Here is a 67,073-nt window from a genome sequence, read left to right on the forward strand (position 1 = left end):
CATTCCCCAGCCACTTTGGAATCGGAATCAGAATCGTACACAGTGGCATCATCTTCCTCGGCCTGTCAATCACACTGGCAACACTTCCTGCCCAGCATGCTCCTCCCCTCAGCTGGGTCCTTTTTCTCCCAGCAGTCGGACACCCCTTTGCTCCTCTGAGTATGTCCTTTCCTCCTGTGGTCTTGACTCACCAGAAAGCAAAAGGCCCTTAATGCTGTCATCTCTGGTGTCCTCTCTGCAGACACACAGATATACACACAGAGCGCAGATTTCAGAAACACACATGTACACATGCATGTCCCCCCCACACACACACACACAGAGCCAAGATTTACTGCTCTGAAAATGTTGCCTCTTTTACAGGTTTATTTTTTGCACCATGAGGTTTCCCTCCTGGGATTCAGCTGGAAGGGCTGCAGGGGGGAGAAATAAAGGCCTGCACATTCAGGGAGCCCACCCAGGCTCGTGGCATCTGGTGAGGTGGGGGAGGGGGAGGAGTTAAGGGAAGGTGGATGAGCGAACATAAGTTACTAAGATTGTAGGACTAGAAATGCTACTTGTCCTTGGAAAGAGCTAAGACTATAGAGCCATTGTAAAGACCCAGACAGTTCAGGGCCTTCTACAACACCTGATCCATCCGCAGGTGGACAAGAACCCAGGCAGGAAAGCTCTTACTTGCAGAATGAATCTCAGTAAGTCCCTGGGAAGCTTGTACCAACTGCACATGCCGGTCCCGGAGATTCCGAGAGGCCTATCCCATTGCGCAGCTTTAATCGCTCCCAGCGATTCCGTTGATCCATTACCGCAGAGTCTTCCTGACGGAGGTGTCACCTCCACAGCCAGGGCTGCCACACACAGGCACGTGAGGGTGGGAGCTGGATCGGAAGCATACAACATCAGGTTGATACGGAACTTCAGCTGCCTGGGCAAGGAAACTTGAAGGAGGATGAGCCCAAAGATCTCCCACGGATCTAGGAAAGGGGCAGGCCATTATTCTGGCATAACCCCCAAGGGCTCCAAACCTTTACTTGGAAGGGGAGCCTCTGACATTGTCACAAAAAGCAACACCACTTCGGAGAGCAAGTGCTTACCTATCCTGATCCTCTGTTTTCTTTATTTATCAAGTAACTATCTAATGGCCACACCCAGCTTGGTCTAAGGATTAGATTATATGCCAAGTGCTTGGCACAGAGCCTGATACATGGAAGGCGGTCAATAATGAGCCATACTTATTTAAGATCACCTGATCTAGGATCATGCCCACCAAGGACCATCAGAGGTATTTGCTTTGAGGGCTTCATACAAGGATGTCTACGAGCCAAAGGCTTCGCATCCCTACCTATGAGCCTTGCTTGGTTTGCCAGCCAATCTCAAACCCAGCTATGTTCACTGTCCAAGTTCTTCATGGAAAAAAAGTGAACTTGAGGGGAACAAAGCCACTACGAGACAGCAGAGGTTTTGATTAGAATGAGAAGGAGCAAAGAGGCCACACCTGCACACCATCCCCAACCATAACCCGCCCCCATGGCCTTGAGTCCTACCGCCTCCTTAGGGTAGGGGAACCATCAGACTCCCACCCCCACACTCCAGGAGAGGGCTTTGGGTATAGAATTAACAAAGAGAAGAGTTGGATACCAAGGAGAATAATCTCTTGCATTTGTATGTTTGCTGTGCGGTGTGGAAGGTGGTCCCTCTCCGCTAGGATTCCAGAGGAGAGATGCTTTACACTACAGGCAGACACCTTCATACACACACATCACACCCAATGAATGGACTTCTCTTCCACGCAGGGTGCTATCCATGTGCCGTCCCACAGAGGACTGAGAAAAGTTGCCCGCAAATCGTTTTCTCTGTTCCCTGGTTAAGCAGGAGGCAGATCGAGTACACATCACTATTGCCAATGTACAAATGTGTAAACCGAGTTTCAAGGGAGGCAAATCACCCATGGTGACAAGACAAGAAGTAGGACTCAGTCTACCAACTCCAAACCAAAGGTGACCAAAGAGATGTCCAAATCCCGCACCTGTGGTCCTCAAGCACCCCGGCAGGATCTCAGGGACGAAGGAGAAAAGAGGGTAGAGTTCATCTGCTATGACATGCTCATTTTACAGATGAGAAAGCCCACTTCAACAGGTACCATTCTGATGTCTATTTCTCCCTAATGAGGCCGTTTCCACGTCCTAGTTAACAGTCCCTATTAATAGAACTTTGGTAATGTGGATACAGTGGATTCTGCAAATCAAAAAGATTCAGTGGACAGACAGATTCACAAGTCCTGTCTTTTTAGTGTCCTGTGTCCGGTGCCCTGGCTGGCCACAAACGAACAGTGTGACCTGAAAAGTCACCTCAACCTTTCTGGGCTGAAGTTCTCTCACTTGGATAATGAGGCGAGTGGATTAGAGAATTTAATCTGCTATTAAGGTCGCTTCCAACTCTAAAGTCCCTTCTCTTTGAAAGTACTGGAAGAGGTCATGGGCTCCAGGCCTTAGAAATAAGCATCCCTTTCAACTGTTGTCTGCTAAGACCAGTTTTAGTTCCAATTCATCCTTCTGTGCCTTTGTCATTCTGCACGTGGCTTTGGTAAAAGCATTAATTTAAAAATCTGATCTAAGTTCAAGCAAAGTACACTCCAAACAGCAAGACCAGCTCTTCAGACATTAAGGAGACAAGAGCTTCTCATGGTCCAGAGCCTGCCCTGAAGGCCCCAGCTTTGTGCTTAAGGAGTGATATCGACACTCATGTGTCTACACTGCCGTCAACAAAGCCTTCTTCCCTGGACTCGAGAGTTACCCGCGGCAGCCGCCTGCTTCTGCGCTTCTCCGTCCCCTGGAAAGCTTAGGATCTGTTAAGTAAATTGGGCAAAAGGATTGTTGGGTGTTCTTTCGATGAAAAATTGACGTTGTCTAGAAAGACAAGTCCCCGCCCGCCCAGGAACGTTTTCTGATTCTGCAGGGGTGTGCTTTTGGTTTTCTTGGACAGCTGGCTTTACAATTCTGCAAATTGTAGCACATTAAAAAAAATAAAAATGATTCTTGTCCATAGAAATGTAAATTAATTCTGTCCCTAGAGATACAATTGATTTCTGCTCTTTAGAAAATATGATTCCAAACGTTAGCTTTCATTGCCCTATAAGACAACCCGTTTTGTCCCTGTTAGGAAATTCATTTCAGCATTATAATTACACACACACACACACACACATATGTAATTATATGTTAAGGTTTTTCCTTTTTGGAAATTCTCCTGTAATCATCAGTTACATTTCCTTTTGTTTTTATATGGAAAAGAAACTTTGCTCACACACAGACGGTGATGGGGATGGAAGTTTCCTCCCAGCGATGTCACTCTAGTCTTTCAAGTTCTGAGTTTTTATGTCAAAACTCATAATAATTACAATAAAAATTTATCTGAATGGTCTTGGAAGTGAAAACTCGAGTTGGTTCCTCGATTCTGCAAGCAAACTTGGAAGCCACCCGACCTGCCCAAGTTGTAGCGACACGGCCATCAGTCAGTCATCTGCCTTCTCAGAACCGTTAGGTGCGATCTTGGTTTGAAGCGCTGAAGGTTTCTCTTCCAGGACAAGGCACCGCGGTAAGCCTCAGAATGGGTGCAAGGTATTCCCTTCTTTTGTGATGTGAGACAGGGCTTTTGTAAATACGAAACTAGGAGAGAAACCCTATGGGCTCATTTTAAGAGAAAGAAATTTGAGGAGAGAATATGTTTATGAGTTGAGGATGCGGATGCTGATTCCCTTCAAAGTTTCCTGGAAAGTCTTTGGGGGTCTCCATGGACATATACGAGTATGTCCGATGTAAAGACCATGCCTCCAGGTCACGTGGGAGAAAACCCGTCCCATGCAGAAGCAGGTGAATTAGTCAGATCAGCTGGGAGTCCTCAAGACTTTGACTTTTTTCCCAGTTTCCAACTGGACTCCTTCTTGACTTCTAGCACCTACCTTTTGGATTCCAGGCTCCTTTGAGTGACTTCCATACAAGCCTTGGCTGCTTTGCCTCTGGGAGAGAGACTAATCCTGCCTTTGAGTCACTAGTTCCCTGAACTCACCCTGACCCTTTCCAATTGCCTTTCTGCACAACCTCCCATTATGTCAGGAAGTGTTGGAGGTGCCGGAAGATGGCCTGTCAACATTATCTTGCGCCTCCCTTTGCATTTCACCAGGAGACTGTTTCAGGAGTATAAACCATTAAAACCGTGACATGACACATCGCGTCAGCCTCAGCAGAGAGCCGGCCCGGGAGAGGGAAGCACCCGTTAGATAAGCTTTGAAGCTGGGAAGAAGGTAGATAAGGAGGTTGGGAACACACAATCCTCCCATCCTACATGGACGTAGGAGTGTGGTCCTGGGGAACTGTGGAGGAGGTATCCGGGGTGACCCCGGACAGAGGGCACTGAGCAGCTACAGAGAGAAAAAGAAGGGTGTGACAGAGGTGTGCGCAGGATAAAATTAGACGCTTCACGACTCTGACGGGTCATCTTCCAGATCAACAAATCCGCAGGCTGCAGTAAATGGTGCGGGAAAGAGGCAGAGCTAATGCTTCTATTCAGACTTCTCAGCAGCACAAGCCAAAAGCCGGCCTCCTTTGACCTAACAATTCCCTCAGTGCCTCCGGGGTCGGCAGCGCACTAGGCAAGGCTATCCCTTCAGGAGATGGCGAGGGAAACACTGGTTCTTCCTCACCGAGAGGACAAAGTCAGCCTCTCCTTTTCATCCCAGGCACAGAGAGAACCATATGTTTGCTGTTTTCATGGTTTCAGAGGGAGAAATTAAAAACCGCCTCTTATTTCCATACCTCATTTGCATCGTGGGCAAGAAGTAGCACACGGCCCAGAGGACACTGGGTGTCCTCTCCCCCACGGAAGCCCCAGCCATGGGGCCGACACTCCTGTAGGCTCGTGTACAGTAGGCGCCAAGACCTTAGTTCGTTTTGCTGAAACTAACTTTGTGGTCCTCCATCAGCCTCTTAACTGTGGGGCATCTAAATGATAAAGCCCTGTGACGAGATGGGCTGGCCACCTATCAAAAGTTCACCCATGACTGAGTCCAGGGCTGTGTCAGGAGAACTGAAGGAGGCCACATGGGTGCAGAAGGCGTTATGGGGGCCCCCAAGGAGTCTCCTTTCTAATGTACACAAGAGCGTCCATAGCCAAGTTCATCAACAAGTACGTAGTGCCCATAGGATGAATCATAATACGTATTTATTATTCACCTACCTCATATCAAGCACCGCGCGCAATAGACATGACGAGAGACTCAAAAAGCAAAAGACTCAGGCTCTGCCCTGACAATGTTCACAAACTGGCTGGGGAAGCAGGACTGTTGTGATGTCATTATATTAACATGTGTTAAGTGGAGCCTGGGGTGTTTGATGGTGAATTCCTGGTTCAACAACAGACCACAAATGGGGCTGAAATAGAGAAGTTTATTACTCAGAGGTCCTGGAGAAAATACAGAGCACACCTCGAGGGGCCAGCCTGGCAGGTCAAACTGGAGCGCAGACAGAGAAAGAGGCCAGATCTGGGGCACATGCCTTTATTAGGGTCCATGGGTGGAGTGCTTTGGGGTTCCCAGGCTAGGGATGAATTGGTCAATTCAAACCAAAAAGGAGTTTTGTTAAACTCCACAGGGGTCTTACCTAGGAGGCACACAAGGGAAAGGCTCCAGGAGGCAGGGGAGACTGGTGGTCACAGGGTTGCTGAGGAAGCCCTATCAGGAACTTACATGGCTTCTTATATAGGGCATGCGCTTGGCCAAACAAAATGGATGCAGAGGCAGAAATAACCTCTGGTCAGAGACTCCCCCACATGAAACAATTCCTGAGCGGTAAAGATTTAAAACATTCACAGGTGTAAACAGGTGTTCAGAAAGAGGAGGGGTCGGTGAGACCTGGGACAGTCCCAGCGATTTTATGGGAAAAAGACAGTTGGCTAAGCCAGGGCAGTAAATAGCAGAAGGGGAGATCTGTGAACAGAGGAGACACCCCTCTCAAAGGCAGCAGTACGAGCCGAGGCATGGAGCAAACACCGACCACGACAGCATAGGGAGTGGGGAGGGACCGGCGGGGACGGGCCTTGCAGAGCATGAACAGCCTGTGTCAGGGGGGTCACGGGAAATGACAGCAGATTAAGGACGGGCAGGCGGAGAAGTGCAGCTTCACAAAGCAATCTGAAGAGGGTTACAATGAGGTCTTGCATAAGAAAAGGGCAGAGAAAAGCAAAGGTTTGGAAAGATTATCTTGAAACAAGAGCTTTAACCGAACTGGAAGTGAGTTTTATATGCCTGGAAGCCGAACCTGGAGAAAATGCAATGCTCACCACAGTGCTGAGTACGTGGCGTCGGCATTCATTCAGTCACGCGTGACGCAAACCCCGAGCGCCTACTGCCTTCTACACCCTGGGCTGGGCTCTAGAAGTACAAACACAGTGAACAAAATACCTTGTTTTCCCTTGTGTCTACGAGCTTCTCATCTTGACTCTGTTAGGTCAAATCATTGCTCATAATTCTGTTATTTCCCTGGAGGAAGAGCCTGCATCCACATCCTTGTGTGTATTTCCTGGCCCCACGGACTTTGGCTTTGGCCATGTGACTTCCTAGGTTGGGGTATGACAGACAGCAAAGCTTGTATGGGTGGTCAAACCCTTGTGAGCTCCTGCCCCTTCAGCCTGGCCCCCAGAATGAACACGCAAAGAGCAAAGCTGCCCAGCCAGGCCGCAGACCCTGTTACCTGCCGGTTAGATCCTGTGCCTGTTTGTTATGCAGCAGCTAGCTGGCTGACACGTGTGCTCTCAGGCCCTCCCTCATCAAGCCCTCAGCTGCACTTTCAACCTTACCTCCCACTTCTCCTCTTAGAGTCCAAGCAAAGTGGACACCTGTGTCCTTGACCAACCCTGCTTCCCCACCACCACGTCTTTGTTTGATCCAGATCTCATGATCAACATTATCTCTTTCTATCACTGCCTATCAAAATCCTATCCAGCCTGGTATCTGTCATCTCCTGTGCAATCTTTCTCCCTAAAGCTTTTCCTAACCGTGACTAGCCCACCCGGGATCTGCTCAGCCCTGACCGTCTCCTGGCCCCCAGCCTTACATGCCTGTCTTACTTCCAGGCCAGAATAACCCTAGTGACAGCTTGTGTTGTTTCTATAATCACAACGCCCAAGTTACCACTGCGGCCACCAGAGACCCAGAGGCACCCGTCAGTGCACAGACCATGTCTGTGCACCGGACAGACTTGGCCCATAGCATCTGTGGCCGCCCCAGCAACCTCCTGGGATGACACACCCCAAATTGTAAAGGAGTTGGTGCTCCTGGAGCAGACTCTGACTAACAAGAGAGGAGTGAGAGGCAAGAGCCAGCAAATCAATGGCTCCCTCTTCCATCTCGAGGACGGACAGCTAACTGCTCCTTGCATTGTCCCCAGAGATGGCCCACATGGCTGAGCAGCCATCTGGTTTCCTGCAAAGCTGTAATCACCTTGGCAATGCACCATCTTGCACTTGCTCTCGCTCCTGACCTCACTTCCCTTTTTGGTCACTCGGACTTCCTTGGGGTTGCACCCCCAATAAAAATGTTACTATATAAGATATTGTTTCGGGCTCTTTTTTCATGGGAATCCAGCTAAAACACTAAATAAATATGATCTCTTCTTTCTTTGACTCCAAATGATACTTTTAACATCTCTTATTGTTGGTAGTTATTTCGTTCTGCTTTGTGTTAAAGCCATTGCTGATGGATCCACCCATAGCAACTGCTACGTGCTTTTCATGTAGTAGGCACTCAATAAACACTCTCATGAAGTGGACTTGAACTCATCTCATTAGATTTGAGTTAATAAATAAAAACAATCATTCCAATGGATCAAAATAAATGTTCCCCATTGGCCCCATGAAATTCAATATATTGCCTCCAGAACTCTACTCCAATTTCTACTTTCCCCATAAACATTGACAGAAAACAGCTTTTTGTCCCATTGTACTCACTACAAATAAAAATATGAAGACTTTCAACAAGTCCACAGGGACACAGTGAGGCCAAGAAAACAGGTGGTTAATTAAGGATCCGGGGGGGGGGGGGGGCAGTTAACGTTTCTAGAGACTTAATAAAATAGCCGAGTTACCACTCCCTTGGCACCATCACGACATCCTTTACCTTACGCCTCTGCGTGAAGATTACTTCTAGGCCTTTCCAAACACCTCATGTTCTCACACTTCACAGCGGCATTAACTGCATCTGCACAGACTCACCATCTATCATCACAGTAAGACGAGAAAACAAGGGCAGAACCCAGTGCATTACTGACGGCCTCCGTAATGAATGCCTCGTCAGGAATTACCCTCCCTTCCACTGGCAGTGCAGAAAAGGATATCCGGCAAGAATTAAAGTGTTTCTGAAAATCTATACAAATAAATTGGGGGATTTTCGGCCTCAGATGCATGTGGTTGTTCTGCTGGGAACACTTAGCCAGGGACACTGGGCAAGCCCCATTGCCTTCGCCTAAGCAGCCGGTTGATTTACCCACTCTCCGCAGCCCTCTTCCCGTGCCTCCGCCACCAAATCCTCAGCAGAAGATCCCTCTCTTACAGTCAGAGGCTTAGGCCACGACGAAGTGAGTAACGACCAGGTCAGGGTCCCAAAACAGGATAAAAGTAGGAAGGCTTCCAGAGGGCTGCACACAGCTCCGCAGGAAGCATGGCGGGAACAACCCCAGCAATAGGACAGCTAAGGACAACGGCCCAGCTCCACGCCTAAGAGAGTGGGGAGGTCTTGGAGGCAACACAGCTCTTCGGCAAACGCATGTCCCTGGGGGTCTCTGCTTGGGGAAGGTCAGTGGTAAAAAGGAAAACCTGTGATTGCGATTTTATGCCAAGAAGGGCTGCATTCCATCTGCAAGCAGAAAAATCCCCGGGTACAGACGAAAAGCGGCACCGGGGTGGTGTCACCGTCATTCTTACCGCTGACTTTTCACAAAGACCAAAGAGCAGGGGCTGAGGACAGTGAGGGTGAAGGGCGTATGGTGACAGCCAGGAATCCCAGTCCCCGGTTTGCACAGAACAACAACAGTGAAATGGGGCTCCCCGGCCAATGGGATCTTGCCGATGATTAGTTAAATCGGGGAGCTCTGTACCCCATTTCCGCCCCACCTGTGCATGCTGTAATAATTCAATTCCAACACTGACCAGACACAGCGGGTGGAAGGGCTGAGCCCCTACACCCTGCAAGGCCACCCTTACTCTAGCTTCGTTCCAGGGTCCCCTGGCCACCCACACGTCTGACAAGCTGGTTACAAACTTGGGGTCCTCACGACTCCCTTGGGTTCAATAATTCACTGGAACAACTCACAGAGCTTGGGGAGGTGCTAACTTCTGGTTGGGTCTGGAGGGAATGCAGAGCATCCGCGCCCTGCCCTGTGGATTCAGAAGCTCACGCTCCTGCACATCAAGGTGCTCACCAACCAGCAAGCTGCACTGGGCTTCTGTGCGGTTCTTATGGTACCTCATTACATGGGCATGATTGATGAAATCACTGGCCACGTGACTGAACTCAGCCTTCAGTCCCCGTCCTTCCTCAGAGGGTGAGCCGGCCCAGAGTCTAGCCTCCTAATCACTTGTTTTAAGAGAAAGAAACTTGAGGAGAGAATATGTTTATGAGTTGAGGATGAGGATGCTGATTCCCTTCAGAGTTTCCTGGAAAGTCTTTGGGGGTCTCCATGGACATATATGAATACATCCCTGCTCAGAAGGGGGAGAGGACGGGGGCTTGAGCAGAAACTTTTTAACTATGTTCCAAGGACCTTGGAATACCTCCTGCCATGCTGGCAGGAAACACAACAAATAATAACTGTCATAGTCAAGGGTCAGCCAGAGAAACAGAACCGGCAGGAGCTACATAGCTTCAGAGATGTATTAAAGGAATTGCCTGTGAAAAATAATACAATAAAGATTTTTTTTTTAATAAAGAAATGACCTGTGCGATCCTGGGGCAGGCTGAGCTCACCCATGTTCCCAAAGGCAGAGGGTCAGAGCGGAAGCCTCTGCGACAGGCTAGAACCCAGGGCTGGTTTGCTTGCCCGTCCCCTCACTCAGGTGCCTTCCACTCCAGCACTCTGCATCCCGTGCCTGTCACAGTGCCTAAGACTCCTGCTTAGTGAACGCTCTTGCTTAGATAACTCTAAAATCTAAAGTTTATGGATTGTTTACCCTGTGCTATGCCCTGTGTTAAAAAAAAAATAAAAAGAAGAAGAAGAGACTGAATAGTAAATGAGGAATGAATGAATGAATGTTGCCTTGGGAACCTAAAAGAAGCTACACGGTATTCACCGTGGTCAGAATTTTACTAATTATCTGAATACTGAGAGTATTCCAATACATGCAATGGGGTTCTTGGGTTCCCCAAGAGAGAAATCAAGAGGAAGCTCCAGAGACATTTTCAGCCAGATTTCATAAAGTTGATGCTGAGCACAAGGAAGGGAGCACAGAGGAAGGGGAGGCTCTGTGAACTGGTTGTGGGGGGGTGGGCTCTCCTTGGCTGCTGGTATAAACTGGGGACAAAGCGGGCAGGCTCTCTGGAAAAGGGGAGCTCTATGAAAAGGTAGGTTTTCAGAATTTTCCATTTCAGGATTGGGTACCTTCCTTTTTCAACTGCATTCCTGGCGGACTGCTCGTGACCGCCACCCGAGAAGGTCATGTAGCAGTCAGGCCCGGATCAATGGTGCATGCAGGTCAATAGTTTAAGGCAGGCCCTTAGAAGGGAGATAAAATCGGCTACCTCTGCACTTTTGAGTAAGGAGTTAGGGGGTGGGGGTTGACATTTTTTTCTGTTCAGCTTTCCTTCTGGCCATCTGGTGTCCCTGGGTTCCTGAGCCCAGGTCCCTGTGCTGTCTCACAAAGATGAACAATGGTCACAGAATTTGTACCCTATTGTGATATGATGATTTATAATGAATATGTAGAGTTTCATGTTTTCCACAGCTCTGGCTCACAGTTCCCCAAACCCTTGGAAGTTCCTGAGCGCTAAGAGCTATGGGAATATCTTTGGTGATGACCTTTGGACTCCTGTCCTCAGGTTCTGAAACAGCTTTAGATCCCTAACACGTTGATGTGAATGAGGTGATTTTGGGGTGGTCATGGGAACCTTGGACTTCCGCCCAGTGGGTCAGAAGCTCAGGGAGCCCCCTGGACTTTCGGTTGGCATCTGAATGCAGGGCAGCATTGTGGGACTGAGCCCTTCGGCTGTGGGGTCTGACCCTACCCCCAGGTAGTCAGAGCTGAGTTGAACTGTAGGCCATCCACCTAGTATCCAAGACTTACACGGTGCTGTGGGGGGGGAAACCCACCCATCATCACTGGTCCTGGAGTGACCTATGAAATGCGTTTTACATGAAAACTTCCGTGAATATAATTTGTCCATCTTTAATAATGCAGGGGGCATATACGGTAGTTCCATCTGTAGGAGCCATTATTAGAAACGCCAGTGGCCACTGTTCACTGGTAGGCCGTGAGCCACTTAAGTAACATTCAGTTCTTACTGATAGAACTCCAGATCAATAGCCTTTTCTGTGGCAAACACGTGGCTTCAACACAAACATAGTCACTTTGAACCCCAGGACCACAGTAGAAGAGCCACCAAAGTCTCCCTCCCCCAAGAGGCAGTTACTATGGGCCCCAAGAGACCTCCCTCTTCAGTACTTAGCCTGGATTTTATGCAAGGAACTCAAATGTTACATGATTTGAGCCAGATCCATCAAAACTAATGAGCCCTCTTCACTTTATGATTCTTCCTCTCCATCATGGACTATTATTGGTGACCTGTGAGCTGCATGGGCCTTGGCCCCATAGCTCAGGCATGACGGTCTCCCATCCTGCAAGCAGCCCTGGGTTTCTGTGCAGATGGCCATGCTGAGAATCAGTTCATCAGACGGCCCCTGAGCGCTCAATGCAATGAAGGATACGCTGTCTGGAAAAGCTCCAAGCCCCGACAATGGACCCAGTGCTTCGGGCCCAGGCCTTGCAGAGGTAACTGGCTCGGTCCTGTCCCTCCAGTGGTCAGAGGAGTGACCTAGAAGGTGAGGGGCAGGCTCGCTCCTGTTCCGTACTCAGTGGCCATTGTGAAATCACAGAAGGAGAACAGATGGAGAAGTAACCTCAGATGAATATTCATAAGAAGAAAATCAATTAGCTCCCTTATGCGCCACCTGCCCTTCCAACCCGACTTAGCCCACAGCTGTGGGAGGCAAGGGGGAAGAGATGCAAATCACAGCCTTCACCTTGAAGGCCTTCACAGAGTCCAAAGAGCTGATGCCAAACCTGGAATGTTGGCACACCTGACCTGAAAAGATGGAATATTTTGCGTTTGTGACCTTTAAAGCAGGAACCAAAGCCACAGAAGGATGGCATGGTGGAATGGAAAGAAAAAAGTCTCCCGAGGCAGTCTGGTCTGGGCTCAATCTCAGCATGGACCCTTCTTAAATCCCGTCCTTAACTCTGATGAAACGGGGCAGGTTACCCAGACTCTGAGCCTCACCATCGTCCCCTGCATAATAGGGAGAGACACCTCCCTGCGTCGAGGATAAGGGCCAGACAGGAGGGACTAAGTGAAATAAAAACAAAGCACCCAGGCATAGCAGGAACGAATGACTATTGGCTCCTCCTGTCCCCAAGGACAGATACCATGTCACAGGGGAGAGACCGGATGTACAAGCACCAAAACCATTTAAGTCCATTGTCTGCTGATGGACGAAGATATGGGAGGCCGAGCAGTTTTACAGCGACACCAAAGACTTTTTAGGAGGCAGAGACATACGTAAAAGACCGGTTATTGATACAAAATGTTTCTTGAATATTTTGCAGTTCTTATTTTAAAGAATATAGCTCCCTTGTGTTGGTCCTTTATTCCTGCCTCTGGATAGATTTCAGGGGCAAGACCACCAGGGTTTACCTCGTGTTACAAAATTAACTTCAGAATTATAGATGGTGCTTTTGAAAGCATCTTTACAAAAGGGTACAAATGAATGGAATCAGAGAGCCAAGGTCAAGGGCAAGGAGCCCCATGTGCCCCAAACCCTCTTCAGAGAATGTCCTTAGGGAGGAATACTGTAACTCAAAGAAAACACAGCAAGTATAGGTCACACTGCCCGTGACTCCCTTCTTCGGGAACCTGGAAGTGGTCACTGTTTCCATTTAGGGAAACCATCACCAAAGAAGAGAATCCAGAGCTACAAAGAAACCGACTGCTTGCTGCAACCCTAACGTTTTCCTCCTGACGGACCACCGCGCGGCGCCCGCTGGCCCGGCCCCCACGGCTCAAATAGCTCCGCTCGCGTCCCCAGCACTTGCTTCTCTGGACAGAAACGGGGCCAGAAGTTAACGCAGAGAGGAGAGTGTTTTTTAGGTTTTTGTCTGATTTTGTGGTTCACGTACAAATTTACTCTCAACAGGGATTCCTGGGCCGATTTGTGGCTGCAGAGGTGTTTTCAGTCATCTTATTAAATTTTCACACCCCTGAAAAGAAAGCAGGTGAACGGCCCCACACAGGAGTTAGAAACAGACAGAGCAGTTCAAGCAGAGAGCCCATGGCCACCGTGGGAAAGGACTCGGCCTGTCATCGTCACCTCCACTCACCAGCGACGGGTCCTGGCATGGGGTGAAATAAGCCAATCGGCCTGCAAGTACATTTCACGTTGCAGAGGAAGGAAAGGAATGCTCACACTCACCCTTTCCGAATCTATCTACCAGGTATGGAGAGCCACTCTGAACACGCTGGTCCCGTAAAGCCCTGCCCAGGGGCCTGCCCGGCGGCTTTACACTTCAGCTTGTGACTAAGACTCAAGGACAGTTGACCCATCATGCAGATGAGAGTGTCAGATGCCCACCTTCACCCCTGTCCCCGGAAGCCTGGGCAGGCACACTTAATGCCACCGCTAAGTCAAGTGCAAAACACAATCTGTATTGACTCGGAGGGCTGGGGGGACTGGAAAAAGAGCTTTGAAAATAAGGGTTAATGTTACCACAGTTCAACCTCAAAATCCGCCTCTCCTCACCCTCCACTTCTCCCTGCTTCCCCACACCCACACCCCCTCCCGGCCCTGCTCCCTCCTGCTGAGTTCTTCTCCTCTGGGGAACAGTGGAGCACAGGCATTTCTGTAGAAGGAAGAGCCATCTGTTGAGCACTCATCCTGAAAAGTCCTGCGTGGGGGTCCCAGTCTGACACCAGCTTTGCAAAACAGTGTCTTCCCCTTCCCTAGATGACAAAACCGAGGCTCAGACAGGCTAAAAGCATAGTCAAGTGTGCTCTCCCCACACTCACATCAGGGCAAGGCTGAGAATGACGGAAAGACAGACAGACAACCTCCCTATGTCTAAAGCGGAGGGGTGGCCGTTCCAGAAAATGTGAATATCGCTGAAAATGAAAATGAAACTGGGGTCACGCCTCCACGGTAATCTTGCAACAATAATTTCTCTCGTTCATCAAATGCTTCCTGTCTGTCAGGCATCAGTCAACATAATTTAGATGTTACATATCTAATCCTTATGACAAGCCGTTAACGGGACATGATGCTTGTCCCCCATGTTACAGGGGGAAAAACTAAGGTACATGAAGACCAAATGCCCTTTCAAAAGTTGAAGAGCCAGAATTCAAAGCCAGACAGGACAGCCTGCCCCTAAAGGCCACCTAAACTCTAAGGCACGGGTTTGACCAGTCTGCGGTTATGCTCTCGGGGTGGGGGGCAAAAGTCTGCCCCCCGAGACGGAGAGCTCCTTGCATGGAGGGACCAAATTTTATTCACCTCTCATTCATGCCACACACAGCCTCAGCACAATACAGAGTACAGGGTAAGTACATAACAACTTTTTAATTTCTTATATCAATCAGTCCCACACACTTTTACTTTCTGTTCCCATTGTTTTGTGAGAAATGACGTATCAAAATATTGCGGTCCCATTTTATAGGGAAGAGGTTACCTCATCTTTCAAAAAAAAAAAAAAAGGGCGTCCACTTGGAACAAAAGAACCAGAAGCCGTAACGGAGAAGAAGCTCTTCCTGACCCGGCGCCTGAAACCCCTAGGGGGAAGCTTACGGAAATGACTTGGAGACTCAGATTGTGACAATCTCACCAAGGATCAGAAAGCCAAAGAAAGCTTAACACCGGGGATCCTATCGGAGGAATGTGTCATTAAGTGACTTTGTCATTGTGCAGACGTGACGGGTGACGGCACGCACTTAGGCAAACCTAGATGGTCCAGCCCGTTGCTCCTGAGCTACAAGCCTGTACAGCACGTGACTGGACTGAAAACTGCAGGCAGTTGTAACACAGTGGTGAGTATTTGTGCATCTAAACAGAGAAAGAGCACAGTAGCAACACAGCATGAAAGATTTTAAATGGCGCGCCGGTGCCGGGCCCTTACCTTGAGTGGAGCTGGCAGGACTGGAAGTCTGGGTTACCGGGTAACTGCAGATCCACAGCACTGGATGGGAGACAGGGTCCAGGAGCCGGAGCCCCCACAGAGAGAGGGGGCTTCAGAGGGGAGCGAAGACAGCGCTCGTTGACTCCTTCTCCCTTAAAGCCCTAATGTGGTCTCTAACCTCCACTCCGGACACCTGCAGTCTTGACTCAATCACGGCAGGTGGTCCTTTACTCACCAGGTACCACTGATCGCATTTACAGCCTCGTTTTCGTTCTTACTGCTGTCCCTCGGGACTGAACTGTTACAGGTCTTCTTATCTATAAATTAGGACAAAATATGTCCCGACCACGATCACGCTGAGCCCCCGCCTGCTCAGAGGAGCAGCATGGTCTGTCTTTTCCCATCATTTCTCTCTCCCGGTACCGCCAAGCACAGTAAGTGTGCACACCCCATCCAAGGTGAGGGGCTCTTCTCACAGTCGCTCACCCCCAGTGGCTGGTCTCTGCGGCTGCTGCCCCTTTACTGCCTGAAGGCAGAAGCCTGGGGGCCCTGCTGGAGCCCCTGACAGCACAGGCTGTGCACAGAAAAGCTTCCAATCACCCCTGCCGCCATGGCCAGCTCTCTCTATAGCCAACCACAGTTCTCCAGACCTCCAGATGTCCCTTGGGACCTACTCGGTCAGCAGAAACAGCCTGGACCCAGGGGCGATGGCTCTTGATAATGACCCTTTTCCAGCCCAACTTTCTTACTCTCCCACCCCCATTTTTATCAGAAAACAACTCCTGCTTTCAGGGCACATGTGGCCATACTCCAGTGGTAGTGGGTCTGCTGTTTGGCCTCACCCAAATCTGACTCTTATTTCAAGAACTAACCCGTATCGTCTCTTCTTTCGGTGCTCATGATACTTTTTCACATTATTCATTAATCCCATCTGTGTGAGCTCTTCCTCTAACGCTGCAGGCAAGAACCAGGGCCTATACTTCCTGGCATTGCTCTACGTTACCAGAAAGACAGTAGTTTTTGCAGAAAAGATGCTTAAATCAGTATGTGTTGATTAAGGTATAAAGTTCAACAGTACAAGGTACTGGGGAGAGCTCAGATCAGAGCTTAAAACCCAAGTACACATTGAGCTGCATAATTAGAAGCAAGGGCGCCCTTGAAGACGTCTCTGAGTCAGGGCTAATGACAGCTACAGGACAGGGCGGTTGTGAGGAGTAAGGGGGATAAATGCATATAAACTACCAATAAGTGACCAAAACATAGCGTGTCCTCAACAAGTATTGGTTCCTTTCCCAGCCCCTCTGCCTGGGACTGAGGGCACAGAATGACCTGGCAAGAGGAAGGCAAAATTGACAGGTGTCGTTTACATTCCAAAGCACCAAGATCCTGGTCCAAGAAGCTCTGCTCTTGATGAGGTATGAAAACAAGACGATCTTTGACTCTAAGGGGACCTGAAATGAGGTTCAGGTAAAGGTGACATGCTAACAAGTTGGCAACTGCAGTTAATTCAGGAACCATTTTCAACCCAAAGTTTTGGCCAGTGAGGGGTGCTGGAGACCGTGCACCACTTTGTCACTGCTAGAGGGTGAGTGTTCAACCCCAAAGAGTCTCTGGCCCTACTTTACCAGCCCAGTGGTTAGGGGTCTGGCCTGTTCTAAAGCAAATAGGGGAAGATGGAGTCTAACCCGGCCAGGCCTTGACCAGCAGTGCCCCATACATGTTGGCAAATTTCTTTCCTGGCCTTTAGGAGAGCCACCATGTAGGACACCCAGCTGAGTCCATGGCTGTTTATAAATAATGAATGTGTGCGTCTCGAGACAAAAATAGAGCTCTGTACCCGTGTGGAGTGTTATGCGCGCGTGCGCGCGTCTGTGTGTGTGTGTGTGTGTGTCCTTTGAAGAATCAATGATTGAGCAAGAACTCATTGCATATTCTTTCCAGAGAAGCCTCTAGACACCTTATGATCTGAGGGAAAAGGCAGCACCTCTGCTTTCTCACATAGACCCAGCATAACCTCCTGACTCCACCACCCACCCGCCCTGTGACTTCCGGGTGCTTCACCTCCATTTCCTCACATGCCCCCTGCCTGGGATAATAGTCACCTTGCAGGTGCTTGTGAGCATTAAATTGGGGAAATGAATGTTCCTAAAATGCTGGTACCTGCTGCTTCCTCCATGATAGCAATCATCACATTATTACAAGTCAATAAACAGAAGAACAGGAGAATCAATGGTCACAATTTATTAAGTATGAGTAGGGACCCAGTCTAGACAACCACAAGCAGAACGAGAAAGGGATTAAAATGGCGGGAATGGCATGAACCCATCTGCATTCGAGGTCCCTCTTCCGGGTTTCACACATGTGGCTGCCTGGCCACGTTATCTGCAGACTCGGTTTCTGGCTGATGTGAACTCATTTGCAGCAGTTCGGCCCCTCCTGCAACCTCCCTGCCATTCTATCAATATTTTACAGACAAGAGCGCTGAGGCTTGTGTGAAAGGGCATTCCCAAGGAGCTAGCTGGCGGCAGAACTGGAATGCAGGACTATCAGAGGAAAGCCCCTCTTCCACCCCATACCTCCCGCCCTTTCTAACGGGCTGACCCTCCTGGGGCCTGACAACGGTGTCTGCAGAGTCTGGAGTCAAGTGGCAAAGTGATTGGGAACATGCTTGGGGCCCGTGAGTCCCCTTCACAATTGAGTTGGAGAGTCTCCTTGGAGACAGCTCATCACCATGACAACACTCAAACCTTCCTTCCTCCTTTCCCCTCCCAGGATGCACTGCTGCATCTCCACTTTGCTTACCTTCCCAGGTAGGTAACCACAGTGATCCCTATCCTAACAGGTGAAACACCGAGACTCGGAAAGGTAGCATCGCCCCCTAATTCAGGGAGAGCCAACCCGACAAAAGGGTGTCCACACGACCACTGCCACTGGCCTTTTACGCAACAGTCACTACAGAGGAGCGCCGGCGCCAGATCGAGCCCAGCTGGTCTTCCTTCTCTCCCGGGGCCAGGCCTGCTGCGAGGTTGCATTTCATTGTGTATTTTTATCGTTGCTATCTGTAGCCAGAAGCCTGGAGGCAGTCAATGCCCTTTCCCATCCGTTCTAGCCAGAAAATGTACCTGCCGTGGCAGTATTTGCTTCACTGGGCTGATGACTTGTGTTGAGAACTAAGTCCTTCGTGTGACTTGGTTTTTTCACCCTGGGGCGCGTGTCCTCCAAGCCGGACATCAGTAACGTCCGCGGAGGGCCGCGCTCCGCCTCGGGCGGGGACGCAGCACCACCTAGTGCCCTCTCGCTCCACTGCAGCCCAGACCCATAACCGTGATAACCTTGACGAAGGGGGCCGTGCGCTCTCCAGGAGAGTTTGTACACGCAGCCTCCTTTCCGCACCGAACAGCGCGTGCCTGGCAGTATCGGATTTATCTTAATTTTTAAGATAAAGAAGTTAAGACACAAGGCTCCAGAAAGCAAGCTGAGGAAGTTATCCGTTTGCCAACTCGGGGTCATAATTCCCAACGTGGGTAGCTGTCATTTATAAATGATGGGTTCAGGAGACGCGAGAGCAGCCCCCACGTGCCCAAAGCCCAACCGCGGAGAAAGACAGCCCTCCCGCGGGGCCTGATGCAGTCGCCGGGGCTTTATTCAGCCTGTCTCACCAGCGTCTCTAAACATCCAGCGAGGGCTTATCCTCATAGCTCCTCTGAGGACTAACCCCCGGTTGTTATTACCTGCAGGTAAGCACTGGAGCTTGCATGGAAAGAGGCGGCCACTGGGTCCCGAGACGGGGCTGCCGCTCTGGCACGGCCCCCTCCCTGGCCAGTGCAGGGCCCAAATCCATCAGCCTAGTACCTCCCACCAGCTCCGGCCTTCAGACTCCCAACTCCTTTCAGACATTAGAGCCCGGCTTCTCAGCCTGGGCACCACTGGGCTGGATAACCCTTTCTTGGGGCACGGGGGCCGTCCTGTGCACCGTGAATGTTTAGCAGCATCCCTGACCTCTACCCAGAAGCACCCTCGTTTAGACGATCAAAACATCTCTAGACATTGTCAAATGTTCTCTTGCGATGCACAAGTACCTCTGATCGGAAACCACTGTTCTCAGAGGCCAGGGCACAGAAATACAAAAACACGAACACTAGTAACAACCACTACTGTTGCCACCATTCAAAAGGCACAAATTGTGGACTAAGAGCTTGATGTCATTACCTTCTGTCACCTTCTCAACCCAGAAACCGGTCTGTGTTGACTCTCTAAGGAACTATTCACGTTGCAGATCAAGAACCTGAAGCTGAAAGTTGTTAAGTAAGGCGATCAAGGTCACCAGGCTTTCCTGACACCTGAGCCTGTCGCTGCTGCTGGAACCTGAGACCCCAGATCACCACTGCTTCTGGGACCATCTCAGCACTCAACGGTCCTCCTAGAGTAAGGAAGTGCCAGGCAAATACTATGCCCAGATGTAGGCTGGGACATAAACACTGTGGCTGTTCTCTGAAATCAACCCCAGGTATGAATGCTGAAGATGCTACGCTGCAGGGTAATAGAGGGGTGCCCGGGTCTGAGTCCAGACCCTGTGGCCAAAAAATCGCCTGTATGGCCTTTCCTTTGGGTCAACTAGGGAAGCCCTCAAAGGCTCTGTTTATTCATCTACAAGATGAAATGAGTTTGTGAGATTGGTTCCCAACCTCAGCTGCACATTATCATAACTTGGAGAGTATTTTTTAAAAGAATGCCTAGACCTCACCCCAAAGCAGAATTTCAGGGGCCTGGGCAATGGCATGTTTCTAAAGCCCCCAGATAACTAACGTGCAGCCAGAATTGAGACCCCTGCAACCAGATGAACTGTAAGACCCTCCAGCTCTGTTTCCACCCCACTTGGACTGGAGCCTTGTCTCCCTTACGTGGTCCGCGAGGATTAAACGACACAAAGCAGCTCTTCTGTGGGGTGGCTAGTTTCTCTGTCACCTAAGACTGTCCCAGAAGTCTTGAACAAGTCCTGGGACTCCCTTAGTGTCTCCACTGCCCTTCAGTCCCTGAACTAATCATTCCTAGCATCTCATTCCACCCACCAAGCATAGACACCCCACCCACTGTCCCATGGTAGTTGGGGGCTGGACCCTCCTCCTATGCCCGGCTGCAAGGAGCAGGGGAAATGACAGAGGACAGCTGCAGCCACTGAAAGACTATCTCTTCCTGGCCTCGTTGAGAGTGTGCCCTGTCTAACTTTAATAAGGTTAGTTCTAATCCACGGTCTTGCAGAAGGTGAGAAAATCTCTGCTTTCTGAATATGACTCAGTGCTCCCAAAGCAGAGTGATAACATCTCACTCAGCCAGCACCTAAGAGGAGCCCTGGCTACAGAAAAGGGGCTTGGGGCACTTGGAGGCCATGTTCTTCATCCCCCATCCTGAAGCCCTGCCATCCCCATCTCTGGGAGCCACCCTCCTAGACTAGGGGTGCTTCACACAATACTTTTAGGTACAACCAGTAATAAAAGTAATTCACATCAAGTACTCCCAGATGTCAGGCCCTGTGTGAATATTTACAGCATCATTTCATTTATTCCTCCCAGGTACCCACAGGCAATAATGCTATTTTTGTTATCATCATCATCATCATCATCATTTGCATTTTACGAATGAGGAAACACATGTCTACACTCACGAGTCCTGTTCCCTGGCCTTGAAAACCAGGATTCCACATGAGGCAAGCTCAACTTAATAAAAATTTAATCCAAAACTGAAAATACACATTTTTTTCCAAGTGTGCATGAAACATTTTCCAGGATAGATCACATATTAGGTCACACAAAACAAGCTTCAATTAGCCCAAGAAGGCTGAAATCATATCAGGCATCTTTGCCAACCATAATGCAATGAAACTAGAAATCAACTATGGGAAGAAAAGTGGGAAAAAAAACACACACAAGTAAGTGAAACTAAAGAACATGTTACTAATCAACTAATGGAACAAAGGGGAAGCCAAAAGCTATTTTGAAACAAATGAAAATAAAAACACAACTTTTCAAAACTTACAAGATGAAGCAACAGCAGTTCTAATAAGGAAGTTTATAGCTACACAGGCCTACCTCAAGAAACAAACAAACAAACAAATACCAACTTAACAATCTAACTCTACACCCAAAGGAACAAGAAAAAGAAGAAAAAGCAAAACTCAAAGTAAACAGAACAAAGGAAATAGTTAAAATCAAAGCAGAAATACACAAAATAGAAATTAAAACAACAGAAAAGATTGACAAGACTAAGAGTTGGTTCTTGGAAAAGATAAATAGAATAGACAAACCTTTAGCCAAAGTCGTTGAGAAAAAAGAAGAGAGCCCAAATAAAATCATAAATGAAGAGAAGTTACAACCAACACCACAGAAATACAGAGAATCATAACAGAATATGATGAACAACTATATGCCATCAAATTTGACACTCTAAAAGAAATGGATAAATGTTGAGAAAGAACCTTCTGAGACTGAACCAGAAGAAATACAAAATCTAAACAGGCCAATTACTAGCAATGAAATTTAAGCAGTAATCAAAAAATTCCTAAGAAATAAAAGTTCAGGACCAGATGGCTTTACAGGTGAATTCTGTCAAACATTCAATAAGAATTTATACCTATCCTTCTTAAAGTATTTCAAAAAAATTGAAGAGGAAAGAACTCTTCCCAACTCATTTTATGAAGCCAGCATTAGCCTGGTACCAAAGTCAGATAAAAAACATTATGAAAGAAAAGAAAAGAAAAGGAAAGAAAGAAAGAAAGAAAGAAAGAAAGAGGAAGGAAGGAAGGAAGGAAGGAAGGAAGGAAGGAAGGAAGGAATTACAGACCAATATCCTTGATGAACATAGATGCAAAAATTCTCAACAAAATATTCACAAACCAGATTCCACAAAACGTTAAAAGGATTATATTATACACCATAACTAAGTGGAATTCATCCCAGGAATGCAAGGATGGTACATCACTAATAATAAAGGCCATATATGACAAACCCAGTTAATATCGTGCTCAGTGGTGGAAAGCTGGAAGTCTTGTCTCTAAGATCAGGAAGAGACAGGATGCCACTGTCACCACTTCTATTCAATGTAGTATTGGAAGTCCTAGCCAAGCAATCAGAGCAAGACAAAGAATTAAAAAACATCCAAATCAGACAGGAAGAATTAAAATTCTCATTATTTTCAATGACATAAAGACTCCACAAAAAAATTTATTAGATATAATAAGTGACTTTGGTAAATTTGCATGATATAGATCAATATACAGAAATCTGTTGTGTTTCTATACACCAATAATCAATGGTCAAAAATAATTTAAAAAGCAATCCCATTTACATATGGTAAACACAGCAAAACAGGAACAGACTCAGAAATATAGAGAACAAGCTGATGGTTGCCAAAGGGGAGCAGATGAAGAAATGGGAATGTGAAAAAACAAATGTTAAAAAAGATATCCATGGAAGGGCTATTTGGTGTGAGACAGAACCAAAACCCAGGAGGTGAGTTTTACTACTGTTTCAATAAGTGGGTGTATTCCATCGGGCCCACATAAAGTGGGGAGTCACTCACTATTGAGCTGCCCCCCAGGGAGCCCTGACAGTCACCACCCACTCCCAGAGGGACACCTTTGCCCATCTGGGGTGATGAGAAGGGCTGTGTGCCCTGAGTCATGCTGGAGGATGCTACAGTCCCTGCCACCAAAGATCAGGCAAATGGGAGGAGAGGGTCAGCTGGGGCCAGAGCCCCTGACCCCGGCATCCCGGGTTCTCAGCCCCTCCCGTGTCCTGGGTTCCTTCTGGCCTCCTGCCCCACCCCCCACAGGCAATGGGATGAGTTCAAATTCCTGCACCAGGTGGCCAGCTTCCCTGGACACCAAGAACATAGCGCTGGGTTCCTCTCCCTCCTCTCAACACTAAATGGAACCTGGAGGGCAGGGATTACCCACATCTTGTTCACTGGGACTCTCCTGTACCCGAACAAACACATACTCTATGTTTCCTGCAGCCTCCAATGGCTGCCACTTCCACATGTGAGTTTGCGTTTGGGTTTATAAAGCAACAGGATGACATCATCAATGTCATTCGTTCAGCCTCTATTGAGCACCTACTATGTGCTACACACTATTCTAGGTGCTGAATAGAAATCAAACGCCCCTGGCCACAAAGAGCTGACGTTCTAACAGGTAGAGACAGAAAAGAATAATAAACATAATAAGCACATTATCTAATAGAAAAGAACGTTAAGGAGAATGGGGTAGAAGGGAGAAGATAAGGAGGGAGGTGCAGCTTTAAATAAGGCGTCCAGAAAGCCTTCCTTGAGGAGGTGAATGTGAGCAGACACTTGAAGGAGGTAAAGCAGAGAGGCCTGGTGTTCACTGGGAACACACGATCTTCATGCTTGCTTCCTGTACTAATGGATCATGGCGTGGCCATAACCTCATTCTTCTGGTAAATAGTTCATTAAGCAAAAGGGAACGAAGCGTACATTGCTTCATGATCCTGATCATTTTTTAAAAGAGCTTTACTTTCCATAAGTGTCTGCTGAATTAACTCATCCATAACCAGTAACTCGTGAGAACCAAAGACACCCCCGCAACTGCCCTATAAGTACCAAAGTTGATACAAGTTGTCATAGGAACAACAGATTGGAGGCTCTTCTAAGACATAAAGGTAGCACATTTTATTTTTGCTTTTTCCCGTCCAGCCTTTGTCTACAGGCATAACTTCTGTAGGTGTGAGTCAGTGTTTTGTGATCCTAACCTTAAGATTTTGAGATTTGGTTTTTTTCTGCTTATGTTACAGGCATTTTTCTCCGGCATTTCATCGTCTTTATAAGAATCACTATTCATATGGGATACCTAAGGTCAGTCAGTTACTCCCACAGCCCGCCAGCTAAAGCAAGGTTGTTCCCAATGTCCTTGAATTACAGTAGTCAAGGTGACAAATGGGCTCCATAGCTCAGTGGTTAGAGCACTGGTCTTGTAAACCAGGGGTCGCGAGTTCGATCCTCGCTGGGGCCTCCTGGTGGTTCTTTTGTTTTTTTAACTCATCCGGCGTAAATACGGAAGAGCGACTCCAAAATGGAAAAGTCATCTCAGAAAACGTTACCCAGCGAGATTAAAAGTTACGCTTCCTGAAATGCAAATGATGGGCATCCTTGCTGTGCTTTAGGTGTGACCCGGAGGAGAAAATACTGGACCGCAACAAAGAGCAGCGAAAAAAAGAAAAGAAAAGGCATCCTCAGCGCCCCTGGCGCTGCCGGCCCCTGCGGGGACCAAGCCCTGGAAATGGAAGGGGGAGGCTCCCTGAGCGACGGAAAGTGAAAGGGAGTCGCTCCCCCGAAAGCCAGCGCTGCCCGGCCCGCGGAGGGGACGCTGCGCCTGCAGTTCGGCCGCGCGGCCGGCGGGGGGCGCTCTGGCACCGCCTCCCCTCGCGCTTCTCGCAGGCGGCGCGTGAGCGTGCCCACGCCAGCCCGCACCCAGAGCGTGGCCTGCGTGGCCCGGAAGAAAGCACGCGCTGCGGCTGCCACGTGGCACTCCCCGGCCTCGGAGCCCAGCCTGGATCCCAGGCCCTGCCCCCTTCCAGAGGGAGGGGACGACACTCCGAGAAACAAGAGCCCAGTTTCCTTGGAGAGCCAATGTTTGCAGCCATTGTCATGTCTCCGTTGCTGTGGTTTTTTCCCCCGAATTCCAGAATGCGCGTGACTGCAGAGTCATGAGAGCGTTTGCTGAATGCATGACTGTGCCCCGCCCACGGTCCCTTCCCCACATCTCGGGGCTGGAGCTGGACTGAGGACTGTCTGTAGAGTAGCTACCGGCCACAGGCGGCCAGGAGCGCCTGAGATGTGGCCGGCCCAGACTGCGGTGTGCAGAAAGAGTGAAATACGCAGGAAACTTAGTTCAGGGGAAAAAAACAAAAGGTAAACTATCCTGTTAGTAATTTTCAAATTGGTTATATGTTGAAATGTTAATATTGTAGATACAGTAGGTTAAATAAACATAATTACATTAATTTTACCTATTTCTTAAATGTGGCTACGAAAATTTTTTAATTACATACGTAGCTCCCAGTTGCAGCACTCATATTTCTGTTGGGTGGTGCAGGGTTAGGGATTCCCAGCCTTGTGACCTTGAGTTCTAGTTCATCTTTTTTCTTTTTTTCTTTCTTTTTTTCTTTTTTTTTTTTTTTTAAGAGAGAGAGGGGAAGCAAGGGAGAAAGAGGGAGAGAAACATCAATATGTGGTTGCCTCTCACACACCCCCAACAGAAGACCTGGCCCACAACCCAGGCATGTGTTCCAACTGGTAATCGAACCAGTGACCTTTCAATTTGCAGGCCAGTGCTCAGTCCAGAGCCACAGCAGCCAGGGCTCTAGTTCATTTTTAACCAGGTAAACTGTGGTAGGCAGAGGCACCTCGGGCTCCCAGAGCCAGTACTGTGCCTGGCAATCGGTAAACATGGCATTAGTTGAAATAAAATTAAATATCTCCCCAACATAATTTTAAACTCCACAAAGAGCAAGAGAATGAGAATATCTCTTAAATTGAGCGATGCCATTGTAAGACTTTATAGCATGGCTTGCAAGAGTTTAGCTCTGGAAAAACACACATATTTTGCCGGTTATTTTGCCTGTCTGGGGTCAGAACATCTGCTGTGACCATTAAGTATTTCCAGGGCCTTGAGGAAATAGGCCCCACTGAGGCAAGAAAAATACCCCTGACTATCCCATAAGGGTCAGCACTTCACCAACACAGGCTCTCTTTTTACAAGTCATTGCAGACCCTTGAATGTCTTCATATCAAGGCTACTTACTCTGGACTGCAAAACAGATGACCTTTTTAGAGGGGCTTTCCTTGGAAACCTGTCACCACAGGCCTCCTCTTAGACCTGGGATGTGACGTGAGAGTGAAATATGGTTCTTGGGCTAATGCCAAAGACTCGGGAGATCAAGAGACATGCAGCCATTTAAGCAAGTGCTGGTTTATTACAATACCTTAGGTCGCAGGCATTTACAAAAGTAAATAGAGGCGTGCAGTACCACATCTGAGCAGGTTTACAGACCCGTGCCCATGACCTAAGTGCACTGGCAACCTGGGGTTTGGTCCCCTCCTCCCCCCCACCTCCCCAGAAGAAGACAAGGAGCATTGTTCCAGTAGCAAGATTCCCTTGGAAAGAGAATCACACAAGCCCGAAGCCAAGTTCTCTTGGCCATTCCCCCCACCCCAACCACATCCCCACCTGCTCCTTAAGGCCCCAGTTCAGCAGCAGCAGCAGCAGGTTCAGTGTGGTGAGGGGGTCCTCCCCTTGAAGGCCAAGGATGGCCCCTTCCAGCTCGCCCCCACCATGAAGACTGGCTCACCCGGCCACTGCGGGGTCTCTGGCCCTTCCTCCTCTTGCCCTGGGGGCCCGGGGGCCACACTCAGGCTCCCTTCTCTGCCCCAGGGCCTCGAAACGGCTTCCTGCTTCTTGTGGGAGAAGCCAGCTTCTTAGAGGACCCTTTCTGAGAGGACGCCGGGTCTGGACGGAAAGCTGAAGTCACATTGGATAATTTTCTAGGAGCTTTCTCTGATTGCTCCTTTAGCAAGTCCAGGACTGTCTCTGGGAAACAAGCATTTATTTAGTGAGAAATCCATGTCCTGGAAAAGTAGTTCTAAGAAAAGCACCACCCAGGAGACCCATGACTATGTGAGGCCTCCTTAATATAAGTCCTTTGGAAATTTACATTTTTTAAGTCCCTTAACTGGCCTTGATCTAAATATATCACTTCTTTAAGAGGGTCACTCCTACAGCACATAGCTCTGGAATAGCTCGTCCCCTTAAAGATAGTGGCCTTCCTCTACCTGACTGCCCACCCTCATCCAAGGAAGCAGTCCTCCCCTAGGGCCCTCGGTGCTGCATCTGTTTGTTTGCCTGCACTACCTGCTCCCCTTCCATTTGACTCTGAACTCCTCCAGGTCAGGTTCACGGCTAATCCCCAGGGATTAGCACAGTGCCTGCCACAGATAGACTAAATGAAGGAATCCAGATGAATGAATGAATGCATGAGTGATTGAATGAATGAATGCATGAGTGATTGAATGATTTAATGAATGAATGAATGACAGACAACAGGGCATATAAGCAGGTGGTGACCCCACTCTCTCTGGGATGCAGAGATGCACAGACTGAGCCATAAGTTACAACCCTCCACCACAGGACAAGCCATAGGTGAGAAAGTTAAGGCCTCCCACCCAGCAGGACTGGCGTGTCTGCAGAGGGCACCGTGTCTGTTTCTGGGTCCGAGTCAAAGACAAGGACGGACTCACTGGCGAGTGGCCTGAACTGGATCCGCTTACTCTTGGTTTTCAGCGGCACTGGCTTGTATCTGCACTTGCCTGGGGGTGCTCGCCTAAAAACAGATAGAAGAAGTGAGCACACAAGATTCTGAAGATGGGACTAGAAAATCAAGGTCACCAGAAAGCATACATTTGCAAGAACTGGGTTCAGCTCTCCCTTTTTTATGGGGATGGGGTAAGATGTAGTCGGGAATGGGCAAGGAGCCCAGATGGACAGAGGAAAGGACGTGGGCGTCCCAGGGACACTGAAGGCCTGGGGACACCCGTGTCGTGAGAGGGTTATTTCCACATCGATAAAATAGGAAAAGTAATAGTGCCTGTCCTTGCAGGAGGAGATTGAGGATTAAATGAGAACTGTGTATGTACTTGGCACACCATGAGTGATTAATAAATCACTTTTCAACTTTTTTAAGTAAGATTTTTTTTAAATACTTGGAACAGTGCCAAGTGCATACGTGCTCTGCAGATGGTGATGATGATGATGATGTATAAAATCCCTTAAGTAAGTGGTGGCACAGTCCATTAATTAATGCCAGCCTCTCTGCCCTCTAGTATACTCATTCTTAAACTGCTGTCCCCTGGCTGCGTCCTCTGAAATAAAAAGAGACCCTGGACACTCCTGCTCCCCCGAGCAGGGATGGAACTGCCGGCCAGGTCCCGCTGCCGCCTTCTCTGCCTCCCGAACCTCTGTCTTGCTGCTATCACCTCCGCCCCAGGTGAATAAAGGAAGTAATTGTGTTTATGTGATGAACACATATCGCGCTGAGGCACTGTTCTCTGCTTTAGAAATATAACTCACTGAATCCTCACCATAACCCTCTAAGAGAAGTGCTATTATTATCCTGTTGTGCAGAGCGGAAACTGAGGTACACAAAGAGTAAGAAACAGACGCAAGGTCGCACAGGTAGTTGGTGGCAAAGCCAAGATTCAAACTCAGGCTCCAGGCTCTATGATCCCGAAGCGAGAGCAGGAGGAAAAGATGGAAGGGAGGGAACATTACACATAAATTAATCGTCGGCCCTCAGAGCGCGGGGACGGATGTATTCGGTGCAGAGTCAGCCTGAGTAAGCACGCAGAAGCAGGGTTTGCAGCCACTGCTACAGAAGCTCTTTCAAAGTCTGTACAATTCAATGTAATTATCACCAACATGAACGGATGGGGCAGAAATGGCGTTAACCCACAAAGAAAACGGAGCGCCTATCCGCGGCCCCCGCTCATTAGCTGGGCCCCGTGGCCTTATCCGTAGATCAAGGGTGTCAGCCCGCCTCCCCGGGGTTGCGTCTGCGTTACATGAGTGCCTGGCACACGGTAGCCCCTCAGTCAATGTCAGCCTGGGAAGGAAGGTGAACGAGTCCGGTGTGGGACAGCCACTCGATGACCGACTTCTCAGCGCAGCTGCTCTTGTGATCCAGGGGGGCTGAATTCTCCCCCAGCCGTATCAGAAAACCAACAAAGCAAAGAAAATGGGACTCACCCACACACAAAATCCCACTACTACAAAGAGCAGGCCTCTCCACCGGACACGATCAGCCATGGGAAGTGCTTCATAGACCCTGGTTTGCCCTGTCCCCTGAGCGCGGGAAGTATGCGCGGAGCAGGTCAGTTGTGCAGAGCGCCCAGCACCCAGTTCCCCCCGGCAACCCTGCTGCCAGGGTGGCACCAGGCACAGCCTCGGGGACTGAGCTCTTCCAGGAGCTCCTGACAACTGCACAACTGAGACCCCTGTCGCCACGCGGAGATGAGATATGACTTCGTCCTGGCTCCTGAGCCCTGACCGGCAGCTGGACCTATTTGCCAAATGTCTTCTGAACACCACCCCGGATATGGGTAATGTGAGCCTCAGGGGAAGCTCTTCTCTCTGGGTCTTTCTCAAGCTGGTCAGTGGGGAGAATTCCTTGCTTTGGGCAAGAACCCCAGGACAGATGCAGCGCCTGCGCAGAGCGCTCAGGATGAGCACACAGCAGGTACAGACAACGCGCTCAGCAGCCTGCCAGGCTCGGGAAGCTGCATTGTGGGGCTACCGAGTGCCCGTTGGGGCCTCGTGAGCCTCTGACAGCGGCGGGCAAAGCAGCAGGAGGAACAGCAAGTAGGTCAGTACTGCCACTGGACTCCAGCAAGGGCCGGGGACACACCCTGAGAAACCTGGCAGTCTGAGATATTTGCCGAAGATCTTGGGAACCGGGGCCGCAGTACGTGCTCAGGTGGCCAGAGGTGAACACCCACTGTCAGATGATCCCAGACAGAAGTTTCCAGAACCATATTTAAACAACAAAAACAAAATGGGAGCCACAGGCCTAGACTAGCCGTCCTGGCAAGACTCAAACTCCTCATTTCCAACCGCAAAGAGACCATGGCCCAAAAGGTTTATAATTCCCAGAGAGCCACCGTTCTACTTTGCTTGACCAAACTGCTTTTTATCTAAAAAGTGGATTTGCTTCCTTGGTAATTTCTGGTCATTCCTGGGGAACGAGGACTCTTTTAATGACCTGCCACAAAGACAGGGACTTGCTAGAAATGCACCCGAGAAGAAAATGAGACCAAATCTCACCTTGATGGGTCAACAAATTTGTAAATGGATCCGTGGGGTGCGTAGGCACTTGGATAGGAGGTGGCCAGGAAGTACAGCTCCCCTGAGAAAAGAGGACTGGCAGTCAGAGGACACGGGACACAAAGCTGGGCCGACACAGAGCTGGAGGTACAGAGAATCCTCAGGGTGTCTTGTGGAGCTGGGTTGTCGTGAGGCCCGGGGAGGGAACCCGGTCTCCCGACTGACAGCCCCCAAAAACTAGCTCAGAGGGTGGTCTAGCAAAGGTCTGGTCCTGCTGACGTTCATGGAACCAAGCAGGCTTCTTCCTTTACCAGCTCGGTCTTCAGGTACAGAGAACCCCAGGTCCGGAAGGCCCACTAGGGGTCATTTTAGCCGCTTCCTTGCCTCTAAGCATGGCTAGATCCAGTGCCAAATAAAATGATGTTGTTCAGAACGTAATTTATGGCCCAGGCCCAGTGGCTTGGTTGGTTGGAGCGTCATCCCCATGCACCAAAGGTCACGGGCTGGATTCCCGGGTCAGGGCACATCCCTAGGTTGTAGCCTTGACCCTGTTGGGGCGCATACAAGAGTCAGCTGATCGATGTTTTTCTCTCTCTCTCTCTCTCTCTCTCTCTCTCTCTCTCTCTCTCTCTCTCGCTTTCTCTCTCTTTCTCTCTTTCTCCCTTCCTCTCTCTCTAAAACCAATAAAACATATCTTCAAGGATTTAAAAAAATGTAATTTCTGTAAAGCTGAAAATTACAAAACCCCTTTCTGGTTACAAAATGTGGGGAAATGTATTAGAAAGGAGTCTGTCTCTCATATATATGCACACATGCCCTGCTTTGCTGATGCCTTTAACATATGCCTAATCTGTCCGGTGAGTAGCCCGCTACCTCTGGTCTCTCAGGAAAGGGACTGTCCCTCGCTCACTCTCAGCAGGTACCTTACGAATTCATGCAGGGTCAGGAAGGAGCCTGGCCCAGCCAGGGGCTGGTCATCGGGGGAGCTCTCTCCTGGCAACACTGGCGGGACAAACACTCCCTGTCCATTCGGTCTGCCCCCTTATTGGCCTTGTCCATGGTATTATCATAGCAGATCAGAATAACATCAGGGAGGAGGGGCCCCATGCAACTCCTTCATAGTCCCAGAAGCGGAAGACCGTAGTGAAGACCTTGACTTGGCTGGCATGCGCTCAGCCAGGAAGGGGCAGGTCGGGATAGCCCATGTTTCCTCATTGGTGAAGGGAGCAGAATAATGACATTGGGGTGTGTGATTACTAAATTAGATAAAAGATGTAAAAGGCATAGAATAGTCTCTCGTATATTATAAAAGGTGACCAGAAGATAGTGACACTAGGAGAAGTGGTCACTGCTCTTTAAATAACAAAATAGTGCCCTGACTGGTGTGTCTCAGTCGGTTGGACATCATTCCACAAAGCGAAGGGCCGCCAGTTCGATTCCTGGTCAGGGCACATGCATGGGTTACAGGTTCAGTCCCCAATTGGTGCACATACGAGAGGCAGCCAATCAATGTTTCTCTCCTTCTCTTTCTCCATCCCTCCCCCTCTCTAAAAATAAATACATAAAATATTTAAATAACAATAATAGTAGTACTGTAATAATAATTGATTAACTGTTCAGTTCACAGCGCCTGTGATTGTCTAAGTCCCAGGAAGCAGAAGTAAGGGGACCCTGCACATCTGTTACCTGCTTCATCTTCGGCAAAGGAGATGATGAACTTGCTATAGGTGCTGATCAGTCCTGGAAAAGCACAGGACTCAGGGTGACCCAGACAAATGTCCTGTTTCTCCCATTTCTTGGTTTTTCTATCTTCCTGCAAAGCCATAAGTCGACTAGATGAAAAATAAAACCTTATATTTTAGGGATCCATATTTCCACCCTGTAGGGGATATTCTCCCTCCTAGAATCAGAGCATCCTTAAGTGCTAAGTCTGGGTCTCCCAATAACTGCCTCTCCCAAGGACCCAAAAGCTGCTTGACAGATACTTCCATCACCCACCTGCCCTGGATGGGGAAGTTCATTTTCTATGTGAAGGAGTTTGGCGCCCTGTGAACACTGCACCCCTACAAAAGGCTAACTTAATTTTTATCAGTTGTGTGATTTTTAGCTAGTTTCTCAAATATATTTAAGTCTTAGTTTTCTCATCTGTAAAATGGGGTACGGAAATAGAATTTACCATAGGCGGGAGCTGGGAAGGTTAAATTATATACATAAATATGTCACCAAAGTGCCTGGCATTTAGTAAAGGCTCAAAAACCAATAGCTATTGTTATTATTATTATTATTATTATTATTAATTTTATTATGTCTACCTAATAAAGGTAGATGCTTTATATACCTCATCATCTATCTGAAATAAAGGTAGGTTTTTAGAAAAAAAGGGAAAGGAATTGGGTAAACCAGGTGTCACCTAAAAGTTGTATCAAAACAGATGCCCAACCCCAGGTGACTCCAATGCATATGCTTCAATTACAAATCACTGCATATTAACCAAGTGACATGTATGGGGGTGAAGTGGGAGGTAAGGGTTACGGTAAAAAACCGAAAGGACAATTAAATCCCAAAGATCTAACGGGGTGAAGGACCTGAACAATTAATGACTCTACCCCATCTCTGTAACTGAGAACTGCAGCATGAAAATGTTAACATCCTGTCTAGCTAGGCTGGGTAAAGGAACCAGATTTACCCTCCCACCTCAAATGGACAAAAACCTAGACAAATAGAATGACAATGGTTTACAGGACACTGGGGAGCAGCGAAGGACTGTGCTCCCTACGAGGCAGGAGATAGACAAAGTGAGCCCTACAGTTGCCCCAGCTCGGGCCTTGGAGGAGCTTCCATCTGGGAAGGGAAAACATGGGTAGAGCCTAGCAGGCTCCTTGAGCTGAAAAGACAGAGGTGAAAGTCCAGCCTCCGTCCAGCGTACTTGTTCATAAAAATGTTAAGATAAAACAGAGAGAGGGGACAGCAATCCTTCCTTACCCACTCATGAAGTCCCCAAAGATGTAGAGGCCATTGAGATTTGGAGACTCACACCCACGGTAGACATTCCCTCCAGTGACTGACTTCCCCAGTTCATGGTCATAAGCATAGATTGGCAGAATGTCATCTGTCCCGGAACAAGGAAAAGGGGGTGAGTGTCGTAGCTCCAAACCGGGTGCTCCGAGGAAGAAGAGGGCTTTCTAATGGAGTTGCCTGAGTGAGTGGAGAACATTTATCCTTGATCTTCAGTAGGACAGGCAACTAAGAGAGTCACATTTATTTGGCTCAACAGACAAGCCATGGCATTTAGGAGCTTCCCATTTGACTAGCCTCTGTAGCCACAGAGGAAGCCAAAAACTCCCCCACGTGGGAGGCAGGGACCTGGAAGACACACACCTGAGTTTTTCCCCTAGGTTGACACGGCAGATATCCAGGCTTCAGGATTTGGAAGATATTGTAAGGACGCTTTGTAACATACAGGACCAAAGAGACTAAGCCGTGGTGACAAAGCACATACCCCTAAAGGACACTTCGATCACTGATGTTTAGGGACTGTACTATTAATTGATTATATAAGCAATACCATTTCAGTGGGCTATCCCAACTGGAAAATAAAAACACCCAACACCCAGCCACCAATTCTTCTCTGCCAGTGGCTCTCAAAATAGTATGCCCAAAAGTCACGTGGGTAACGTATTAAAAATACAGAGTCCTGGGTCAGTCTCGCTCCCCGAGTCCACCCAAGACGTGAACGAGGTGACTCTGGTGTCAGGGACAGGAGGACCACCATACGCAGCACTACCCCCAAGGCCATGAGCAAAAGCACTGAAAGGACCCGCAGGAAGGACACTCCCAGGTTTTATCCCCCCACGTCCCCCGCCTTCCAGAAACCATCCAGAGCACCTCTTACCCAAAGAGGCATTGCGACAAAGTTTCTTGTCATAACATTCAAAGCCTTCCTTTGCTCTCCAGCCATAGTTGCCACCTTTAACAATGATGTTGACTTCTTCAAATCTGTTCTGCCCCACGTCCCCGCAGAATATCCGGCCCCGGCCGTGGCGTGTGACCGGGTCCCCTCGGTCCACGGCACAGCGCCATGAGTTTCGGATTCCATAGGCGTAGATGGCAGGGTGGGCCCCCAGCTCAGAGACGAACGGGTTGTCCGGGGGGACCCGGTACCCTCTGGCATCTGAGCCGGCCCCATTCACATCGATCCTCAACACTTTTCCCAGCAGGGAACTTCTGCAAGAACAGAGGCCGAAAACCGGGCACGGGGTAAACACGCAGAAGTGGAATTGCTGGATCACAGGCTGGTTCTACTTTTAATATTTTGAGACTGTTTTCCATAGATGCTGCACCATTTTGCATTCACACCAACAGTGCACAAGGGTTCCAATGTCTCCACATCTTGCCAACACTTGTCTTTTTTTTAAAAAAACAACAGCCATCTTAACAGGTGCGAGGTGATATCTCAGTATGGTTTGGATTTGCATGTCCTGAGGGTTAGTGATGTTGAGCATTTTCTCATGTACCTGCGGGCCATCTGTGTGCTGGATGAGGGAGTAGGTTCTGGAGGTCTGCTGTACAACATTGTCCCTATCATTAATAATACTGTGTTGTATACTTAACATTTTTTAAAGGTAGATCTCATGTTAAATATTCAAAAATAAAATAAAATAAAGCAATAAAATAAAAATAAAAATACAATGAATAAAATAAAATGGCACAGGACCATAGGAGATAGCCCATGAGGACCAGCTAATGGTTGATGCCTAGCAACTGTTAGGAATCACTTGGGGACACATGATAATCATATGTATACACATACACACACACACACACACACACACATACACACAAGGTATTAAGACTTCCTGATTTTTGGTTCAATGAACCACTTAGGCAAAAGTCTGATGTAGTTCTGGTCCCCATGACCCTGAACCAATATTTTTTTAATTTTTACAATGAGATGGTTCCTCTCAGATTTGGTCTAATACTGTGAACTTTTAAAAAGAAGCTGGTTCAATTCTTCCTCATCTAGCAATATGGTCAGCAGAATGAACAGAGGCTTTCAGAGACTCTGCCAACAACTGTGGCCTCTGGGCCTCGGTTTCCTCTTCTGTAACACGGCTTTGTAATGTGGTTGTAATGTAAGGGTTAAGTGAGTTATCGTGATACAGCATGCTTGCTGGGTGTGAAGGGAAGAAGGGTCACGTGACCTTTGTCCAGCTAGCACAGCCTCATTGTCTGAGTCTGAATTCTGGTTCTGCCGCTTACTCGCTGTGTGACTCTGGACAACGGCTTCACTCTTCTGTGCCTCTATTGTCTAGTCTGTAAATGGCTGTCATAACAACGACACTTCAAAGGATTTAGTCTTTCCCTAACTATTGATGAAGTGACTCCCTCGTGCCAGGCACCATTCTCAGTCCTGGGGATACATCAATTAAAACAGATAAAAATGCTTGCCCTTGTTAGAGTTACATTCTAGAATAAACATGAGGGATTGAGAACATTACCTGACAAACAGTAAGCAGCTAATATACATCCGCTCTTATTAACTGACCTGTCAGAAGTCTCGGGCCTAGCACAGTGCCTGTAACTCAGTGTTCAATAACATTGTTGGGCTGAGTATGAACTGGCAGGTCATATCTTGGTGTGCACATCATGTCTTGATAATATATATTAAACATTATAACTTCATCTCTACAAAGTGCTCTGAAAATTACAATGACATCCATAATATTAATTACCAAAGTACTCTATGCCTAAAACACACTGGATGAGAAACGTATGTCCCTCCCACCCGTCTCAGCAGAAGGAACTACGTCTGGCAGTGAGTGGTCTGAGTGCGACCCTCTGGGGGCTCCTTGCCCCAGGGGCTCTCCATAAGGGCCCAGGGGCCTGGCCTCCACCCAGCTTACTTGTTCTGAGCGTTGCCAAATTTGCCAAAGGGATCCCCAGCTCGTCCTCCGTCCCCAGTGAATATGTACAGATAGCCATCCAGACCAAAAAGAAGTTGCCCGCCATTATGATTTGAGGCTGGTTCTTCGATCTCCAAGAGGACTCTGGAAGGGGAAAAGAAACCATGCATTAGGTTTTCATATAAGCTCAACCTGTATTGTCTTGAGATACTCAGAAATGACTGCTCCAAACCAGCCGAGACCTGCTTCAAAGTTTCCAAGGATCACAAAGCAGAAAGCATTGGGATGCCCCTTGTATCCTAGTGTGGACTCCTTCATGCCTCATTTTTCTTTTACATCATGACTTCATGAGAAGTAGGCACAGCCAGGACAACAGGCGTCCTTTTCCGAGGCTGGGCCTTACCCTCTGCTCTACCAGGGCCCTCAGATCCGTTCTTTGGAGCAACCTCGTGGGGGTTAGTCTATCAGTTCTTCATGTTCTTTTTGATCCCCCCACCTGTCCCTCTGGAGAAAGAAAGGCAAGTCAGGAAGAAGAAAAAAAGTAAGAAAGCAGAACAGAGCAGTGGAAAGGACGTGAGCTTGGAGTCGGTTAGAACTGAGTGCTCCATCTATGCACTGACAGCTAGCTTCCTGTGAGGACGAGAATTCCCACATTCATGGTGAAGGGCCTGCGCCCTAATGGCCACGCCATAATCAGAGACTGCTCTTATATGTATATTGATATCTATAATTACCCTTCAAACCATTATGGCTGCTGGCCTCTGCTTCCCTACTATAAAGTCAAGCAGGCATGGCTCCAATTAGGTAACTGTAAGGCGACGGTGATACCCCATGAAGACCCTTGACCCTAGCGTCCAACCTGAGCTGTCCTCATTAATCAACAATGACATAATAAGCTAGTGACTCTAAAACCCGGACACTGCCCCACATCACCTCGGAGGACTGACGACATTATCCAAGAGCGCAGTACACGGATGTTCTCAGCGAGGCCTCACCTTTCTGACTGTGGGTCAGCTTTGTTGGGATCAGCCCGAGAAACCTTCATCTGACTAATCCGGATCTTTTCGACCTTCTTCTCACCCAGGCACGAATAATAAAGATAGAACTTGCGGTTACGGCGGAATTTGGGATGGAAAGCCAGCCCCAGGAAGCCTCTCTCATCCCCGATCCACGGTGTGGTCAACACGCTGTTCTTGAAGTCCAGAAAGGGCTGTTCCAGGCGACTCCCATCAGGCAGATAGACCCACACCACCCCCACCTGCTCGGCCACGAAGAAGCGATGGGTGCCGTCCCCAGCATGGACCATGGAGACGGGGTTCCTCAGCCCGTTGGCCACCTCGGCCAGGCAGAGCCGCAGGCAGCCCTGGCGGTCCTTGGCCGGCACGCCCAGGTTACGACTGAGATGCTCATTCCTCAAGACATTAGGGAAGCAATAGTCCTGGTCAGGAAGGCTGAGGAGGTGGCAGAAGCGGGCGCCGTATTTCCCATGGGACTCCCAGAGGCCACGGTCGTCGGTCAGCAGCGGGATGGCAGAGTGGCAGCTGGAGTGGAATGCAGAGCAGTAGTCAGCACAGAGGCCAGGAAGGTTCCGGAGGGCTGTGTGAGGGTTCTCAGCATCATAGAGGTGGGCTGCGTAGGGCGAGCACTCCTAGGAGAGACGGAAAGCTCAATTTCCCACCGTCAGACTGGCCACGATTGGGCTGGTCCCAGCTTTTCCTGTTACTTTTGTTAATCTTTTTCTTTTCTGAATCCTCACCTGAGGATATGTCTGTTGGCTTTGAGAGAGAGAAGAGGGGAGAGAAACATCTATGTGAGAGAGAAACATCTATCAGTTACTTCCCGTAGGTGCCCCAACTAGGGATCAAACCCACAACATAGGCATGTGCCCTGACCAGAGATCGAACCCTCAACCTTTTGGTGTACAGGACAGTGCTCCAACCAACTGAGCCACCTGACCTGGACTGGTCCCAAGTTTGGGGCAAGCAGAAGGAAAAATGGTCTAGGAAAGGATCAGCATTCTGGAGCTTCTATTACCAACTCCTGATAAACCTCTTCTCTGGGACCCAAATTCTCCATCCAGTTAATGTCCTGGGGGGTGGAAAGGGAGGACAAACCTCTCATAGTCACCCCACAGCTCTAACACTTTAACTTAGATCTTGACACAGAGTTTCACTGTGATGAATTTTTTTAAATGAGACATTACCAAATTTCTCCATCTTCCCCTTTTTCATAAATTTCTCCATCTTTCCCTGTCTATAAGACTTGACTTCTCTATACAAATCTGAAGCAACAAGGCCAAAGTTTCACATTTGTGAAATCTGAATATTGAATACATAGTATGAATTATCTTTCTTCGCTTTTCTACATGTTTGAAATATTTTATAATTTAAAAATAAAATGAGCCCTGGCTGCAGTGGCTCAGTGGATTGAGTGTCGGCCTGCGAGCCAAGTGTCTCCGGTTCGATTCCCAGTCAGGGCACATGACTAGGTTGCACGTCAGGTCCCCAGTTGGGGGCGCGAGTGAGAGGCAACCACACAGTGATGTTTCTCTCCCTCTCTTTCTCCTTTCCCCCCTCTCTAAAAATAAAATAAATAAACAAACAAATAAATAATAATTTTAAAAAAAAATTTAAAAGTAAAATGATCAAAATGAACTCACAATTTATCTATTGCTCCCAGAGATTAGGCATCTATAGAGATGTCATCGCTTATTTCTTAAAAATATTTACGTGTTCCTGGGAGCTAGGAATTTAATTGTGGCTTTAGGGGCATACGACCCCTCTTCCCACAAACATGCACAGACTGCCTGCCTGAACGAAGGATCGCCCGCTATTCAGAGCTCCCTAAACCACAGCAATTTTTAGGAAATAAATAGAATATTGTGGGTAGAAACCAACTTCCAACAGTAATAGAAGGCAGAGGCCACTGAGAGAGGAAAGGTGATAAGGCCGCCTCAAGGATATTGTTTGGGGCTGCTGCGCAGCACGGCATCTGCTGGCCCGGGACCCCCATCACTGCCATCTCTCCCAGCCAGCGGCCGGCACAGGACAGTCTGTTGTCTCCACTACACAAAGGCACCAGCACCATTTCTCAGATGTATCTGAGTTCCCCATTCTCTCGTATTTCAACCCTGGTTGCAGACTGCGGAGCCAGGGCTTGGTTACGGGGAGAAGGGGGAAGAAAGAGCCCAGCAACTCACAGCATCTGAGTTTAGGGGCCTTGTCAGAGCTGCTGACAAGAAGCAAACTGAGCCCTGGCCAGGTAGCTCAGATGGTTAGAGAATCACCCTCATCAGCCAAGGTTGCAGGTTCGATCCCTGGTCAGGACACATGTAAGAATCAACCAATGAATACAATAGTGGAACAATATATTGATGTCTCTTTCTCTATTAATTAAAAAAATTAAAGAAAAATCAAAAGCAGCCCTGGCTGCTGTGGCTCAGTCGGTTGGAGTGCCATCCTGTACACCAAAGAGGTTGGTGGGTTCGATTCCTGGTCAAGGCACATACTCCCAGGTAGGGGCACATATGGAAGGCACCCAATCGGTGTTCCTCTCTCACATGAATGTTTCTCTCTCTTCCTCTCTCTCTAAAAACCAATAGAAATATTTGGTTCTTATCAAATATTTGGGCATTCCTAGGGAGCAGGAGGAAGAGAAAGGAGACAGAAAGACGGGTGAAATATAAGTGAACAGAGCAGGCTGTGGAAACGCAACCACCACGCCACCTCTCATGTAGAATCTCAGGGGGCGCCCAGTTACTTCCACTCCGTTAGCTCAGTCACCGTCATTTCTCTTAGAAAACTAAGGCTCAGGCAGGGTCTCCACTGCGCACCAGACACTGCTCTCTCCTCTGGAGCCGCGCTGGGAGCAGGAGGCTGTGTCCTGAGGAAGCTCCATGGGCCCAGGGTCAGAAAACCATCAAGGAGGTGTTGGGACTCTCCTTTGGAATGGTGCCGTCAAAGGGGCGCCAGGCTTGGAAGTCTGAGCCTCTGGAGTCAGGCCCCACACTGTCTGACCTTGGACAAGTCCTTGAAAACTCCTGATTCCGCATCAGTAAGATGAGGGCCCCAATAGCGGCCTGCAGTCATGGCTGAGAACACACTCACCTCCGTGGGGGAAGAGAAAGGGAGCGCCTTGGAATTTTTAAATAAACAAACACGTGTGCGTTATTCTGATTCTTCAAAGCCCTACAACAGGAGAGCTCTGAATTTGGCTTTCTGAAATCGCACCCAACGGGGAGGGGCAGGGAGGAGAGATGGAGGGGGAGATATTTTTACTAAGAGAATTCTCAGTCTTGTTCCTAGAGCCCAGCCAGCTTCTGCCCCAACGGTTCTACCAGCGTTAATTCTCCAGGAAACAGCCCAGGGCCGGTGCCAAGGTGACACTACAGCCGCAGGCCACGCCACCCAGGTGGCAGGCATCAGTGCCAGACTGCTGTGTGCCCTGCAGACTGTTGGGGTGGCCACTGCACTCCAGAACCGTGGCAGCGGGGGAGCCGTGTAATCCCAGGGAGGCCCCAGAAAGTCTCCGGCCCCAGGTCTGCCTGGATTCCCTTTGTCTCACCCCCAGCCTGGCACTGGGACCCCCTCCCCCACGGCAACCTTTTCACCAGCTCTCCAATGCTGACGGTCCCCTGTGCTCCTGAACCCCTCTTCCCACGAGGCCGGGGCATGCAGCCTGCGCCTGGTGTGAGGGATACCTGCCAGGGAGGTGGGTTCCGGCTTTGGGGGGGCCACCGAAGCAGAACCTCTGAATCACTGCACTCAGCTGCTGGAAGGTCTCCCCGCCCAGCTCTGGAATGCCGGGGGGGAGCCCCCAGCCCCTGCTGCCACAGTCATTACAGCAGGACCTCTGGCACCCAGGACACTGGCAGAGGCCACACTTCCTCTGTGCTCCCCATAATCACCACGGTGGGCGCTGGGCCCCGCTCCTGGAGCACTGTGGGGGGGACCCTGACCACAGCTGCTCCAAGAGCATCACCATGAACAAGGACACTGGCTCGTTCTCTCCGGCCCGAGAAAGCACCGGGGCCCGCAGGACCTGAGGGAGAGCTTTGGGGGACCCGTGGACACCAAACTCAGCACTTCCTCGCCCCCGTGTGCCTGTCCGGAGCCCCAAGCTCAGAAGGAGCTGGCAGCTGAGCTGCTAAAAGCCCGGGTGCCCAAGGATCTCTCTTCCCAGGCCCCCAGCCAGCCACCCAGGACCCAGGTCCGCTGGGCTGGAAGGCACTTTTCTGAACCGGCTCCCTCACTTCCCTCCGGGTAATGTTTTCACACTCAGGCCTACCTGGCAAAGGAGGTCTTTGATGTAACGGCCACACGGCTCATGGTCCTGGAGACCCAAGTGGCCCATGACATCCCGATACCTAGCAGCGACATGGTGGTCCTTGTGCTGGTCACAGCAGCCGAAGGACCCGTAGTCAGAGCAGAACTGGAGGTGCAGCGGGGGCTGGAACGGGGGCCCATAATCCAGGCACTGGGGGTGCCCCTGCAGGAAGCCCACCTGGCCCAGCAAGAATGTGAGGCAGAGGCAGAAAACGCCAGAAGGGGTCAGGAGCCAGGGGCCCTGCAGACACATACCACCCCCGAGAGTGGGTCTCCTCCGCATTCTGGCCTGGGTGACGCTCAGCCTGCTGTTTGCTCAGGTTGGCTTCCCTGCTCTGGGCTAATTCCCGCCTCCCCCCCCCCCCACCCGGGGTTTTCTTCCTTCCTTCTCCCCCCGCCCCCCCACCAAGTTCACTGAGGTGGCTTCTGAGCAGTGTCCCTTCTGTCTCTTGTGAAAGCAGGGAGGGGTGTCTCTGTCCCTTCCAATTCCCTACACATGAATCTGATCAAGTCCAGGCACCTCCTGCCGACTTACCGGGGTGCATGGTGCTTAGCAGAAAGGGTCTATATAGAGGTGCTGTGATTCATTCAAATGGCAAAGAATTCCCACAAGGGCGGAAGAGAGGCAGAGACCAGGAAATTCAGGCTGTGTCTGCGTTTTTTCCCAAGCTCAGCGCCCAGAGTGAGAACAGGTTTCCGCAGCCCAAGCATCGGGCTGTGGAAGCCCAGATTCCAGCGCTCTCAGTGCTCAATGGCCCCCGGGGACTTGAGGGTGACCTGGGAAGGCAGAGGGGGCTATGGGGGAGGCAGGGGAGCTGTATGGGTCCTGGGATCTGGAAAGCGTGTATTCAGAAAGGAAGACAGCCATGTCATGACTCAAGAGGGGACAGTGAAGGAAAAGGGGGGCATGTGACCCAGTGAAAACAAGGAGACAGAAAGGACTCTGGGGACAGTTTCATCAGGAAGCACAGACATCTGGACCCTTTTTTGCCAACTCGATACCTGCTTCAGGGGCATTGCTCTGCACTTGGCCTACGTTTCAACCTCAGTACTTGAAAATGTGCTTTTGCTTCGTGCATGTCCCATGCACGTAACAGGCCTCTGGTAACTACTTCTGGAATGACATGGGGTCCCAAATCACACAGCCCCAAACCCAAACTGAGGCATGACCAGGGGCCTGGGCCCCTGGAAACACTTGGTACCTGAGCTCACTTTCCTTCTGGTACTTTCCAAGCTTCTAGTCCACCCTGAAATGTCCTCAACGGCAAAAGCTTCCCTTTGAAACGTAGATGAGATAGAAGATTCTTAGTCCACTCGGGCTTCCAAGGAGGGCTCCCCACCCGGCTCTCCCACAAACAGCCCTTGCAGACGGCGTGAAGGCGACAGGGAGCCTCCACCTGGCCGGTGTGTGCTCACATGCTCTGGGTTAGGAGAGCCCCAAATTGTATCTAAAATATGACCCTTTTTGTAACTAATAAAGAAGTCAGGAGGGAGCAGGTGGAACGACCACCAACAGGGCCCTGCTCTCCTACCTGGGCTGTTTGATATCCTACCTAGCTGAACGCGGCTTTGTAGGACACAACCCAGCCACCGTGACCCACTGGGGACTGTGCCGTTTCCATGGGTTCTCTGCCCCAAGCTCAGACGACGTCATGGCGCTGGGAGCCTTGGGCCGGAGGAGAAACAGCAGGACTGCCCTCAGCCAGTGAATTCGCAGCACCTTCGCTTCTCAGACCTGCCTCTCCGAGAGGTACTTTTTGATCTCTTATTGGCAGGTATGCCCCAGTGCTCCCTTTGCCGGGCAAAACAGCGAGTCCAAAAGAAATATCCTTTATGGAAAATAATTCTAAGTGAGTCTGTTCACAGAATTGTAGCACACATTACACAAAGGACAACGTGGCCATTGTAAAACAGGACGTGCAAGATCAAATCCGATCTTCCTGTTTGGGGCAAAGATAATGACAAAATTAGTAGGAGAAGAGCAGCTAGCAGGTCCCCTCAGAGCAACAGCATGAGCTTCTGATTATTAAAATACGTAACACTGTAGTGGGGCTACAAAATACTTTAGTTATGACATGTTACATGTGATTATATAATACGCAATAATTATATAATAATTACACAATAATTATTTTTACAATAGATGACCGTCGAGTCGGTGGGTGTATTATCACGTGCCAAGTATTGTGCTGGAAGAGGAATATTTAACAGAAAACTAATACAGAAAATGAACTTTTTTGGGGAGTTTATGCCCGAGAAGAAAGGCTGAAGTAGGCCAACTATAGTAACTATAGAGACAGTGAGAAAGGACCAAACTGCCGCTGGGGATTCTAAGGAGAGTAGAATTCTGGTGGGTGGTTTAAAATTAGCGTGACTCTAAGGCAAGGTTTGCCTTGTGGGACGTTCTCTGAACTCAGTGAGCCTCCACGGAATTTGAATACTAGTCCTTTGAACAATAAATCTGGAGAAACACTCACTGCACCAGTTTTCACAAGATGTGATAAAGCTCAGCTCACATTCCAAGGAAGCTGCTCTTGGCTTCTGAGCCAGGCTTTCCCACGGGCCTGCTGTGTGGACCTGGGACACCACTTCACGGGCAGTCTCCCCCCGTCCAGCTGCCGGCCGCTGCACCCCGGTTTCCAAGAGGAAGGAGAGCACGCGGGGGGTCCACAGCATGCCGTAACGCCGCAGTGCCTGGCGAGCAGGCAGACCGGGAGCCCCGGCAGCCCAGCCTGCTGCACGCGGCCATCCCCCCGTCCCGCTGTGCCCGCAATCAGCCCCTCGGCCTCACACTGCCAGGTCTTCACCCCGAGAGGAAAGGGGGCGTCCTGTTCTAAATCTCTGTTTCCCAACTTCCTCAGCAGAACTCATCACCAAAACATTCTTCGTGGGAGTGAATCTAACACTTAGATGTGAAAACAAGAATATAAATTCATGTAACAGGATCACAGTTCTATGCTATGACACAAGAGGCAAATTATCTGCAAATAACAATGACTGCTGTAGAGGTGTAGTCTCGGATTAAACAGATATACTTTTTTATTTGAGGATTATTCCTTAATGTTATATTTAACAGTATAAAAAGGAAAAGCATTTATTTACAGAGTAAAGGTAGTGAGACTGTCTAGCTATAACAGTGAAAAATATAAAAATATATATAAAATTGTTTTGTAGACACATAAAACTACCTTCTTAAAACATCAAATAAAAAAATACATTTAATAATTATCTATTGAGCTACTACGCTGTAGCTACTAATTTGAAATAACTAAAAAAAAAAAAATTCAATATCAGAGTTCTGACTTCACAATACTGTATTTTTTCACTAACTTCTTCATCCGCTTCATTTTCTTCCTTAAGGCTTGATGATCTTGTTTTGAAATATAATGAAAATATCTACAACCTAAAAAAAAACAAAATAAAGCAAAGTAAAGAAAAATTAATACTGATCAAACTCTTCAAATGCATTTCTACATTTTTAATTTTGCTTCAATCCCGACACACCAACGATTACAGAGACAGGACGGCTGGCATTATCTGGGCCCATCGGTGCTCAGCATATTCTGAGCCGTCAGCAATAGGAGGCACTGCTTCCTACACACACACAGATGGCTTGGACCCATCAGAATTAAAGTGTAACTTTAGCTTGTCCTCCGCCCTGCCTCCCAAACCCAAATTAAGGTGACGTGCATATTATATACATTCATACATGCGATGAGCCTTCTCCCAAAGCCGGTTACTGTAGTAGATTCCCTCTCAACGGCAGCTTGTAAAGCAGCAATATATTATAGAGCTATTATAGAACATTAAGGCCAATAAGGAACGTTTCCCTACTTCTAAGAAAGCAGACAATCTCAGGACAGTTTCTACACAGCACAGGCAAACGGTTATTCCTTGCGCAAACAGTGTGTATCTTGTATCTAAGGGCCACTAAAGATGCTCAGGTTCGAACGTGAAAACCAACTGCAACCAGCAACATAAAATCACTGCTTCTAGTCCACCCAGCCCCCCACCAGCAGATCACCCGGCCCCCCAGGACTCCTTTTCCTATTCAACAGCTTTTCCTAGCACCTAACACCCTTGTGCACGGCACCAGGTAAGCCATAAGGTGAGGGAACAGTTATACTTTGCACCTTCAAAATCGCCTGAAGGCAATGTCTAGATAAAAAGAAAGCGAAAACACGTACCTTTTCCCAACAACATTCCAGCTACGAAGGCTTTCTCATAAGCCAAAGCTCTGTCCTCCTTCCAGTCACTTTTTGCCCAGAAGGAGCTGAAGTGAAAGCCCCGCCACCAGTTCTTCCTGGACTCCCACTCTTTGTGAACCCAGGCAGGGCGGTTTCTGGAGAAGGAAACGTCGGCAGAAGGTCTGTGTTGGAGACAGAGCTCCGCTTTCAGGCCGTGAACTTGAGAGTCTGCGGGGCGCTGACCAGGAAGACGTTTCCCAGCGCACGTCTGAGCATGGCCTCTGTAGGGCGCACACGCCAGCTCCCCTCCGTTTTTACTTCTTTTCGCCTGGAGGCCCCATTTTCCACTCAACTGAACGGCCGGTTCAGTACTGCGCAGGGTTAAGGACACAGACTGGAGTCAAGAGTCCTGGATTCAAATCTTGGCCCTCCCAGGCCCCACCTATGCGACCCTGGCAGCTGTTCCACCTCTCTGAGCCCCAGTTTCCTCCAGGGTATGAACAGCACCCCTCTCACGGCACTCTCATTAAGACTAAACTGGTCCGGCAAGGCACTGGTCTCATACAAAGCTCCTGGCATATGTGGTGATGGTCCATAAATGTTGACTATTATTATTAATTAAAAGTTACTTTAAAACCTTATTTTAGATCATATGCTATAAAAAATTACTATCCAAATTCAGATGCTGTTATTATACAAAGACATGAACACACCGGACAATGCTAAGCGTTCATCAATAATCTAACTGAGCAAAGACATATTTAGGACCTACTGGAGTCCTGTGGCAGACCTTCTACAGGTTGGGAAAATGAGTCACACATTTCTCTGCCTTCAAGAACTTTACGGTTAGTAAGGGGTTAGACGGTGCTTTGGATTTGCAAAGTAGTTTACAGTGAGTGCATCAGCGTCTCACACCAGCAACAGTTTATAATCCACTCTGTTCTAACTCCAAGGTCAGGTCAGATCTGAAGCCTAAAACCTACTCCCACTGACAATGAATTTTCTAACTAAAATGGACACAATAAATAAACTTAAGCAGTTTTTTGATATCTCTTCTCCCAAAGGAAAAATGACAAGGGCCACTCCTTTTCTTCTCCTAAAAGTATGGCACTAATGATATTATGATCAAAGGTATCATTTCAGATACCCAGCTCACAATGGACCTAAGGAATATCTGCTAAATAAATAACCTACAGTGGATGATTTATGAGGCCCCAAAACCCCACTGAAAATTACTGAAAACAGCTGGGAGGAAAGCTGCTTCTCATGTGATCTTAGACACGGATGGCGTGAAAATCACAGAGAGCTTTGCCACCGCCTAGCAGAGTGGGAGTGACCCCATCCAGTCCTTACTTCCAGCTGAAAACCTACACATCCCCTAATAGTGTAGTGGTCCTTGTTTTGCTAGCATAAAAACTCTCGATAGAATTTTCGTAGCTTATACTTATGACTTTGCATGTCCTTGCTTCTGATGCAATCAGAACAGCAGAATACAGAGTTCAAGAAATCCAAAAACATAAGCAAAGAAGATTATTTAAAAATCGATAGATATCAGCTATAATACTGAGAAATATTGCGGATGCTGATCTAGTAATAAATAGTATGTGTCTCTTACTTACCCCATTAAGGTCTGTCTGAGATATTTTGCCAAATATTGCCAAGCAGTTATATTTTTAGTGCATCCGGCAAAATCTAGGACACCGAACAGCACCTCCAGCCCCAGCCTGCGGTGCTCTTCCTTTTCTGCAAAGGTCACAGGGAGCAGGGTTTACACAAGGCACGCAAGTACCCGGAGCCAAAACAGTATATTCAGGGGATAACACAGTACGGAAGCACAAACCCCCTGAGTGGGTTAACAGTTTAAAACAAGTCATTGTACTCATACTCTCCTGGGGGGAATCCGAAAAATTCAGTAACTCAGTCCACGCTCCTGAAGTGGGGTGCTGAGTCCGCTCTCTAAAAGGGTTATACCTTTGAATGCGCGAGCCGACACCCCGCTCCCAACCTCACAGTCAAAACTCTGTGTCTACTTTTTGTGTCCCCCAAAACTTAACTACTAACATCCTACTGCTGACCAGAAGCCATATCGATAACACATATTGTGTCTGCTCTGTGTACTGTATACTGTATTCCTTCAATACAGCAAGCTAAAAGAATGTTACTAAATATAGGGAGGAGAACATGCATGTACAGTGTTTACTGGAAAAATTCTGCATGTGAGTGGACCCACACGGTTCAGCCCCGTGCTGCCCGGGAGCAAGTGCACACACCGAGAACATTATTCAAAGCACCTGCCCTATCTGGGCATTTCACACACGGCTTCTCCTATCAGCAGCGGCACTGAGAGGGCCTCGGCATCTACTGGGCGTAGGCCGATTTCTTCCTGTGAAGACACGTTCTTTTCCACACTGAGCTGCAATGCGCTAGTGATTAAAACGAGGTGAACTCTATAAATTAAAGCCACTTCTCCTTTGCTATTGTCTGATGTTCTATAGCAGGAGTCAACAACCTTTTTTTGTCACGGGCCAGAGAGTAACTACGTAAGCTTTGCGCCATGCGGCCTCTGTCACAAGGAGCAACTCCGCTGCCCTCGTGCAAGAGCAGCCACAGCCAATGCTCAGGTGAACAGCGTGGCTGTGCTCCCGAGAGCCTGAGTCATGAAATCCGTGACTGCTGGGTTTGGCCCACGGGCATATGTGCTGACCCCCAGCGCCCAGTCTACAGCTTGTCTACAGCAAAAGAGACACGAAACACACGTGACTTACCTGATTTTCTGAGTAATCTATGGAATTCTAACATCAGTTTATGAGATGGTACGATCTCATACAAAATCTGGAAGAAAGGATAATTTTGTCATATTCACACATTCAAAGGCACTTCTCAAATTTCAGCTTACTTTCAAATCAAGTTCTTACTGTCAAACAGACCCTCAGTGAATGAATCACAGACTTAAAGGCGACTTTGCTTCTATACAGTTTCAATTCAGATACAGAAAGTGTTCTATATAAAGCTATTCTTGAAAAATCCCTGATAATCAGAGGGATAGGGGAAAAAGATGGAAATTTATTTTCTCCTTATACATTTTTATACTATTTACCACACTTAAAATTTTAATTTCTTTTCAGAAGCCACGACTGAGAAAAAATGAAGGGAAAAACAAGTCAACACACAGAATAGACATTTAATATTTATTGATCACAAAAGACAAGGAAGGGTAGCTATTTTGGAACACTGTGTTCAGGAACACAGTACAGTAAGAATATTTAAGTAAATATTTTACAACTTTTCTACACAATGGAGAGAAATTAAGTTTTTCTTCTTAGGAACAGAAAGGATTATTTTTATAAATATGCAAAAAACAGGATTTAAAGTAAAATTATATTTCTCATCCCAACACATTAAAAATGAACTCATTCTGTCTGCTAGCTGAGGTTCTTTGACTTAATAATAAAAGTTACCTATAAAAAAGAAAGTAATTTTTAATTTTTTTCTTCTAAATAGCTTTTAAAAAGGAAATCAATCAAGATCAATATACCAATATCAGAAAGTATTATTAAGTAAGTTGGGTTATTACAAAACCACATTGTCTTATATATGAAATTCTATATATGGATGAATTCACTTAAGATTTTTCAAAAACCTTTTTGCTAAAATATAACATATGTGCCCTGGCTAGTGTGGCTCCGCGGACTGAGCATCAGCCTATGAACCAAAGGGTCACTGGTTCGATTCCCAGTCAGGGCACAGGCCTGGGTTGTAGGCTGGGTCCCCAGTTGGGGGCGCATGAGAGGCAACCACACACGGATGTTTCTCTCCTTCTTTACCTCCCTTCCCCTCTCTCTAAAAATAAAAAAATTAAGAAAGTTTTAAAAATACGTATGTAACATATGTAATAGACATGTATGCAAATTATGAGCATCATTCAATAAATATTTACAAAGTTATACACACTAATGTAATCAGCACCCAGATTTATAAAAAACAAAACAAAACAGAACATTACCAGAACTCCAGAAATCTTCTGTCAGTTTTAGAAAATTCTTAGCCATTAGCTCCTCAAATATTGGCTTTGGCTTGTGTGCGGGTTTGACCGTTTGCCTTTGCCCTGTTCTCCCCTCGCTCCAAGGCCCCGTTACGTCAGCCCTTTCCACCATGAGCACGCTCTTTCTGTGCTTTTTACCCTTTTTGCTTTCCGCGCGTGACCCTGACATTTCCTATACGTTCACTAAGTTTCTTCCGCCGTGTCCCACCAGCTGCTAACCTTATTGCTGAGCTCTTAATTTCAAACACTGCAATTTTCTAAAGGAAAAACTGAATTTCTCTAAGTAAGTGTTCAACCTAGTTTTTTTGTTTTTTTTTTTTGTTAGATAATATGTATTGACTTTCAACAAAGTTACCAATGTAATTCAACGGGGAAAGGACACTCTTTCCAATAAATGGTGCTGGAACAATCATGAAAACCAATGGACCTTGAACCTTACCTCACACTACACACACACAAAAAAATTAGCTGAAAAATCATATACCTAAGCATAAAACTATAACACTTCTAGAAACGAACATAGAAGAGAATCTCCATGAACTAGGGGTAGGAAAGCTATCTTAGCCAAAAAGTACTAACTAGAAAAGATGTGTAAATTATACTTTGTCAAAATTATAAATAACAGTTTAAAAAACAAGACACAGGAATATCCAACAGGCATATTAAAAGATGCTCAACATCACTAGTCATCAGGGAAATGCAAATTAAAAGCACAATGAGACACCACCACTAAAGCCAATGGCTATAATTAAAGACTGACAATACCAAGTGCTGACAAAGGTGTGGAGACACTGATCTGTCAGATACTGACAATGAGACTGTCAGCAGTACAGTTGGGCAGTTTCATGAGAAGTCACACATACACCTCCCAGGAGTCCACTCCCTGGGAGATACCAAAAGAAACGTGGAAGTACATGTGCACGCAAAGGCTTGTACCTGAATGTTCAGGCAGCATTCCTAACAGCCACAGAGCAAGGGGGAAAAACTCAAATGTCCATCAAGAAACACATGTACGGAAATGGACTTCTACTCAGCAGTAATAAGAACAATTGCTGAGACAATGGGATAAGTGGATCTCAAGAACAGTAGGCTGAGCAAGAAAAGAGTACACCGGGTAAGATTTCATTTCCGTGAAATTCTAGAAGAGATTGATTCAATCTACAGTGACAGGAAGCAGAGCAGTGACTGCCTGGGGCCAGAGTGGGTGGGTGGACTGGCTGTAAAGCAGAATAAGGACTTTCGGCACTGGTGGAAATGCTCGGTATTTCCATTATCGCGGTGCTTACATGGATGAATATATTTGCTAAAATGTATCTCGGTGTACACGCACAATATGTGTTTTATTGTATGTAAATTAAATTTCAATAACCGCAATTTGTAAACAAATAGCAATGCAGAACTTTCCAAGCGGGGTGACAAAGGGCTTCTGAAATACCAACCCTCTCCCTTGCGTCTCAGTGGGGCAGGGACGGGGGCGAGGGGCAGCCTGGGACCTGCAGCCCGCCGCTTACCTCAGGGCGCCGCACAGACACCGCCGTTTTCTATGGGGGCTACCATACGGAAGCGGGAAAGCAAGGAACTAGCGGTGCTTTCAGGAGCTCCCCAACCCTGCTCCAACACTGACACAGACACCCTATACCTTGAGCACACTGATGAGTTTCTCTCTTGGCGCCTTCTCTCTCTTTAGGAAGCTGTATAAGTAGACGTGTGCGTTTGGATTTGACGGGAACTTTTCGTCGTAGGCATAGTTAGTGAGCACCTCGCGGGCCCCTTCCCGGTCCCCGTAGAATTCCAGCATCTACATAGAGACAAACTACCTTAGCTGAATGCTGTGAGACAGCTCTGCGGAAGACAATGCATGCTTACTGATGAGTATGAGAATATCACAAAACTGAAAAAGAGCCCGTCTGCCTGGCAACAGGGGTCAGGCCTGCGTCTGCTCCCCGCAGCCCACGCTGCAGCCTCTACGGAGCAGGGTCACGGACAACAGAGGCCCGCCTGGGCTCCCGTTTCCCCGTGGCACACTTTGCTACTGAAAAACGCAGCAACCCCCCATAGGAACTGCTCCTATGAGACGTCAAGTGCTCAAATCGGAGCGCACTAGCCGCCGGAAAAGACCCTGGGACGTAACCAGCGTCAGCGCCCCGCGTAACTCCAGCCAGAAGGGGCGCGCAGCAGAATTACACCTCCTTCCCTTTCATTCCTGCCCCTGCCCAGGGATTTCTCAGGCTCTCTTCTGACAGCACAATGATCACTTGAACACTCATGAAACATTTAAAACAGCAAATTATTTTGATGATTTACTCCCAGTGGCCAGTGTCAAGGCCCGTCTGTCATTTCACAATGAATCTGGGTGAACGGACGTTCTTCCGAACTTCCTAAAAGCGGTTATTCTTCAATCAATATATTGTGACCTAATTTCAGATTTCTGTCTCTTTCCCTTCTATGTCCCATCAAATCATAAAAGCTCTTTCTGCATTTCTTGTAAGGTCAATAACATAGAGTTGACATTGACAACTATATTGCTATTTATCTTATAATATTTGGCTAGGACACATTACCCGGTGGTAAAAATAAACACAAAGTACCATTTACAGTGTACTAGTAAAATCAACAAAAATTGTTCAGACCAAAAAAAAGATACATCATATATTTTTAAACAATTTTTTAAACATTAGTTTCCTTCTGATCAATAGGGATTAGGTTTATAATAAAATGAAACAAATACAACTTTATGAAAAGTCTACTTACCTCTACATAACTCTTCACAAAAGGGTCCCAAACTCCGGGAATCTGTATCAGTGCAGAAAAGTTCATAGATGTCTTCCAGCTGCGGCTGAGCATGTTCTGAGAGGCTGTGCTGTAGGTATAGTCCTCCTTATCTGCTCAGAGATAAAAGATTTTTAAGAATCACTCAGCACTGAAGACTTCTGCTGAATTAGCAATCAATAACTACCCACAAGACAAGCTCAGGCCCCGATGGCTGTGCTGGTGAATTATAACATTTCAAGAATACTGTTAAGTCTTCAAAAGCTCTTCTCCCCCAAAAAAGAACAGAGGGAACTCTTTCCCACGCATCGTATGAGGCCAGCCTTACCCTAACACCAAACCAGTCAAGGACAACACGAGGTAATTGCAGACAATATTTCAGGGAACACAGACGCAAAACTCCCCAGCAGAACACTAGCAAACTGAACTGAATCCAGCAACATGTGAAGGGGATTATATACCATGAGCAAAAAAAGAAAACCGGTGGAGGATTCACTATAGTGGACCTCCCCTTCCCAACGGCTTCGCTTTCCAGTTTCAGTTCCCCTCAGCCAACCGCAGTCCAAAACTATTAAATGGAAAATGCCAGAAATAAAGTCCATAAGTTTTGAACTGGGCACGACGGTGAGCAGCATAAAAACCTTCAGCTACTGAGGATGCCCCGCTGTGGACACCGCCTGCTCCCAACAGCTGGCCGCTGACAGGGTCCTGGCTCCGCGGGCCACGCTCACTGGAGCAGGGGAGCCTCCCACTGCGTCGCAGGGACATGTCACTCCCCTCCCTGCGTCTCACCACAGACTCTGTGTCCCCTCGCATCGCCGCCACACCTCACCAACCGGTGATATGAAGACACGGGCAGTGACACACATTAAGGCGACTGCAGGCAGAGGAGAGCCCTGATCAGACTACCAGCGGAATGCGAATCAGAAACCATTTTAGAAAGAGTTCAGCCTGTTACGTTCTAAAGCGGAAAATGCACACGCTCCGGGACAATGGCCCTACTTCTAGAAACGCACACCTATGTGTGCCGGTACACCTGCCCAAGAATCTGAAGCAGCGTCATCTATAATAGCCAAAAACTGTTAATTACCTAAATGGCCATCAATACAGAAAAGGAGTAAATTGTATGAATATCATACAATGAAATGTTTTAAAACAATAAAAATTAACATAACTAAAACTAATTCGACAATATGGATTCATGTTAGACTAATGTTAAGCAAAATATGCAAATATGACATTCAGATACGGACCAGACCTCGTTACACTGTTCACAGACGCACACCTGAGTGGTTAAGCATTTTAAAAAGCAAGGACATCATTATAGCCGAAGTCAGGACAGGGGTTGTCTGAAGGCGGAGTGGGAGGCCGCGGGGTCAGGAAGGAGCAGGGGAACCTGCCGGGTGACAGCAATGCTGCGCTCCTGAATCCAGGTGGCAATTTCGTGGACGTTGGTTGTGTAATGATTTATTCTATCACACACCTGTTTTACACACTTTTTCTGTACACAGCAGGTCCTCAAATGACCTCTTGTGTTCAATGGCATTTTGTTATAAATTGTTGATGACAGGCCACAGGAACTTAACTCCTGTTTATGTCAATGAGCCTCGGGTTTTGTTACCTGGCATTTCACTTGGTCACAGAACCTATCGACAACGTTAAGTGAGGATTTACCGTACGTTATATTTTACAGCCTTAAAGGTTTAAAGAGAAAGTTACTCAATCTTTCAAAAGCAACAACTAATAGAAGACCAAAATACTTTTTAGTACCAATGTACCTTTTAGCCAAAAAGTAACAGCGATCTCCCCAGTGGATCACTGAATAAACATCAACAAGAACTTGGAAATGAGATGGTAAGGGGAAAGTAGGTAAGAAATGAGAGAGAAAAATTTTTAAAGAAAAAAGGCAGATCCCTGAGAAAGTATAAGGCATGTGAACTTACTATGAGGTGGTTCCCAGTCACCAAGTGCATCAAATCCGACCAGGCCGGGCCGTGGGAGCAGCGGAAAATTATTCTAAGCCAACTCTAAGCCTACATTTATGTGTGATGGTCTCATGATGTTGGTTACATAAAGTCAGTCCTAACTTTTTTCTAATAAATAGACACTTGAGGTTGGAAATCATCTAGAGCTCCGCGTATTATCCCATCTTGACCTCCAGTGGCCACAGGACAGTGTCAGCTGCAGGAAGGCAGTGCATCACCTGTCCATGGAGGAGACGGTGTAAATGCCAGGCTCCAACGGCTTTCATCACCAGATATTTGCGTAAGTTCTACCTAACCATGGTGAGAAGTCAATATTGACTTGAAAACTTACCTAATCAACATCAGCAAGCCTTTAAAATATACTACAGCAGGCATTAAGGCAAGATTAACCGAAGAAGCAGGACAGATACGTGACTTCAAAGGATTGGCTGGTCTAGACAAGGAGATACGCATGAAAAAACTTAGAACTAAAGAGCAAGAGATGAAGAACCAAATAACACAGGCTGAACACGTGGCTGGTCTGTTAGGTTTAAGGGCTGAGAAGAAGGGGTGTAATGGCTGAAGGGCAGAGGGCACAAGTCACACCCGATCGTCCTGATGAGACAGCATTTCAGAGGTGGCCTGGAAGAGCTCAAAAACAGGAAGCGGGAAGGGAATGCTGGGATTAGTAAAATCACGTGACCAGAGACCAAGGAAATACTGCTTTCCCCATAAGCATAACAAGGAAACACTGCTCAGCACACAGGGCACAGTAAATACCAGGACTGATATCTGAATGGAGAATGAGCACACAGAAAGGGGTTAGTCCCAGAGAAGCTGCAGAAAAAAACTAAACAAGAGAAAGAAAACGCAGAGAATCTACAGCTCTAAAGAGCATGGTGCCATGCCCACTGAGAAGTGAAGAGAAAGGGGACTCAGTTTGAGGAGGACACATGGTCAGTTTTTGGTATGATCAGGAGGTCAAGAAAACTGTCTGTTAGGACCTTCGTACAGAGATGGAACAACTTTATCCTGCTCTATTCTTTGACCATTGGATTCTTAGAACCATTATAAAACACACTAACCCCATTCCAAACCCACAAGAAACACTGACTATATGCAATAATGTCTGCTGAAGAAAACGATTACCTTCTTGGAATCATGTTTGAAAAAACCAATGTATCGAAAATGGCCGTAAACTTAATGAATTGTCTAATTTCTGTCTGAAAAGTTCTTTGATCTATCACAAACATAAAGGATGACTGAGAATTTTACATCCACAGATACGTCCATCCTCTGGAGCATCTGGGAAAAGCTCAGCCGGGCAGCTGGGGGGCCAGATCACCCCTTAAGATCCCTGTGGTCCAGCCTCATCACCATAAGAAAGTTTGCTCACGTCCACTCACCGAGCTTGGATAACTCCATCTTCTTTTCAGACCACGTATAATATCGCAAAAGCCCTTTATAGGCCTGGATCAGGTTGATCAGCACCTCCTGGGAAGATGACTTGTCACCGTACCGCCACGTCTCCGCCTGGCTGAGGTTTCTGCTGGCGTCGCCCAGCATCCCGTGATGCACCAGGTACAGCGCATGCTGTAAGGAGATCTGCAGAAACAGTAAGAAACGCCCCCTGACTCACAGGTCCGCAGATAACCATTCGCCGGAAAGCTCAGTGAACACAGCGTATGCTGGGCTGAGACCTTGGAAGGACACACATGATGTTACAACACCGTCCCTGTCATCAGAGCTCGCTCTAGCCAAGAGCGAAGATACATGAGACACACGTGTAAATGAGAGCAGAACTATTTAAGCTCACAGAGAGAAGACAGCGAGATGTACAGAAAAGAACCTGGGCTTTGAAGACAGTGTCCTGCCTTCGACGCTAAGCAAGAGCCACATAAACAGAGGGCAGGCGGGGGCTGCTAGGGGCTGACGGTGGAGGAAAAGGGAAGATGTCGGTCCGAGGGCACCGATTTTCAGTTATGAGATGAGTAAGTTTCGGGGACCTAACGCGCACAGTGGGAACTGTAGTTGATTAACACTGAACTGCACACCTGGAAGCTGCTGGGAGGACAGAGCTTTAATGTTCTCATCATACTGACAATAAAACGGTAAAGGACGCGTTCACTCGCCTTATTGTAATAATCCTTTCAGTGTATACACGTATCAAATCGTTACATTGGGCACATCAAACTTGCGTGATGCCACCTGTCAATTACATCCTAATAAAGCTGGGGGGAAGACATTTTCACGTATTCAAATTCCCAATCTGTTTAGCTCTACCCTCTTCCAAAAGCGCCAAGTCCTAGAGCTCAGGGGACGTAAGCAAAGCGTGAGAATGCGGCCACCACCCTAATGAACACAGGCGCCACCCGCGAAGGACGGGCGCTGGCAGCGAGATATACGAAGAGGCGGCATCTCATCCAGAGAACAGGGCAGACAACTGGAAACGGAGAAGCACACGGTTCTCACCGCACTGTTTCCCTCCGGGTTCTCTCACCTCTCCGCCCTGCCTCTCACCTGGGTGCCGACCTCACCGCCGAGACAAGTTACTGCGTTCACACAAGCACTGTGCAGGCGAAGTCACGGCGCCACATGCTCACCTTTAGGTAATTCACGACGCCAATATTTTTCATCCTGTCAGCAAAGGCATTAAAAGTCTCCACACTGCTTTTGGGATGATAATAGAGAATTTCACTTCCGAGTTTCCAAATAATCTGTCAAGACAGAAATTACTAACAAAAATTAAAATCTTAGCCTTAACCAACGTCTAAGAAAACCATTTTTTTCTGATTACAACATTAAAAAGCAACTTATCATTTCTTTTCCTAGATACCACTTCCACCAACATTTTACTGTCCTTCCCCCAGTGAAACTATTACTGTGTCGTAGAATCTTTTCTACCAACTGAATCAAAATGCAAGATCACTACAACAGTGCCATTTTTTAAGTTAGTAGTCTAAAGAGATGGGCAGTTAAGATACACACTGAAGATAAAAATTTTAATTAGGAGAAAAATAAAAAAAACTTGGGTTCCATTCTTCATTGCTCTTGATCTCCTCTTGATTATCTACAAACCAGATACTGCCCGAGACTTCAACAAGCCTTCTAACTACTGACTACATGGAACCTAGATGTAGAACTCCAATCTAAGAATTTTTATCAGCCATGGACAAATGTTGATGAAATATATTTCCTCCCCAGAGCACCAAAGCTTTGGAGACAGAACTTGGAGCTCTTCTTTATCATGGAAATGAGAGAGAGAGACATCAGGGCCACAGGTATACAACTGGGAATCTGCCTCACAGAGACCAAATTTAAGGCCATGAAACGGGATGAGATCATCAAGAGTGAGTTCAGATAAAGAGGAGGACTACGGCCTGAATCTGGGCCACTCCTGAGTGAAAGGCCAAGAGGAGCAGTGAGAAAAGGGGACAGAGGAACAGCCAGCGAGGCCAGAGAGAAAACTGAGAGCGAGGCTGGGGTCCGGAAGCCAGGGGGGAATGCTCTATTGCCACAGATCAAGGCAGACGAGCACTGAGAACTGGCCGCTGGATTTCACAACTGGGAGCACTGCTGACCTTGACAAAGCATTTGGGGGAAATGGTGACGCTGGTGGTCAGGGACGCCTAACTGGAGACTGTCTGGGGGGAACAGGTACACACGCTCTTTCAAGGAGTTCTGCTGAAAGGGAGAGGGGAAGAACGGGGCACGGCCAACGGAGAGAGAGGGGGTCAGAGATGATTTTTAGACGGATAAATAACATGTCTGTATGATGACAGGAAGCATCCTACAGAGAGGGGGAAAATGAACTATTAGAATAAATGAACGAATATTAGGGGACTCTGAGAATTCAGAGCCCAAACTACTTTGAATCTCCTTCAAAATCACAGTAAGTTATAAGAGTGTGCAAAACAATGTCCCCATACAAACGCTAAAACTACTTCTAAATCCATCTGGGGCCCTGCCAAAGCTGCCCTGGGTGGCGCTGCAGAGGCTGACGCTCCCAACAGCCGCGCCCTGTACTTGCCTCGGGCGCAGCGTGTCTCTTGTTGCTGTCGGAGTCTTCCAGGACCTGAAAGTAGCTGCACAGGTACTCCGCCGCCTGCTGCCACTGGTGCTGCAGCAGCGCTTCCTGGATGAAGCCTAGACAAGCACTTGTTGTCTGGGCAAAGTCCTTCTCCTTTTTCCCTCCGGTCACTAGAAGGATGGAAGGGAACAGTCTTTACGCCATCTGCGTTAATTAGCAAATATAAAATAAGACGAGAGGGAAGAAACTATTCTTTTTCCAATACTCGCAATGCATGAGGCTCTATGCTCGGTACTTTACATGTTGTTTTTTATTTTTTCTCATATTTTCAGTCATTAAAAGAATGGGCTTTGAGACAGACAAGGCTTTGACTCCTCAGGAAAGCACTTAAATGGTTGAGATTCAGTTTCCTCTCCTTTAAAATGCCTAGCACACAGATTTAGATAATTTACTGACATAGTTACATGAGATGAGATTTAGATCAAAAGATAAAGAAACAGGAGCTGAACTCTGGAAGCTAAGGGGAAAGAAGCAGCATTTGAGCTCTTGCTTCACAGTTTGGGCTCAACTCTTCTAAAAATTCTTTACGAGTTTGGACGTTTATTACGTCAACAACAAATTCAGATTAAAGCCACCACTACATAAATGCACTTCACTGTAAAGAGATGAGCCACTTTAACTTATAAGTTAGCATTTTACTTGGGACTAATTGTTTTCAAACGCCCTCTTTTCTTTCTGTGTTTGGATATTTTAGGACACAGAATATCAAGGAAGAAGGAACCTCAAGATAATCTGACAAAGGAGACTAACTGGCACAAGATCAAAGGTTAGGACACTGGGTGACTCACAGCTCTTCTTCACCCTCTGCCTTATGACCTGTTATTTTACCTGACAACAGTAACTGTCCAGTAGTTAGAGAGCCTGGTATTAGGACTGCCACTGAACGTGTTCTCAGTCTGGCACGTTTTCTTTTCCATTTAATTAAACTTTTTTTCCCTCTTATCAAGCAAGAAAGAAAGACTCACCTATAACCCATCAGCCACAAAAAGGCGGTCAGGGGAGAGAAGACTAGGCTAAGAAAGATGTGTTTGGGGGCAATAAGAAAAGTGCTGGTTTAAATGCATTCCTGGAATTACACCACCGGACACGCCAACGTACAGATAACTGCCTCTTTTATATGTTCTTATATGGAGTTTATCCCACAGAAAAACTCGCTTATATTTACATTAGATGAAAACGGGAGGAAATAGTCTTCTTTCAAAATCTATTATAGATCAATTCTATCAGGAATTATTCCAATGTAATTCAACAGAAACTTCTTGAAAATACCTCCTAGGTATGTACTCCTCATGCCAGAGACCTCATCTTCTTCATCTATGTGGCCCCAATAATAAGCCAAAGCCAGGGATATAATAAGTGCTCGGAAAAAATAATTGACTGTTATTAATTCAAATGAAGAGAATTTTAAAAGAAAAAAAAGAATTTGTTTTTTTAATTTCTTTTTTGCTACAGCATTAAAAACTCTCATTTACTCCTACCTTGAAAAGTGAACCAGCCTGGTTATTCATTTGATATCCCTCCATGTTGAATCCTATCGTCCCCCCTGCATTGAAGGCAGAACGGCTGTTCGCCACATTGCTTACCCACACTCTCTATAAGCTTTGGGAGCCAAGGAAAACGCATTCCTGACCCGGAGGGCACACTCGCTTCCCCTGGGGCGTCCTCTCTCATGGGACTCAGCACGTCTTCACTGAAGTCACTCATACCTGTTCAAAATGAGAATATCAGTTACTTTCTGTACATCTTAATCCACAGTCTTCTGAGTTATACAGAAAAACAGCCATTTTTAAATCTCATAAATATCATCTGATCAACAAAATTTATTGTACTGGAAGTTCCTTCAAAAAATAAATTTGTCAGCAACAGCCAAAATAAACAATCCATTCAAGAAAACACAAAAATAGGTATTACCTCTTGATTTAAAAAAACAAAAAAACCCCAAGTCTAAAGGAAGAAACAGCAAAATAATGCAAAATAATAAAAACAATGCAATAATAACAATAATACCAGTTAACATTTACTGGCCCTTTCTATACACCAGGCACATAAATCACCGAATTTAATCCTTACGGACACCCTGTTATTTCCTTCCTTTGATGCTGAAAAACCTGAAGGGCTCAGAGAAGTAGTACCAGCTGGCCCAACCTCAGAAGGACGTGAGGACATCATTCTGTAGCCGACGGCTCACCACGGTCCTGCTGATAACCCCCGCCGCCGCTTCAATCCTCCCTCTTCTCCGCAACCCTGCGCCACCAGCCTCGTTAGGAACACCTTCAAACTGGGTCTAGATCACCGGTGGCACCGCCTCCCTGCCTAGGGACCCTGCCTCAAACGTGGCTGCTCCCCATCAGAGCCGGCGTGAACCTTCTAAAGTCAGATTCTGCGGTTCGGAACACGGGCTTTAAAGAGCACGCGGGTTGGAAGCCCACGTCCCGTGTCTCACGGCGTCCTTGGAGACGCAGCCCTGCCTTCCCAAAGTCTCAGAGCCGACAGGGTGCCTGCCGTGCGGTTCCCACGCTAACCAAAGCTTCTCCGCCCCGGGGCGCCTTCTCAGAACCCCGGGTCTGGCCCAGCAGGACAAGATGCCGGGAGAACCCGGGGGAACGCCAGCGCAGCCCTCGGGGTCCCCTCTGACTGCCCGCAGGGACCGGCGGGCCACACCCGCGGCACCGACCTGCCGGAGGCCGGACCTCCCCCGCAGCGCCGAGCCCGCGGCCCCGGACCCGACGCCGGGGGAGCCGACACCGGATGCAGCTGGGGACGGCTGCGTGTGAGCATGCGCAAACGCGCTGCGGGCTCTCCGGCGGCGCGCTGACGCACTGCGCCCCCAACTTCCGCCGCGCACACCCGCTGCGACCCCCAACTTCCGCCGCGCAGCCGTAGCTCTCCGCAGCCCGACCCCCAGCCTCCCACCCCTGTTTCCCCGCCCCGAGTAACCCGGAAGTGACCGCGAACTGCTGCCCCCCCATTGAGTTGGCTCCAGAGTTACATCTTAATCGACCGCAGTAGGGGTTGGGGGAGGCTCTTTGCAAGTGGCTGTTGGGGCGACGGGAGGGCAAGCGGATGAGATGGGGGTCAGAAAGACAGAATGTCACTCACTGTACCCGATTTAGGTTTCTGCTTGGCTGGTGGTCCTGACCATCCATCTGTATAGCCTTCTAATTGTTTCCATGAAGTCATTCTTCCCTTTTATTAAAATTGAGCTCTGAATTTAGGTGACCCTTTGAATTACCCCCGTTCCCCAAATTTGGGCAAGAATATTTTTTTCCCCCTCAGCAATGGAGTCATTGTCATGAGGAACGTTGGCAAACGTCTTATGAACTGGAAGTCGAGAGTAAGATAGCTAAATGTGAAATGCTGGGAAGCGGACATCGCCAGAATTTTGTAAGGCCGCGCAAATAATGCCCTAGGCTGCCACGGGCATCTTTTGAGTTTTCCTTACCCAGAAACTGAACCACGGAGCATGAGCAGAATCCGAGTATTGCAGAGTTGATTGAAGGGTATAATAAGAGTTTGTACAGGAATTGCTTTAAATGTTACAAATACTTGATCCCATGTTGTCCCCATTAACACCATGCAGTAGCTGTGAGCTTGCAAGGAAAATTCCCTTCTGCTGCTCCTTGTGTCCGAAGACCTTGGCCTCACTAAAGCCTGTGCTCTTAACTCTGCTCTCAAGTCTGATCTAAATGATGATGTGGTCCAGGAAGGCACACAAATAAAATAACAGACATAGCCTCTGGTCTAAAGGCTCGATATGGCTACATTCCTTCCTTTACCATGAAGTATAATTTCACCCAGACCAACCCAGAACAGATTTTATATGGCTAGAAGTTCCTGCTCTCACAAAAATGATGGAAGAGTTTTCTGATTTACCTTAACATTCTTAGGACGACTCTGGGTAATAGTAGATAAAAGAGAAAAAGTTAAGAACTAATATCTTTATACTCGTATGCCCTACCTAACCTTTCCCTTTCCCACAGTACAATTCTGGTAGAAAATGTGTTAGGTGAAGAGAGTAAAAATGACTATATGATATCACATCCAATACAATAATAAGATAAAGAAATGGCATGACAAAAACACAATATAAAACAAAGCAACCAGAAGGCTTTCTAGACTTCATTCTAGAAGAAAACATATCCTAAGGAACAAGGACTTTCTTACAATTTCATTGTACTAAAGAGCAACTTAATGTAATTAATTATAAATTTAAAGCTGGAAACTGTTATTTAGAGAATATTATTTCCACGAATCCTTGCCTCATTCCCTGAAATCCAATAAAGAACAAGCTTCAGACAACCAAACAATTGGAAAGACAAATAGTCTATATTATAACACAGCTAATGGTACAAGAAAGATTTTAAAAGGAATGTAGCAAAATGAAAGCATAAAAACAAAAACAGCCCTGGCTGGGTGAGCCAGTTAGTTGGGGTGTCCTCCCGATACCCCAGGGTTGCAGGTTTGATCCTAGGTCAGGGCACATATGTGAAGCTGCCAGGGAACCCATGGGTGGTGGAGCTGCAAATCTTTCTCTCTCTCTCTCTCTCTCTCTCTCTCTCTCTCTCTCTCTCTCTCAAATCAATGAGTAAAATTTTGAAAGGAACAAAAACAGATCAGATGATAATACAGAGAAAAATATTCAACTATAAACTCCCTAAAATACTCCAGGATCAGACTTGAGGGAAAAAAACTACATCTTCAAAGGCTCAGCTTTATTTTTTTGCCCATTTGGTTCCCTAAGTCACTATGTGAAAAAGTCAAGGCTATCCGACTGGAGAGAAAAGCCATGTGAAGAAAGAGGCCACATGGAACCAAGTCAGCATCTTAATCCCATATATAAGAGGAAGGCCTTCTCGGAACTTGCAGCTCCAATCAGGTATTTGTATAACTGCGTGGATGTCACAGTCTTCATAATGGTATTCATGTACCCGTTCCTAATTTTACACTGAATGCATCAATTAAAATGCTGAGGATTCAGGAGCTTTGCTTTGCCTGCATGTGTGATCTGTTAACCGGTGGGCTGTCATTTTTATGCTATCCTCAAGAACCTATTTTCTTCCTCTCAGTTCTTAGTGTCTCCTCTAGGAGGCGCTTCTGAACTGCCAAGCTTTGCTTGGGAGGATGTTACTTACCGCGCTGCCTGTAGTAAAAAGGGAAGTGCTCAGGGTAGGTATGGTCTAAAGATGTCTCCTTTGTGACAAAGTCATTGTTTTGCTGAGACTCTTATTGCACCATCAACCATCCCTGTTGGCGAAGAGCCAGATATGTTGCTGTTTAATATTTAATGTGTGATGTTATTTGCTTCTTAAAGAAATGCCATGAAGTGTTAACATGAGCCCCAGTTTTACAGATGAGAAATCTAAGACACAGAAAAACCGACGACTTGCCTAAGGTCCCACGATCAGGCTTCTGATACCTAGCTTAATGCTTCCGACCACGTTCCCCGCTTCAGCTGCTGCTGCCCTGTAAGGAAGCTTGTAATGCATATCTGAAAACTGTAATGGATAAAACCGGTCTACAGTGTGGAGATTGAGTTGTTCAGGCCCCGCCCTGCAATTTGTGCTGCATTTGTTTCAAAGCACCAAATATTTGATTCCTGTGAAAACAGTGCCAAGGTAAATTAGGTACAACCGCAAACAGGAACTTATGCATAAACCTATTTATTGGCAGCCATTTCAGATGTTTGAGTTTCTTTCTTTGTACAGTAGAAATTGGGATATTGACCAAGACTAGACAAATAGTACATGCTGATAGAAGACCTTGCCTTACATATGACTCACTCCCAGTAGAACATAGCCTTGGACGTGACTTTGACATGGCTTTCTAATTGTGGGGAAGGATTTAACCCTACTGGCCATGCTTAACACAAAACTTCATTCTCCTTGGCTTCCAGAACAGGATACTGTACCTGCTTAAAGTTTACTTTAAATTCTGATAGCTGTCTTTGACTCTACTAAGTCTAAATTCATGTGATTGGTTTTCATAATCCGACCTATCCTAGCCACTCAAATTTATCTCCCACTATTCTTTAATAGTATCATTTCACTCTAGTCAGATTAGGTCTCCTGACTGTTTTTTAAAAATTACTTCCTGCTCTCTTTAATCTTATGTTGCTTTCTTCACTTGCCCTTTTTTTCTTTTCAGAGTTTAGATCCTACTTAACTCACCAAGACCTAACTCAAACCCCATCACCATCACTGACTTTCCTCCTTCATTGAACTCATTAGTGTTTAGAATGTGGACCAAAACACATTTTAGCACTTATTGTGTGGCAGGGTTCTTTATTTCTTCCCATCCCCCCCTTCCTACTGAGAGAGATGATTGGTATTAGCATGAGAGATTTGTTGATCTTACAGGCGTTTCCACTATAAAGAATATCATGAGGCTCCAGAGTCATTCTCTACCCCCAGGGGTGGAGCCAAGGTTGAGGCTCTGTGGGCACAGGTGTAAAAGGTGGACTCATCTCCTAGACACTAACCACCCAGGACGACAGTAGACATGAGAGCCAGAAATCTGGTACTAGAGAAGAAAGGAAGATCTCAGGATACCCAGTAGGAAATGAAACTGCAGGCTGACCCGACAGAGTAAAGAAATGTGTGTTTGTTGGTTAATCATAGTGTTTTAATTTTTAACTAAGATCTTCACTAGGATTTCCCTGGTTTATAACTCTTAATGAGACTTTAGGGATGCAAGGACAGGGGCAGGAAGGACATTGAGGAGGGTGTTGTAATCTCTTAGGTGAGAGATGGCGCTTGGCCCTCAGTATTAGCATCGGAGATGGTGAGAAGTGGTCAGATTCTGGATGTATTTCAAATGCTTATGCTGGGTGAAAGGAATCTGAGAAAGAAATTATGTATATTGTTTGATTCCACTTACATGAAATTTTCAAAATTACAAATCCCTCCATAGCAACAGAAGGTTGTTGGAAACAGGCAGAAGAGGAGAGGAAGGAATTTAAAAGGGTCATTGGGACTCTTTTAGGGGTGATGATAATGTTAATTATCTTGACAGTGGCAATAGTCTCATGGGTATATACATCTGCCAAGACTTATCAGATTGCACACTTTAAATATGAGCAATTTAATGTATGTCAGGTGCACCTCCATAAAGCTATTACAATACAGAGTGCATAAGATTGTCTGATGCTTTGGATTTGGGGAGTGAGAGAAAGAGGTGTCGGTCATGGTTGTAAATTTTTGACCTGAGCACCTGGAAGATAGGAATTAAAATGTCATTATATACGCAGATAGGAAAGTTGAACAGAGCAGGGTTTGAGAGAGAAAAATAATTTAGTTTTAACATGTTAAGTCAGAGATGCCTGTTAGACGCACCTGAGAACCTAAAGCAAACAAACACAGAGAAGAAAAGTGAAGCACTCCAGAGGGCACTACCACTTCAGTCCACGGTGGTCTAATCTGCTGTGCGTTCTCTGCAGGCAGCACGGGAACTACACTGGGCCAGCCCCTACAAACGGTGAACATCTCTGGGAAGACCCCGTCTCTTCCATTATTCAACATTACGGACTGCACAGACAAATCGCATTCTTTCTAGTAGTTTAGGAAACCAACTGGTGGTTGTGACTGGTGTTCCAGGCTGATGAGACAAGTCCGAAGTGCTCCAACCGGGGCCAGAACACGGAAGCCCCACCTCCCCGAACTGGCCTGTGGGCTTATGTTTGTTTGTTTGTTTTAATTGCATACGTAGGTAATTTGGTTTTACTGTGATTTAAACAAGATTTTGCTTACCCCAGTCAGAAAGAAAGCACAGAAATTGCATGTTGCTTGATGCGGGCTTTAAAGAGTTGTGTTTAACAAGGAGCGTTCTACATGGGTTTGCATTTTCGCTCCATCACCCACTAGAGGTTGAATGCCTCAGTTTATTCATCTCAAAAATGAAGGTAGGTAGAAATAGGATCTACTATTGTTAGGTATTATTGTTGTTAAGATTAAGTGAGCTGATACATACAAAGACCTTAGAATAACTCCTGCGCCTGAAGAAAGACTCGACGTTAGCTGCCATTAGTTAGCGTTCTCCTGCTCTGACTTTGATACGTCAGTCGTCCTAATGGCAGTTGGTTTCCATTAAATGTGGGCTTCCTTAGACAAGGACCAGGTATCTTGTCTCTGACCTTCGATCTCCATATTCCCGGACACCAACCACCCTAGTGCCTGGCATAAAGTGGAAACTCAACACATTTGTGTTGAATTAAAATTACTTCTCTTATGGATAAAGACACAAGACTCTTAAGACCTCAGCATGGGGACCTATTCATTGCCCACCTCTATCTCCCAGGGCCCCTAAAAAGATCAGGCCTCATCACCAATGGACCATTCCACTCACACTCCCCCTTCCTAATCAAGGGGGGTGTTTGGGGTGGGGCCCCCAGAATCCCTGGGAGTCTGAAGGAGAGGGAGCCTTGAAACCGGGACTGACAGTGGCAAACCATTGGCGGGATCTCGTAGTTGGGAAAAGGAGGTACCAAACCAAGAA

General features: G+C 47.4%; 2 protein-coding genes and 1 non-coding gene across 3 annotated transcripts; 1 reads left to right on the plus strand and 2 right to left on the minus strand.

The window, feature by feature from the left end:
• Positions 1-24,369: 24,369 nt before the first annotated feature.
• On the plus strand, positions 24,370-24,442 carry TRNAT-UGU (transfer RNA threonine (anticodon UGU)). The gene has a single exon. It is a non-coding gene; the product is annotated as a tRNA-Thr (tRNA).
• Positions 24,443-26,659: 2,217 nt separating this feature from the next.
• On the minus strand, positions 26,660-41,574 carry HHIPL2 (HHIP like 2). Its single transcript, XM_090263360.1, has 9 exons — positions 41,494-41,574; positions 37,203-37,855; positions 36,208-36,351; positions 34,197-34,528; positions 33,287-33,413; positions 31,991-32,136; positions 30,305-30,386; positions 27,727-27,809; positions 26,660-27,019 (listed from the first exon to the last, which is right to left on the minus strand). Exons 1-9 carry the CDS (start codon positions 41,557-41,559, stop codon positions 26,841-26,843), a joined length of 1,812 nt encoding a protein of 603 aa, XP_090119486.1. The 5' UTR covers positions 41,560-41,574; the 3' UTR covers positions 26,660-26,840.
• Positions 41,575-44,800: 3,226 nt separating this feature from the next.
• On the minus strand, positions 44,801-60,329 carry TAF1A (TATA-box binding protein associated factor, RNA polymerase I subunit A). The gene is made up of 10 exons (XM_090263381.1): positions 60,167-60,329; positions 58,524-58,693; positions 57,097-57,210; positions 55,900-56,098; positions 52,512-52,642; positions 51,400-51,558; positions 48,484-48,550; positions 47,338-47,461; positions 45,719-45,873; positions 44,801-44,934 (listed from the first exon to the last, which is right to left on the minus strand). The coding sequence occupies exons 1-10, from the start codon at positions 60,285-60,287 to the stop codon at positions 44,822-44,824; spliced, it is 1,353 nt and encodes a 450-aa protein (XP_090119507.1). The 5' UTR covers positions 60,288-60,329; the 3' UTR covers positions 44,801-44,821.
• Positions 60,330-67,073: the final 6,744 nt, after the last annotated feature.

The sequence above is a fragment of the Furipterus horrens genome, unplaced genomic scaffold (genome assembly GCF_987537825.1).
Source record: "Furipterus horrens unplaced genomic scaffold, mFurHor1.1.pri manual_scaffold_15, whole genome shotgun sequence".
In the NCBI taxonomy this organism is placed as follows: domain Eukaryota; kingdom Metazoa; phylum Chordata; class Mammalia; order Chiroptera; family Furipteridae; genus Furipterus; species Furipterus horrens.

Bases quoted from the DNA above. Each gene is read 5' to 3' on its own strand.
- HHIPL2 (XM_090263360.1), bottom strand. From the start codon at position 41,559: ATGGGCCACTTGGGTCTCCAGGACCATGAGCCGTGTGGCCGTTACATC. The intron at 36,352-37,202 runs GTGAGGCCTCGC...TTCCCCTTCCAG, and splicing joins GCTGACCCACAGTCAGAAAG to AGTCCTCTTGGAGATCGAAG. The intron at 27,810-30,304 runs GTGAGATTTGGT...ATCTGTTTTTAG, and splicing joins AAATTTGTTGACCCATCAAG to GCGAGCACCCCCAGGCAAGT.
- TAF1A (XM_090263381.1), bottom strand. From the start codon at position 60,287: ATGAGTGACTTCAGTGAAGACGTGCTGAGTCCCATGAGAGAGGACGCC. The intron at 58,694-60,166 runs GTAAGCAATGTG...CCATCCTTCTAG, and splicing joins AAAGCTTATAGAGAGTGTGG to TGACCGGAGGGAAAAAGGAG. The intron at 56,099-57,096 runs GTGAGCATGTGG...CTGTTTCTGCAG, and splicing joins GCGTCGTGAATTACCTAAAG to ATCTCCTTACAGCATGCGCT.